Raw genomic sequence first — 72,089 nt, 5'->3', positions numbered from 1 at the left:
GTTTTTTTCAATCAATTTTATTATGCTTTTTTTTTTTTTTTTTTTTTTTGGAGACGGAGTCTCACTCTGTCGCTCAGGCTGGAGTGCAGTGGCCGATCTCGGCTCACTGCAAGCTCCGCCTCCCGCATTCATGCCATTCTCCTGCCTCAGGCTCCGCAATAGCTGGGACTAAAGGTGCCCGCTACCACGCCCGGCTAATTTTTTTGTATTTTTTTAGTAGAGATGGGGTTTCACCGTGTTAGCCAGGATGGTCTCGATCTCCTGACCTCGTGATTTGCCCGCCTCTGCCTCCCAAAGTGCTGGGATTACAGGCGTAAGCCACTGCGCCCGGCCTATTATGCTTTTATTTGCAGATAAGGTTTATTTAACTGTCCCACAGCTACTAAGCAGCTGGGCTGGGATTAAGGATTAACTCTATCTGAGTCCAGAGCTCATGCACTTCCACAGACCACACTACTCAGCCACGTTTTCTAGTCCATCAAGACTCTGGAGGCTGGGCGCATGGCTCACGCCTGTAATCCCAGCACTTTGGGAGGCTGAGGTGGGTGGATCACAAGGTCAGGAGATCGAGACCGTCCTGGCTAACACGGTGAAACCCCGTCTCTACTAAAAACACAAAAAATTAGCCGGGCCTGGTGGCGGGTGCCTGTAGTCCCAGCTCCTCGGAAGGCTGAGACAGGAGAATGGCGTGAACCCGGGAGGCGGACATTGCAGTGAGCCGAGATCATGCCACTGCACTCCAGCCTGGGCAACAGAGAGAGACTCCGTCTAAAAAAAAAAAAAAAGGCTCTGTAGAGGGACACTTCTGAAATAGAAGCAAGATTATGTTTTATTCTCATCCCATCCAGTTAGCACTCTTGGGGAATTCATTCCCTCTAGAGAATGCTGCTGAAGTCTCTTGGAAAAACTATAAACAATTTGAGAAAATGGCTGAATACTGAGTTTAGGAAATTAAGGCCTAATATTATGTTTTTTATTTCTCATTATAAGAGAAATTTGAAAACACCTATAATGCACTCCACACATCTGCAAAATCTTTGTATCTCTTTCTGGTAGTTCTAGGCTATTTATAATTTTCAACACAGAAGAAATCAAATTACTGTGCCTGAAACAACCTCTTACTCGAAAGGTAAGTGACATAGATAGAGCTGGTGATATTTTCTCCTGCTGCAATTTAGCCAAACAGCTGTGTATACTTTGAAGGGCAAAGATGTTTTCTAAGCCCACAAATTTAGGAGCAGCTATGGGGCAAAGCCTGAAGCACACATAAAAATCACACACAAGCAATGCATTCTTCACCCTGAATAAATGCTTCTTACCCCTGCCTGGATATTAGAGCAACCTGGAGGTGGGGTGTTTAAAGTCCCCAAACTCAAGTTGCAATGGCACAATTAGCCAAAATCCCTGGAGTGAGACCCAGGAGACAATGTGATTTAAAGCTCTCCAGGAGGTTACAGTCACAGCCAAACTCCCAAATCACTGCTTGACATGAACATCATTTGGTGAGCTAGTTTAAAATATTTTCCAAATAAATGCAAAAGTGTTTGCTGTTGAGTGTAGCCTTTCAGTCTTCATTGTGTACCTACTTTATATCATTTGTAGAACTGACCTCTGCTACTTGTTTTGTTCCTGATTCAAACCAGTTCTGTACAGACTGGGTGCACACTGTGTGCAGGGCACTGTGCTAGGCGGCCTGGCCTTGGTGAGTACTATCGTGGGGAGAAGACTTTGCTGTAAAAAATTGCATCCTCCAAATTAAAACAGTGCTACTTAATTGAGGTAGAATTTGGAAAACCGTATGGGTCTCCCAAGAGACAGAACATAAAGATATACCTTGGAATATTAATATCCATCTCAGAATACCTGCATGAAAATGCCCCACTTTAAAACAAAATAATACCAAACACTACTGTAATTCTGAAATATTAAGTTAGGATTAAATATGTAATATTTAAATTTTTATTAATGTATAACATACATACAGAAATACATGCACAAAGCATTAATATAAAGCTTAATAAATCATTGTAAGGCAAACACATTTGTTTAACCATAGAATAGAATTAGCCTTGTTTATGCCCCCAACCACCATTTTCAGCCTCTTTTCCTTCTCCTCCCTAAAGGTAATCACAATCTTTTTTTGTTAATTTTATTTTTATTATTTTTAAAATTTTACTTTAAGCTCTGGGATACATGTGCAGAACATGCAGGTTTGTTACATAGGTATACATGTGACACGGTAGTTTGCTGCACCTATCAACTGGTCATCTGGGTTTTAAGCCCCACATGCATTAGGTATTTGTCCTAATGCTCTCCCTCCCCTTGCCCCCTCAGACAGGCCTCAATGTGTGATGTTCCCCTCCCTGTGTCTATGTGTTCTCATTGTTCAGCTCCCACTTATGAGTGAGAACATGCGGTGTTTGGTTTTCTGTTTCTGTGTTAGTTTGCTGACAATGATGTCTTCTAGCTTCATCCATGTCCCTGCAAAGGACATGAACTCATTTTTTATGGCTGCATAGTATTCCATGGTGTATATGTGCCACATTTTCTTTATCCAGTCTATCATTGATGGGCATTTGAGTTGGTTCCGAGTCTTTGCTATTGTGAACAGTGCCACAATAAACATATGTGTGCATGTGTCTTTATAGTGGAATGATTTATAATCCTTTGGGTATATACCCAGTAATGAGATTGCTGGGTCAGATGGTATTTCTAGTTCTAGATCCTTGAGGAATTGCCACACTGTCTTCCACAATGGCTGAACTAATTTATTCTCCCACCAACAGTGTAAAAGGATTTCTATTTCTCCACATCCCCTCCAGCATCTGTTGTTTCCTGACTTGTTAATGATCTCCATTCTAACTGGTGTGAGATGGTATCTCATTGTGGTTTTGATTTGCATTCTCTAATGACTAGTGATGATGAGCTTTTTTCTTTTTTTCTTTTTTTTTGAGTTAGAGTCCTTCTCTGTCGCCCAGGCTAGAGTGCAGTGGTGCAATCTCAGCTGGCTGCAAACTCCGCCTCCTGGATTCAAGCAATTCTCCTGCCTCAGCCTCCCAAGTAGCTGGGATTACAGGTGCCTGCCACTGTGCCTGGCTAATTTTTATATTTTTTAGTAGAGACAGGGTTTCACCATCTTGACTAGGCTGGTCTTGAACTCCTGACCTCGTGATCTACCCACCTTGATCTCCCAAAGTGCTGGGATTACAGGCATGAGCCACTGCTCTGGGCTTGATGAGCTTTTTTTCATGTTTGTTGGCCACATAAATGATTTGTTTAAGTTCCTTGTAGATTTTGGATATTAGACCTCTGTCAGATGGGTAGCTTGCAAAAATTTTCTCCCATTCTATAGGTTGCCTTTTCACTCTGATGGTAATTTCTTTTGCTATGCAGAAGCTCTTTAGTTTAATTAGATTCCATTTGTCAATTTTAGCTTTTGTTGCAATTGCTTTCAGTGTTTTAGTCATGAAGTCTTTGCCCATGCCTGTGTCCTGAATGGTATTGCCTAGGTTTTCTTTTAGGATTTTTATGATTTGGGGTTTTACATTTAAGTCTTCAATTCATCTTGAGGATTGTCTTGGCTATACGGGCTCTTTTTTGGTTCCATACAAAATTTAAAGTAGTTTTTTCTAATTCTGCAAAGAAAGTCACTGGTAGCTTGATGGGAATAGCAATGAATCTGTAAATTACTTTGGTCAATATGGCCATTTTCATGATATTGATTCTTCCTATCCATGAGTATGTAATGTTTTTCCATTTGTTTGTGTCCTCTCATTTCCTTGAGCAGTGGTCTGTAGTTCTCCTTGAAGAGGTCCTTCAAATGCCTTGTAAGTTGTTTTCCTAGATATTTTATTCTCTTTGTAGCAATTGTGAATGAGATTTCAGTCATGATTTGGCTCTCTGCTTGTCTATTGTTGGTGTTTAGGAATGCTTGTGTGTTTTTTTTTTGTTTGTTTTTGTTTTTGAGACGGAGTCTTGCTCTGTCACCCAGGCTGGAGTCCAGTGGTGCGACCTTGGCTCACTGCAACCTCCGCCTCCTAGGTTCAAGCGATTCTCCTGCCTCAGCCTCATGAGTAGCTGGGATTACAGGCACACACCATCATGCCTGGCTAATTTTTGTATTTTTAGTAGAGACGGCATTTCACCATGTTGGCCAGGATGGCCTCGATCTCTTGACCCCATGATCTGCCCACCTCAGCCTCCCAAAGTGCTGGGATTACAGGCACGAGCCACCATGCCAGGCCTATGCTTGTGGTTTTCGCACATTGATTTTGTATCCTGAGACTTTACTAAAGTTGCTTATCAGCTTAAGGAGCTTTTGGGCTGAGATGATGGGGTTTTCTAAACATACAATCATGTCATCTGCAAACAGAGACAATTTGACTTCCTGTCTTCCTATTTGAATACACATTATTTCTTTCTCTTGCCTGATTGCCCTGGCCAGAATTTACAATATGATGTTGAGTAGCAGTGGTGAGAGAGGGCATCCTTGTCTTGTGCCGGTTTTCAAAGGGAAAGCTTCCAGCTATTGTTCATTCAGTATGATACTGGCTATGGGTTTGTCATCAATAGCTCTTATTATTTTGAGGTGTGTTCCATCCATACCTAGTTTTTTAAGAGTTTTTAGCATGAAGGGATGTTGAAGTTTATCAAAGGCCCTTTCTCCATCTGTTGAGATAATCATGTGGTTTTTGTCATTGGTTCTGTTTATGTGATGGATTATGTTGGTTGATTTGTGTATGTTGAACCAGCCTTGCATCTCAGGGATGAAGCCCACTTGATCATGGTGGATAAGCTTTTTGATGTGCTGCTGGATTTGGTTTGCCAGTATTTTATTGAGGATTTTCGCATTGATGTTCATCAGAGATATTGGCCTGAATTTTTTTTTTTATTGTGTCTCTGCCAGGTTTTGGTATCAGGATGATGCTGGCCTCATAAAATGAGTTAGGGAGGAGTCCCTCTTTTGCTATTGTTTGAAATCATTTCAGAAGGAATGGTACTAGCTCCTCTTTGTACCTCTGGTAGAATTCAGCTGTGAATCCATCTGGGCCTGGGCATTTTTTGGTTGGTAGCCTGTTAATTACTGCCTCAATTTCAGAACTTGCTATTGGTTTACTCAGGGATTCACCTTCTTCCTGGTTTAGTCTTGAGAGGGTGTATGTGTCCAGGAATTTATTCATTTCTTCTAAATTTTTGAGTTTATTTGCATAGACGTGTTTATAGTATTCTCTTATAGTAGTTTGTATTTCTGTGGGATCAGTGGTAATAGCCACTTTATCATTTTTTATTGTGCCTATTTGATTCTGGTCTCTTTTCTTCTAGACTAGTCTAGCTAGTAGTCTATCTATTTTGTTAATCTTTTCAAAAAACCAGTTCCTAGATTAATTTATTTTTTGAAGGTTTTTTGTGTCTCTATCTCCTTCAGTTCTGCTCTGGTATTAGTTATTTCTTGTATTCTGTCAGCTTTTGAATTTGTTTGCTCTTGCTTCTCTAGTTCTTTTAATTGTGATGTTAGGGTGTTGATATTAGATCTTTCCAGCTTTCTGTTGTGGGTATTTAGTGCTATAAATTTACCTCTTAACACTGCTTTAGCTGTGTTAAAGAGATTCTGGTCCCAGAGATTCTGGCACATTGTGTCTTTATTCTCATTGGTTTCAAAGAACTTATTTACTTCTGCCTTCATTTCGTTATTTACCCAGTAGTCATTCAGGAGCAGGTTGATCAATTTCCATGTAGTTGTGAGGTTTTGAATGAGTTTCTTAATCCTGAGTTCTAATTTGATTGTCCTGTGGTCTGAGAGACTGTTTGTTATGATTTTCATTCTTTTGCATTTGCTGAGGAGTGTTTTACTTCCAATTATGTGGTCAATTTTAGAATACGTGCTATGTGGCAGTGAGAAGAATTTATATTCTGTTGATTTGGTGTGGAGAGTACTGTAGATGTCCATTAGGTCTGCTTGGTCCAGAACTGAGTTCAAGTCCTGAATATCCTTATTAATTTTCTGTCTCCTTGATCTGTCTAATATTAACAGAGGGGTGTTAAAGTTTCCCACTATTATTGTGTGGGAGTCTAAGTCTCTTTGTAGGTCTCTAAGAACTTGTTTTATGAATCTGGGCACTCGTGTATTGGGTGCTTATACGTTTAGGATAGTTAATTCTTCTTGTTGCATTGATCCCTTTACCATTATGTAATGCCCTTCTTTTTATTTTTTGATCTTTTTTGGTTTAAAGTCTATTTTATCAGAGACTAGGATTGCAACCCCAGCTTTTTTTTTCTTTTCATTTGTTTGGTAAATATTCCTGCATACCTTTATTTTGAGCCTATATGTGTCTTTGCATGTGAGATAGGTCTCCTGAATACAGCACACTGATAGGTCTTGACTCTTTATCCAGTTAGCCAGTCTGTGTCTTTAAATTGGGGCATTTAGCCCATTTAAATTTAAGGTTAATATTGTTATGTGTGAATTTGATCCTGTCATCATGATGCTAGCTGGTTATTTTTCACGTTAGTTGATGCAGTTTCTTCATAGTGTCATTGGTCTTTATATTTTGGTGTGTTTTTGCAGTGGCTGGTACCAGTTTTTCCTTTCCATATTTAGTGCTTCCTTCAGGAGCTCTTGTAAGGCAGGCATGGTGGTGATGAAATCCCTCAGCATTTGCTTGTCTGTAAAGGATTTTCTTTCTCATTCACTTATGAAGCTTACTTTGGCTGGATATGAAATTCTGGATTGAAAATTCTTTTCTTCAAGAATGTTGAATATTGGCCCGTACTCTCTTCTGGCTTGTAGGATTTTCACAGAGAAATCTGCTGTTAGTCTGATGGGCTTACCTTTGTAGTTAACCTGACCTTTCTCTCTGGCTGCCCTTAACATTTTGTCCTTCATTTCAACCTTGGAGAATCTGACGATTATGTGTCTTGGGGTTGCTCTTCTTGAGGAGTATCTTAACAATGTTCTCTGTATTTCCTCAATTTGAATGTTGGTCTGTCTTGCTAGGTTGGGGAAGTTCTCCTGGGTAATATCCTGAAGTGTGTTTTCCAACTTGGTTCCATTCTCCCTGTCACTTTCAGGTACACCAACCAATCATAGGTTTGGTCTTTTCATGTAGTGCTATATTTCCTGGAAGCTTTGTTCATTCCTTTTCATTCTTTTTTCTCTAAGCTTGTCTTCATGCCTTAGTTCAGTAAGTTGATCTTCAATCTTTGATATCCTTTCTTCTGTTTGATTGATTCAGCTATTGACACTTGTGTATGCTTCATGAAGTTCTTGTGTTTGTGCTGTGTTTTTCAGCTCCATCTGGCCATTTAAGTTCCTCTCTAAACTGTTTATTCTAGTTAGCAGTTCCTGTAACCTTTTATCAAGGTTCTTAACTTCCTTGCATTGGGTTAGAATATACTCTGTTAGCTCAGAGGAGTTTGTTATTATCCACCTTCTGAAGCCTACTTCTGTCAATTCATCAATCTGATTCTCCATCCACTTTTGTGCCCTTGCTGGAGAGGAGTTGTGGAGAAGAGGCATTCTGGTTTTTGGAATTTTTAGTGTTTTTATGCTGGTTTTTACTCGTCTTCATGGATATATCTACCTTTGATCTTTGAGGCTGATGCGGTTTGGATGGGGTTTTTGTGTGGGGGTCCTTTATGTTGTTGTTGATGTTGTGGCTTTCTGTTTGTTAGCTTTTCTTCTAACAGTCAGGCCCCTCTTCTGCAGGTCTGCTGCAGTTTGCTGGAGGTCCACTTCAGACCCTGTTCACCTGGGTATCACCAGTGGAGGCTGCAAAACAGCAAAGACTGCTGCCTGCTCCTTCCTCTGGAAGCTTCATCCCAGAGGGGCACTGGCATGATGCCAGCTAGAGCTCTCCTGTATGAGGTGTCTGTTGAACCCTGTTAGGAGATTTCTGTCAGTCAGGAGGCTCAGGGGTCAAGGACTCACTTGAGGAGGCAGTCTGTCCCTCAGCAGAGCTGGTGTGCTGTGCTGGCAGAATCCCGCTTGTCAGGATCAGCTGTTCTCTTTGGAGCCAGCAGGCAGGAACAATTAAATCAGCTGAAGCTGTGCCCACAGCTGCCCCTTCCCCCAGGTGCTCTTTCCCAGGGAAATGGGGGTTTTGTCTGTAAGCCCCTGACTGGGGCTGTTACCTTTCGTTCAGAGATGCCCTGCCCAGTGAGGAGGAATTTAGAGAAGCAGTCTGACCACAGCTGCTTTGCCACATCCGGCCCCGACCTTTCAGCCTCCTTAGCAATTTCAGGGGAAAATCTACTAAAGCCTCAGTAGTGGGGGTGGATGCCCTTCCCAAGCTCAACTGCCCAGGTCAACTTCATACTGCTGTGCTAGCACTGAGAATTTCAAGCCAGTGGTTCTTAGCTTGCTGGGCTCTGTGGGAGTGAGACCTGCTGAGAGAGACCACTTGGCTCCCGGGCTTCAACCCCCTTTCCAGGGTGAGTGAATGGTTCTGTCTTGCTGGGGTTCCAGGTGCCTCTGGGGTATGAAAAAAAAACTTCTGTAGCTAGCTCAGTGTCTGCCCAAACAGCCACCCAGTTTTGTGCTTGAAACCCAGGGCCCTAGTTGTGCAGGCATAGGAGGAAATCTCCTGATCTGCAGATTGCAAAAACTGTGGGAAAAGCATAGTAACCCAGCTGGGCAGCATAGTTCCTCATGGCTTCCCTTAGCTGTGGGTAGGGAGGAAGGATCCCAGTCCCTTGCACTTCCCAGGCAAAGTGATGCCCCACCCTGCTTCTGCTCACTCTCTGTGGGTTGTACCCACTGCCTAAGCAGTCACAATGAGATGAACTGGGTACCTCAGTTGGAAATGCAGAAATCACCTGCCTTCTGCATTGGTCTCTTGTTGGCAGCTGCAGACTAAAGCTGTTTCTATTTGGCCATCTTGTCCACTCCCTACAATTTTTTTTTTTATACAGTCTTGCTCTGTTGCCCAGGTTGGAGTGCAGTGGCATGATCTTGGCTCACTGAAACCTCCACCTTCCAGGTTCAAGCAATTCTCATGCTTCAGACTTCCGAGTAGCTGGGATTACAAGTGTGAACCACCATGCCTGGCTAATTTTTGTGTTTTTAGTAGAGACAGGGTTTCACCAAGTTGCCCAGGCTGGTTTCGAGCTCCTGACCTCAAGTGATCTGCTCACCTTGACCTCCCAAACTGTTGGGATTACAGGTGTGAGCCATTGTGCTTAGCCAGGAACCACAATCTTAAGAGCTAATGTTGTAGATCAACTTCGTCTCTTCATACATGTGTTTTATTCAGAATACTTTAAACATTTACACAATAACCATAATAGCATAATAGACTGATGCTCAACCTCAATATCTGCTAATTGTGTGTCTTTTTTTTTTTTTTTTTTTTTTTTTGAAACACAGTCTCACTGTCACCCAGGCTGGAGTGCAATGGCACAATCTTGGCTCACTGCAACCTCCGCCTCCTGGGTGCAAGCAATTCTCCTGTCTTAGCCTCCTGAGTAGCTGGCATTACAGGAGTGTGCCGTCATGCCTGGCTAATTTTTGTCTTGTTTTGTTTTGTTTCTTTGAGACAGAGTCTCACTGTCGCCCAGGCTGGAGTGTAGTGCCATGATCTCGGCTTACTGCAACCTCCATCTCCCAGGTTCAAGCAATTCTGCTGCCTTAGCCTCCTGAGTAGCTGAGACTATAGGTGCATGCCACCATACCCGGCTAATTTTTTGTATTTTTAGTAGAGACGGGGTTTCACCATGTTAGCCAGGATGGTCTCGATCTCCTGACCTCATGATCTGCCCACCTCAGCCTCCCAAAGTGCTAGGATTACATGCATGAGCCACCACGCCTGGCCTAATTTTTATATTTTTAGTAAAGATAGGATTTCACCATGTTGGTCAGGCTGGTCTAGAACTCCTGACCTCAGGTTATCTGCCTGCCTCGGCCTCCCAAAGTGCTGGGATTACAGGCATGAGCCACTGCACCTGGCCTATGTGTCATTTTTGTTTAATCTCTACTTCAATCTATTCCCCATTTCCACTTTTTTCTCAGTTTTTGTGTGTGTGTGTGAGATAGGATGTATATGCATTGAAACGTACCATCTTAGTTATACCTTTTAGACAAACCAGTACACCCATATAATTATTTCCCCTTTTAAGAATAGAATTATTCCAACATAACAACCATTAATGTGCATGTGAATCACCTGGAAATACATGAAATCCAGGTTTTGATACAACATACCTGTATCTTGCCTGAAATTTTGTATTTCTAACAAACTACAGACCAACAGATCACATGATAACTGCAAAGGTTTCTTTTATCTAAATTGTATAAAATTTGATAAATAAAATTATGAAAAATTGACCTCAGGTAAAAGAACAAATTAAAACAGGTGTGCAATATGGCATCTGTAAGAGCATTTGGTTAACAATGACTCACACTCATAGTTGGCCTTTGCAGAATTACCCAAAACTCAGTCATTTACACACCAAGTGTACATAATTTTCATAGCTTCTCATTAAAATTAGATTGTAATGCCTTTATAAAAATCTGACTGAATTTTCTTATAAAATTAAGTAGCAACATTTTTATATAACATTATAAATTCTATTTATGTTAAACATAAACTTACATAATTTTATTAGGCAGTGTCTGTGTGTCTACCACCGAATATTCTTTTGGGTTCCAGCATTTGCACAGGCACCTCAGCTAAGGAGCACAGATTAACCAGAACCAAGATGCTCCCTGCATCTTCTTGTTTCTCAGGGTATCCGTTTATCAGTCAACCAAGTTATGTAAGAATGGAGGTCATGTATTCCCTAGCATAGAGGGTCTCATGGGCACTCTCCTTAGAGGAGGAAGAGACTGGGAGATCCAGTTAGGGGGTACTTCCTTGGACATGGGCTAAGCCCCCTAAGAGGTAAGGGCTCTGATCAGCAGGTGCAAACTTCTCAGGAGAGAAGATGATGCCACCACTCTGAACCTGGAGCTCCACCAGCCCTTGTCCCATCTCAACACAATTCTGAGAGTTTACTCTAGAACATGTCTGGATTGTGGAGGTTGGGAAACAATATGGGCTTTGATGGAACTCAGGTAAGGTCTCCCATGGGGATGGAGGTGATCAATGCTCAGCATTCTTGGTGACCTGTGGACAAAGGGTTGCCTCTTTAGGTCCAAGTTCATTTTCACTGCAGAGGAGGCTTGAGTGTCTGAATGGCTCCCAGATCCCATCTATGATTCTTTTGGAGAGTGGGGTCTGGAAAGTACTGAGTCTCAGCATTTTTGGAAAATTCTGAAAAGTTCATTTGGGAGTCTGGGAAGGCCTCTTGCCTCATTCCTGAATGCTAGATTTGCTGTCCTGGCCACATATATGCTCGACAGCAAGCAATCTGAGTTTGCATTTATACCAAGACAACCATAAGACAGGTTGTAGTGGCCAGGACAGGTGTCTTGGTGGCACACTAGGGTACATTATGAGAGCAAACTTCAAGCCTGTTGATAGTCAGCTTGGCAAAGAGGGTTGAGTCCTGGCCCAAGTGGTTAGGTAAAGCATGGGGCCAATTAATAAATCCACCTACAATTCTTCAGCTGTTCATGAATTAGGAGAGAGATCAGTTCATGACTTGATAAGAGGCCCTGCTAGGCGGATGGATGACACTCTGGGTTTATTGACTTCTGGCTAACTCATGACAACAGATTCAGAACAAATCTATTCTCAGGATTTGTGGATAGGCACTACCCTGCTAGAATGATGTGGGATATATTGTGTTCAAATAAAAGGTGTTAGCCACCCCTAAAAATTAAGAGCAAAATTACAAACTTAATTACAAAAAGACACGGGACCTATAATAACATTTCACAGTAAAAGAAGTAAAAATTGTCGTTATCTACATAAAGAGGCATCCAACTTTAATGGTGGTTAAAAAATAATTACAAAATATATGAGTTTGTGTGACCATCAGTTTGGAAATATAAATGTTCCTTAATACTGTCTCTATGTTATTAGAGGAAACCTGCTGTTTTGGGCGTGCTTGTAAGGAGTATAAATGGCCAATTACCTTTTGAAAGATAATTTTAAAATATGTATCAAGCGTGGAAAGACACATGATCTTACATAAAGGATTCTACCTCCTGGAAGGCATCTCATAAAACACTTGAGCATCTGTGCAGAAATCCCCATACTAGCATGTTCTTGGTGGGCATGTACATAATAGCAAAGAGAAAAAGAAAACAGAAGCGGAAGAATCCAAAAAAGCAGCAGCAGCAGCAGGAGAAGGAGAAGAGGAGGAGGAGGAGGAGGAGAAAGAAGAGGTGGAGGAGAAGGAGGAGGAGGAGGAGGAGAAGGAGGAGGAGGAGGAGGAGGAGGAGGAGGAGGAGGAGAAGGAGGAGGAGGAGGAGAAGGAGGAGGAGGAGGAGGAGAAGGAGGAGGAGGAGGAGGAGAAGGAGGAGGAGGAGGAGGAGAAGGAGGAGGAGGAGGAGGAGAAGGAGGAGGAGGAGGAGGAGGAGGAGGAGAAGAAGAAGGAGAATAAAAAGAAGAAGAAGAAGAAGAAGAAGAAGAAGAAGAAGAAGAAGAAGAGTAAAAAGAAAGGTGCACATACATGAAAAATATTTTTTACCATCCTGATTTTTTTTTTTTTTTGGAGACAGAGTCTCTCTCTGTTACCCAGGCTGGAGTACAGTGGTGCAATCCTGGCTCACTGCAACCTCTGCCTCCCGGGTTCAAGCGATTATCCTGCCTCAGGCTCCTGAGTAGTGGGGACTACAGGCACGCACCACCACGCCAGGCTAATTTTTGTATTTTCAGTACAGACGGAGTTTCACCATGTTGGTGAGGCTGGGCTCGAACTCCTGACCTCAGGTGATCCACCCGCCTTGGCCTCCCAAAGTGCTGGGATCACAGGCGTGAGCCATCGCACCTGGCTGAACATCCTGATTTTTAAGATGATCATCACTCATTCATAAAGGGCACAGGAGTAAAACAAGTCAGGGGATCCACAAAGAGCAACTAAGCAGGAAACAAAGGGAAAAAAACACCTCAGAGCCACCAGATTCTCTCATTACTTTTCAGTTTTGCTGATGCTTCAGTTCATATCTGCTGCACAAATTCTGCAGTAGAATCTTCCTTCCAAGATTTTCTTGCTTGCTGAGTAAACTACGTTAAGTGTTTGTATGTGTCTCAACTTTCTGTCACCACCCAGGGAAGGAACAGCAGGGGCACTGTCGTCGCTCATATTTTGCTGTGAGGAAAGCAATGAAGGTCTTTTGAACTTTGTGAAGGTATCTTCTGCCTTCATGTCAAATCCAGCCCCCAACTCCAAGCATCCTTGCATGGTTTCTTCATGTCCAATCAAGATGGGCTTTCATTTGTAATCTACTGCAATTGTGCCTGCCACATGCAGTTTCAAGGTATCCTCATACACCTGCTCACAATGATCCTCCAGGAATAGAATGAGTTCCTGAGAGAGGAACTCGGGAGTATGCTGGGCTCTTCATGTATTTTTTTTTTTTTTTTTTGAAACAGAGTCTTGCTCTGTCACCAGGTTGGAGTGCAGTGGCACGATCTCAGCTCACTGCAACCTCCACCTCCCAGGTTCAAGCGATTCTCCTGCCTCAGCCTCCTGAGTAGCTGGAACTATAGGCACGCCTGGCTAATTTTTTTTTTTGTATTTTTCAGTAGAGATGGGGTTTCACCGTGTTAGTCAGGATGATCTCGATTTCCTGACATCATGATCTGCACCCCTCGGCCTCCCAAAGTGCTGGGATTACAGGCGTGAGCCACCGCACCCGGACTCTTCATGTATTTCTATTATGTTTCTCCACTCTTAAAGAGGGCTGTGGACACAGAGTAAAGAAGGAGACACTAAAATTCCAAAGTCTCGGTACGGTTTCAACCCTGCAGGTATCTGATCTTTGCCTTCATTCCTCCTGTTAGTCTTAGTAAAGAGTCCTGGAGTCTGCAGTTGCCAAGCCTTCCTTGGTTTCAGGTTCTGCTTGTCCTTATTTGGTTCAGGGGCTGTGGGACAGGACCACATTAGAGCACTTCACTGGGTACCTCCTGGTCCTGGCCATGTGCCCTAAGACCTGGTGGTTCTTGCACTTTCTCTGTGGATTGAGGAGAAAGGAGGTCAGTGAGTCAGTATCATCACAGGCAGCTTTCAAAGGTTAATGTTGCAACAGTTTTTTGGATCTGTTTATTATTTTTAGGACTAGACCCAGACAAGTACCATACTGGGTTTCTAAAGATTCATGATGTAGGCTACGTGTGGTGGCTCATGCCTGTAATCCCAGTGCTTTGGGAGGTCGAGGCGGGTGGATCATGAGGTCAGGAGTTTGAGACCAGCCTGGCCAACATGGTGAAACCCCATCTCTACTAAAAATACAAAAAATTATCTGGGTATGGTGGCAGGCACCTGTAATCCCAGCTACTCAGGAGGCTGAGGCAAGAGAATCGCTTGAACCTGGGAGGTGGAGGTTGCAGTGAGCTCAGACCGCGCCACTGCACTCCAGTCTGGCTAACAGAGCTAGACACCATCTCAAAAAAAAAAAAAAAGTTTCATGATGTAATAGTTATATCCACAACCTATTTTAAACAAAGAAACAAGAACAAAGAACCAAAATGTGTTAGGGTTGTGATAATAATCTAGCCAAATTTGTCAGCTCAGATAGTGAATGCTGAGCAAATTCTACAGAAGACAATGTAGCACCCAGGATGACTGAGGGAGGGTGAGGTAGAGGAGAAGCTTCCTTCTCCAGCTGGGCTCTTTGCTGCCTTAGGAATCAGTGGTTGATTGAGTTAGCACTGGCTCCTATCTGATCAATTCAATGTGATCACATTTGATTTAACTATCTCTTCAACATTCAAGAGACAAAGGCATATTCTATTTGGAGTTTAGTTGTTCTGCATTTTATTTTATTGTATATTTATCAAATGCAATCAACTATAATTTGATATGTCATTTCCAAGCATTTGAAAAATTGTGACATATAGGTATACAATTTTAATGGTATATGTAATTTTCTTTTTTTTTTTTTTTTGAGACAGAGTCTCACTCTGTCACCCAGGCTGGAGTGCAATGGTGCAGTCTTGGCTCACTGCAACCTCTGCCTCCTGGGTTCAACCGATTCTCTCACCTCTGCCTCCCAAGTAGCTGGGATTACAGGCACATGTCACCCACATCCAGCTCATTTTTGTATTTTTAGTAAAGCCGGGGTTTCACTACGTTGGCCAGGCTGGTCTTGAACTTCTGACCTCAAGTGATCCGCCCGCCTCAACCTCATAAAGTGCTGAGATTACAGGTGTGAGCCACCGTGCCTGGCCTTTATGTAATTTTCTTTATGTGTACAATTTAAATATACCTGTTAATATATGGTCTGTTTAATTTAGCATTTTAAAATCTGGCCAAGGTTTTTAATAGTTCTGGGTGAAAAGAGCGCTAGAAATCAAAAGGGGATGAGTCTCTTGCCTTTCAATTTTCATGCCTACTGGTTTTTTTTTTTCTTTTGAGGCAGAGTTTCACTCTTGTCACCCAGGCTTCAGTGCAATGGCATGATCTCGGCTCACTGCAACCTCCACCTCCTGGGTTCATGCGATTCTCCTGCCTCAGCCTCCAAAGTAACTGAGATTACAGGCACTCGCCACCACACCTGACTAATTTTTGTATGTTTAGTAGAGATGGGGTTTCGCCATGTTGGCCAGGCTGGTCTCGAACTCCTGACCTCAGGTGATCCACCCACCTTGGCCTCCCTAAGTGCTTTGGTTACAGGTGTGAGCCACCTCACCTGGCTGGTTTTGTTATTTTGGTTTTTGATGCTATGACAGGACCCTGAAAAAATCTCCCCTTATGTGTGTCTAGGTACCCAGTAAATCACAACCTGAAACATTCCTTATGAAGGCCATAATGTCTCCAGGAAATAAATTTCTTGTCATAAGAGTGAGCCGTACCCAGCTGAGGGGCTTATAAAAGGCAAGTCCAGCATAACACCCTGCATTCTGAGTCTGGATGTGTAAGAGAGAGGACATTTCATTTGAGTTTCAACATGGAATGGGAAACTGAAGACCAAGATCTTCTCTACCTCTTCATCCAAGGCCCCACTTGCCAGCTCCATTTTCAACAAATCTTTTTTACAGATAGAAGCTTAGATGAGGAGGAGAAACTATTTGAAAAAAGACAAGGTGCTCTCTTCCCATTCCAGTGAGTAATGCACTCAAATGCCAGATAAGGCCTTGGGCTGTTCATATTAAGATCAGAAAGAGTGGTGGAATGAGGGATAGTAAGCTGTGTGTCTTTGGTAGGGTTTATTTTGAGATAGGGAATGAGAAATGGCTTATATCCCTGAGGTGGCTTTGAGAATTGTAGTAATGATCCCTTGGAACCGTATTCTTCCCATTAACTCTTGATGCTTGCTGAACAGCCTTAGTTAAGAAAACGACCAACAAATGTAAGTCAGGAATAGACTATGGGACTCTGGATCTAGAGAGATTTGAGTCACCTAAACTTCCTTTCTGACTAGGACCAGACCACAATCCAAATAAGAAAGAGAATTACAGAAAACTAAGCTCAAAACCAGAAACAGCACCGCTAGATCAGGTAGGATTTGAATCAAGGTGAGAAGAGATAGGATATAGATGAACACAGTCTCCCCTGGAAAAACATTGAGAGCTTTTTTAAATGCAGAGTTTTACAGATCCTGGACTCTGGAGAACAGAGAACTGAGTTTTGGTGACAACCTTGGCTTCAGTGCATCCACAATGGACTAGTGCTTCTAAGGTGTTCAGTTCGAAGCACTCACCTGCACTTTGTTTTTTTGTTTGTTTTGTTTGTGTTTTTTTTTTTTTTTTGGAGACAGGGTCTCACTCTTTCACTGAGGCTGGAGTGCAGAGGCATGATCTCACCTCACTGCAACCTCTGCCTCCTGGGTTCAAGTGATTCTCCTGCCTCAGCCTCCTGAGCTGCTGGGATTAAAGGCATGTGCCACCAGGCCTGGCTAATTTTTGTATTTTTAGTAGAGACAGGGTTTCACTATGTTGGCCAGGCTGGTCTCGAACTCTTGATCTCGTGATCCACCCACCTTGGCCTCCTAAAGTGCTGGGATTACAGGCATGAGTCACTGCACCTGGCTGCTTTCTTTTATTTTACATGTTTCAATCGATTTTATTTTATTGTAGAAAATTTTAAATTTGATATATGTTTTGGGTTTTTTTAAACCATATTCTTGTTTTATTTTTCTGGTAAAATACATATTTTTATTGTAAAAAAATGAGAAATGTAAAGATTTCTTTTGGCTGTAATGTAAGAGTTAAGGGAAGTAGAAGCAGGAGAGTGATAGAATTTTTATTCACTTTTAATGACAAAATATTAATAATAGAAAGTTCTCATCAGAACAATCAGTCAAGAACAAGAAATAAAAGGCATCCAAATTACGGGAAAAAAAGTCAAACTATCTCTTTCTATGGATTATCTAATTTGATACCTAAAAACCCCTAATAACTTTACTAAAGAGCTCCTGGAACTTATCAGCAAGTTCAGTAGTGTTTCAGAATACCAAGTCAATACGCAAAAGTCATTTTTATTCACCAATATTATTGAAGCTGAGGGCCAAATCAAGAACTCAACCCCATTTAACTTGCCACAAAAAAATACCTAAGAATGCATATAACCTAGGAGGTGAACAATTATCACAAAGAGAACTACAAAATACTGCTAAGAGAAATCATAGATGACATAAACAAATGGAAGTACATTATATTCACATGGATTAAAAGAATCAATATTAAAATGACCCCATTGGCCAAATTAGTCTACAGATTCAATGCTATCTCTATCAAACTGCTAATAAAATTTTTCAGAGAATTAAAAAAAAACTATTCTAAAATTTATATAAAACAATAAAGAGCATAAATACCCAAAACAATCTTAAGCAAAAAGAGCAAAGCCAGAGACAGCACTCTACCCAAATTTAAACTATACTATATGGCTACAGGAACCAAAGAAGCATGTTACTGGTATAAAAGCAGACAGAGACCAGTGGAACAGAATACAAAACTCAGAAATAAAGCTGTACACCTACAGCCATATAATTTTTGACAACATTGACAAAAATAAGCAATGGAAATAAGACTGTCTATTTAATAAATGGTGCTGGGATAACCAGCTAACCATATGCGGAAAAAAATACTAGATAATACTGAACCCCTACCATTTGCCATATACAAAAATTAACACAAGATGAATTAAGGATTTAAATTTAAGATATCAAACTATAAAAATCCTACAAAAAAACCTACTAAATATCTTTTTTGACATTGGCCTTGGCAAAGAATTTTTGACTAAGTCTCCAAAAGTAAGCAAGAAAAACAAAAAGTGACAATTTCCCAACTTCCTAACTATTCTAAAGAGCTTCTGCACAGCAAAAGAAACTATCAACAGAGTAAACAGACAACCTACAGAATGAGAGTAAATGTTTGCAAACTATGCATTTGACAAGTCTAATTTCCAGAACCTATAAAAAAAATAAAGAAGAATAAATAACCCCACAAAGATGAGCAAAAGACATAAACTGATACTTCTCAAAAGAAAACTTACAAGAAGCCAACAAACATAAAAATATGCTCCATATTCCTAAACATAATTTTGCTTTCAATGAATAGTTTTAGATCCCTGCTGTCTAGAACATTTTGGGAATTTGTTAGTATAAAAAAAGAATTTTTTTGGCTGGGCACGGTGGCGCATGCTTGTAATCCCAGCACTTTGGGAGGCTGTGGCAGGTGGTTCACCTGACGTCAGGAGTTTGAGACCAGCCTGACCAACATGGTGAAACCCCATCTCTACTAAAAATACAAAATTAGCGAGGCGTGGTGGGACATGCCTATAATCCCAGCTACTCAGGAGGCTGAGACAGGAGAATCGCTTGAACCTGGGAGGCGGAGGTTGCAGTGAGCCAAAATCATGGCACTGCACTCCAATCTGGGCAACAAGAGCAAAACTCTGTCTCAAAAAAAAAAAAAAAAGTAGTGCCATGGTCTTGGCTGGTCTTGAACCCTTGACCTCATGATCTACCCACCTCGGCCTCCCAAAGTGCTGGGATTACAGGCATGAGCCACCGTGCCCCGCCCAATATGTTTTATTTTAAGATTAACCTTTTTTTTCTTGAATGATTGGCATTCTTCACTCTAGTTTAGTGGTAATTATAGAAATTTAGTAGCATAAAATGTTGCTCATATTTTAAAATCCAATTTTCACCACCAGCTTTTGATTCAGTAGTACTACTGGGTAGTGAGCTAAGGACCCACAAATTTAAAATACTTTCTAAATATTCTAAAGATTCTGTCGAAGAAAAGGTATTTTGATATTAACTTTACATTATCTGTAATATTCTCTTTCTTTAGTAAGCACAGTACTAAGTACTAATCTGGTAACTGGAGAATCCAGCAAAACTCATGTTCCCTTTTTCTAATAAAACAGGTCTTGCGGTGTCTAATCTGGGCCTGATCAACTCTCTGAAGCAAAGGAAAGAATCTTGGAATTTAAAAAGACAAGAGACCATAGCCAGCTCCCAGGTAGGTGGGAGTGAAAGAAGAAGATGACACAGGTGAGGTCCAAAGGTAAAGAAGAAAGCCAGACCATAAAATGTGGTTTAGGAAGCTCTGCTCCAATGGAAATAGTTTCTAAAATGCCTGATTTTTTTTCTCATACCCAAACAGTGGGACAGCTTCTGTCCCATGGCCTTAAATCCCCCAAGAATTCTACTTTAATTTAATCTGCCTTCAAGTTTATACTTAGAGCCGAAGTCCATCTTATGGTTTATAAGAGGTTGAATAATCTGACAGGTCTTCCATTGCTATTGGGGGACATGAGACTATTTGTCTTTTTGAGAAACTCTGTATGAAACTATTTTAAATCCTTTCTACATCATTGCTGAAATGTGTGAAAGCAGTAGTGATATTGAAATTTGGTTTCAAAATTGCAAGAACAGCAGATAAAGATGTGAGTTTTCTACTTTATGACTTTCTATTCTGTGATGGTTTCAAATGTGTTTCTAGAGATATTTGTACTCAGTAACTTTATCAGAACACTAAGTATCTCTCTAAATGTAAGAAAATCTTTTTTTTTTAATTTTCAGGTTTTATTTATTTATTTATTTATTTTTGAGATGGAGTTTCGCTGTTGATACCCAGGCTGGAGTGCAATGGCACGATCTTGGCTCACTACAACCCCTGCCTCCCGGGTTCAAGCAATTATCCTGCCTCAGCCTCCTGAGTAGCTGGGATTATAGGCGCCTGCCACCATGTCCAGCTAATTTTGTATTTTTAGTAGAGACGTGGTTTCACCATGTTGGCCTGGATGGTCTCAGTCTCTTGACCTTGTGATCTGCCTGCCTTGGGTTCCCAAAATGCTGGGATTACAGGCATGAGCCACCGCACCCAGGCTACTGTGTATATTTTTACAATATACTATGTCATTGGGAAGCTTAGAAAATCGCTGAGGGCCAGGTGCCATGGCTCAAGTCTGTAATCCCAGCACTTTGGGAGGCTAGGGTGAAAAAAACCCTTGAGCCCAGGAGATTGAGACCAGCCTGGGTAACATAGCAAGACTTTGTTTCTATAAAGAATTACCAACAAATTAATTTATTTGTATGTACATTTAAAAGGAGGAGGAGATTGATTTTTCTTCTGGAGAGTTATAATTACATTCAAAGTGTACTTTTTGCATTAAAAAATTAAAATTCTTTGAAAGCAAACATTGATGCAATTCAACTCTTTTTTATTTTTTTGAGACGGAGCCTCAATCTGTCACCCAGGCTGGAGTGCAGTGGCGCAATCATGGCTCACTGCAACCTCTGCAGCCCCGGTTCAAGTGATTCTCCTGCTTCAGCTTCTCAAGTAGCTGGGATTAAAGGCACCTGCCACTGCACCTGGGTAATTTTTGTAGTTTTTTTAGTAGAGATGGGGTTTCACCATCTTGGCCAGGCTGGTCTTGAACTCCTGACCTCGTGATCCACCTGCCTCAGCCTCCCAAAGTACTGGGATTACAGGTGTGAGCCACCATGCCCGGTTGCAATTCAACTCTTAGATCACTTGTTATGCCTTCATTCTCAGTGTGTATACAAAAGCACATGGTCAGTTTTTGCTTTATCAGAGCTATAAGAGGCACATCTCTATTAGACAAACATCATTCACGTAGTTTTTCATAGACACTGAAATGTAAGATATATCAAGAGATTCTAAGTGGAGAAGTGCTTTGTGGTTGATTAACAACAGCATTGTGATACATGGGGTAGGTTTTTAGAGTAAGATTCCATGCATTATAGTAAGGGAGAAACATTTTAGATCTTCAATTCATGTTGTTTTTCCAATTGCTTACTAAAATAATAAGATACAGTGGATTTAAAAAAAATTTAGATTCTGTGTGAACTTAATTTGTTTTAATTAAGCATAATTGTTTTTGTTTCTACTATTGTGCATTGAACAAAGTATTATTTTTTTACCAGTGTTAACCTATCCAACCTAACTGAAGCTTGTAGGTAACAGATGGTAACAATACACTATTGGTTAACATAGTTGAATAACATTTTTAGGGATCCCTTTTTCCAATAACTTTAAACATCAAACAGTTTAAAGAATATTGTTTCTATTGGTAATATTTGTATTCTTTTTGTAACTACAGGGCCATTATAATGGTAATAATGAAGATTATATAAAAGTACAATTTAAAGCCATGTATTTCTGAATATTGAATGAGTATTTACAAAATTTTATTCCACTTTTTTTTTGCACGTCACCTCTCTGACTTGCAAAATATATGCAGACTGATAGTCTTGTTTTACAAGGATAAAATATACAAATATATTCCTCTAAGGATAAATCTTAGAAGTAAAGGAGTTATGGAGTAAGTAATTGTGTTTGTGTGAGTTTGGGTGTATACCTATTTTGCGAAGAAAAGAAAAATATTGAAATAAAACATAATTTCCAAAGTGTTGATAATTTACCAAAAAGGCAAAAATGTCAAAAATTCTGAAAGCAAATCTATTTTCTTTGCTTTATGTCGAGCTCATTTCTCTGAGATTTTATTGGTCCTCCATAGGATTCTCCCCATGCAAATCCCCCTTTTTTTTTCTTTTTTTTTCTTGAGATGGAGTCTCACCGTGTCACCAGGCTGGAGTGCAGTGGCGTGATCTTGGCTCACTGCAGTCTCTGCCTCCCGGCTTCAAGTGATTCTCCTGCCTCAAGCTCCGGAATAGCTGGGACTACAGGCGAGCGCCGCCATGCCCAGCTACGTTTTGTGTTTTTAGTAGAGACAGGGTTTCACAATGTTGGCCAGGATGGTCTCGATCTCTTGACTTCGTGATCCGCCCACCTTAGCCTCCCAAAGTGCTGGGATTATAGGCGTGAGCCACTGCACCCGGCCAATTGCTTTTTTTTCTTTAATATTAAAGGGAGTCTGGAGAAATAACTACAACAATCCCAGAACTGGCAAAGGGGCAAATGCTGGAAAACTCCAGGGTGGGAGAATGCCCATCACAGGGCCAAAGATCTGAGCAGATGACTCAAAAAAGAAAATCTGAATAGGTCTTAAACAACTGAAAGGTGACTCAAACGTGTCAGTTTAAAAACTGAAAGTGAAAGGGACAATGAGATTTTATTTGCCATATAGACACAAACTGACAACAAAAATTAAAATAATGTAATATGCAGGAGAGCTTAGATACAGAGCAGCAGGTGCATCAGAGAATGCCGGCGCCGATGGACCTGCTACAGCCCTTTTGGAAAGTCATCTGGCTGTAACTGTGAACAGTTTACATAGACATCATTTAACCCAGTAATGTATTTTCTGAGGATCTATCTTCAGATAATTAGTAAATGTTATGGGATAATTTGTTATTTTCTCCTTAATTCCCAGGATAAAGTATTATCCTGGGAATAAATACTTTGTATCCTTCAATCCAATCAAGTTGACATTCAGTATTAACCATCACACCTGTGGACTCCATCCATGGATGAGTGTCACAATTCCAACTGTCAACTTTTCTGGGTGTGAGATTCAGAACCTCAACAGTGGGTTGTGTGCATGTGTGAGGCTGATAATTCTAACATTTGGTTGAGTATGCATACAAGAATCACAATTTTTCCTGTGTGCTGGGTTCTTTTATGACACTCTATGTACCAACCAATTGCTTTATACAGCATGCATGAGAGCTGCAATCTTCCCTGAGACCTGCATGCTGGTATAGACACATGATCTTACCTGTGGCCTTAAGCCCAACAGAAGAGTCAAAATGTTTCTTTTTTTTTTTTCTTTTTTTCTTTTTCAAGACACAGTCTCGCTTTGTCACCCAGGCTGGAGTGCAATGGTGCGATTTCAGGTCACTGCAACCTCCGCCTCCCAGGTTCAAGTGATTCTTATGCCTCAGTCTCCCGAGTAACAGGGACTACAGGTGTGTGCCACCAAGCCTGGCTAATTTTTGTATTTTTAGTAGAGATAGGGGTTCATCATATTGGCCAGGCTTGTCTAAAACTCATGACCTCGTGATCCACCCACCTCATCCTCCCAAAGTGTTGGGATTACAGGCATGAGCCACCACACCTGGCCAAAAATGTTTCTTACTGGCTGGGTCCAGGTATGAGGCTCATCATCATGCCTGTGAGCTTGGTCCAAAAAGAATGACCATCCCACCTGTGTCAAGATTCACATAGAAGAGTCACAATTCCAACTGTCAAGTATGTTTGGCTATAAAATTTGGGACCTCGCTAGTGAGCTGTGTCCATGTGTAAGAGTAACAATCCTAACTTTGAACTGGGAGTGCATGAGAGCCACAATCTCACCTGCGTGATGGGCACTGTTATAACACTCTACCACCAGAGAGTTTTATGTGATATGCTTGAGGCTCACAAACCTCTCTGTGACTTTTGTACAAGTATGAGATCCATGACCTTACCTATTTCCTTAAGGCTAGCTATGAGAGTCAGAATGTCTCCTCTTCACTGGGTCCAGGTATGAGAGTCATCATTGCCTGTGACCTGGGTCCAGCTAAATCTTACAATTCCCCCTGTGAGCCTGGCTCAGGCAGAAGAGCTACATCACCTGAAGGCTGGGCCCATGTATATATCGCAATCTCTCTTATGGTCGAGGCCCAGCAGAAGAGTCACATCACCTAGGTGTGGGGCCCAGGTATATTAAAATCCCCAGGTATATTAAAGTCCCCCTGGGACTCTTGCAGGTCCCAGGGAAGAGAACCACATCACCTAGGTACTGGGCCCAGGTATGTGTCACAATCCCTCCTGTTGCTTGGGCTCATGTTGGAGATTCACATCACCTAGGTTCTGGAATTAGCTCTACATCACAATCCTACCTATGGTCTTGGCCCAGGCAGAAGAGTTACATCGCCTAGGTACCAGGTATGTGTCACAGTTCCTGCTATGTGCAGGTCCCAGGTAAGAAAGACACATTGTCTAGGTGCTTAGCCCTGGTATATTGTCACAATCTCTTCTGTTGGCTTGGCCCAGGTTAGATATACACCTCACATAGGTGTTGAGCCCAGGTGTGTGTCACAATACTCCCTGTGGGGTGGGCTCAGGCTAAAGAGTCACATCATCTAAGTGCTGGGCCCAGGTATATGTCACAATGCCCCTTGTGACTTTGGCCGGGCATGAGAGTCAGAACACATAGGTGCTTGGTTCAACTATATGTCACTATCCCATTTGTGGCCTTGACCTAGGTGAGAGAGTCACATGACCTATGGGCTGGGCCCAGGTATATGTCACAGTGTTCTCTGTGGATTGGGCCCATGCAGGACAGCCACATCACCTTAATTCCTGAGCCCAGGTATATGTCAGTCCCCCTGAGAACTTGACCTAAAAAAGGCTCAAATCACCTCAGTACTAGGCCCAGTTTTATGTAATCCCACTTGTGGCTTTAGCCTAGGCAGCGGAGTCACATATCTTAGGTGCTGAGCTAAGAAATCTGTCAAAATCTTTTTTGTGTTTTAGGTCCAGGCAAAGTGTAACATCACCTACGTGCTGGACCCAGGTACATGCCACAATCTACCCTCTGGGCGGGACCCAGGAGGAAGAGCAACACAACTCAGAAGATGGGTTCAGGTATATGTCACAATTACCTGGAGGCAGGGCCCAGGCAGGAAAGTCACATTACCTAGGTGCTGGAAGCAGGTGTGTTACAATCCTCCCTTTGGACAGGGACCAGGAAAGAGAGCTACATCACCTAGGTGATGGAAACAGGTGTAGGCCCCAATTTCAAATGTGGGCAGGGATCAAGCAGAAAAGTCACATACACAGGTGTGTCACAATACTCTCTTTGGGTAAAATCCAAGCAAGACACTCACATCACTTGGATGCCGAGCCCACCAATGTGTCACAATCTCCCCTGTGGGCAGGGCACAGACAGGAGACTCATATCACCTTGGTTCTGGGCCCACTGATATGTCACAATCCCACATGTGGGCAGAGACAGGGCAAGAGAGCCACATAACCTGGATGCTGGGCCAGGAATATGTCACAATCCTTTTTGTGGGCAAAGCTAAGGCAAAATAATTATATCACCTTGGTTCTGGGCCCAGAAATATGTTACAATTTCCTCTGTGGGCAGGGCCCAGGAAGAAGTGTCCCATTACCTGGGTGCTTGGCCCAGCAATAAGTTACAATCTTCTTTGAGGGTAGGACCAAGGGAGAAAAGGAGACACATCACATAGGTGTCGGCCCCTGTAATATGTCACAATCCCCACTGTGGGCAGAGCCCTGGCAGGAGAGGCATATCACCTGAGTGCTGAGCCCAGCGATATGTTACAATATCTCCTATGGGCAAGACCCAGGCAAGAGATTTACATCACCTGTGTGCTAGATCCAGTGATACATCACCATGCACCCTGGGGACAAGGCCCAGAAAAGAGTCACATTACTGGGTGTTGGGCCTGGCAATATACCATAATGCCCTGTGTGGGCAGGGCCCAGGCAGCAGAGCTATATCACCTGGGTGCTGGGCTCAGCGATGTCACAATCTCACCTGTGAGCAGAGCCCAGACAGGACAGGAGAGTCACATCACCTAGCTACTATGTCCAGCAGTATAGCAAAATCCCCCATTATGACAGGGCCCAGGCAGGAGAGTCACATCACCTGAAAGCTTGGGCCCAGGTATATCTCACAATCCTATTTAGGAGCCAGACCCAGGCAGGAGAAGCACCTCACTCAGGTACTAGGCAAAGGTATATGTCACAACCACATCTGTGGAAAGGTCCAGAGAAGAGCTTAACAATTCCACACATGTCCTGGCTTCAGGTATGAGAGTCAATGCCTGTGAGTTTGGTCCAAGTACATGAGTCAGTCTCAAGGGTTAGCTGGATTTGTGCATAAGATCCCCAATCCTGCCTGCAGGGGACTGTGTTTCAGTAAAGGAGTCACAGCCTCACCAGTGTTCTGAATCCTGGTCTGAGAGTCATTATCCAACTGTGGAAAAGATTCACGTAGGAGAGTCACAATTTCAACTTTTGACTGAATCCAGGTGTGAGATTAAGAACTTCAACAGCGGGGTGGGCTTATGATAGAGGGTGACAATCCTTACTGTTGGCTGGGTGTGCATATGAGAGTCACAATCGCTTCTGTGTGTTGGGCCATGTTATGAAACTCTGTGTAACCCAAGGGCTTTATACAGTGTGCAAGACAGTTGCTATCTGCTCTGGAAATTTGTGCTGGTATGGAGCCAGGATCTTACTCATTGCCCTAGGTGCAAGAGTCAACATCTCTCCTATTGGTTGGGTTCAGGTATGAAAGTCATCATTGTCCCTGTGTGCTGTGTCCAGAAATGAGTCAGCATCACACCTGTGGCCAGGCCTACGTATGACAGTCACAATTCCAACTGTGTACTCCTGTGAGATCCAGGACCTCACCAGTGGGCTGTGTCCATGTTTGAGGGTGACAATTCTGGCAGCTGAGTGTGAATATGAGAGTCATAATCTCATCTGAGTGCTGTGTTTTTGTTTTTGTTTTTTGAGACGGAGTCTTGCTCTGTCACCCAGGCTGGAGTGCAATGGCGCAATCTCGGCTCACTGCAACCTCTGCCTCCCGGGTTCAAGCAATTCTCCCGCCTCAACTTCCCGAGTAGCTGGGATTACAGTCATGCACCACCACACCTGGCTAATTTTTGTATTTTTAGTAGAGACGGGGTTTCACCATGTTGGCCAGGCTGGTCTCAAACTCCTGACCTCAGGTGATCTGCCCACCTCGGCCTCCCAAAGTGCTGGGATTACAGGCGTGAGCCACTGTGCCCTGCTCCTGTGTTCTGACACTCTCTGTACCACTCAAGGGCTTTATATGATATGTGTGAGTGTCATAATCCTCTGTTATCTTCATAAAAGTAGGAGACCCAGGACCTTACCAGTTGCCCTAAATGTATCTATGAGAATCAAAATCTCTCCTATTGGCTGGGTACAAGAATGAGTTATTTTCACAGCTGTGAGTTGAGCCCAGGTATGTCACACTCTCACCTATGGGAAGGACCAAGGCAAAAGAGTCACATCACCTAGGTGCTGGGCCCAGTGTTATGTCACAATTCTTCCTGTAGGCAGGGCCCAGGCAGCAGAGGTGAGTTACCTCACCTGGGTGATGGAAGCAGTGATATAATTCCTTCTGTGGGCCAGGCCCAGGCAGGAGTGTCATCTCACCTGTATACTGTGCCCAGAAATATGTCACAATCTTTTGTGCATAAGGCCCCCCCAAAATAAGTGAAATGACCTAGATTATAGGCCCATAGATCTGTCACAAAGCCTTTGGTGGGCAGAGCCTAGGCAGGAAAGTGATATATCACTGGATGCAGCATGAAGGTGATGTGACTCTCCTTCCTGAACTCTATTCCCCAAGGGACATTGTGACATATCACTGGGCACAGCACACAGGTGATGTGACTTTTTTCCTGGGCCCTGATCTCAGGGGGCATTGTGACATATTACCTTGCCCGGTACCCAGGGCAGGTATTAAGCAGGAGAGGAGACTAACACCACCTAGATGCCGGGCTCAGGCAGATGTCACAATCCCATCTGTGAACAAACCCAGGCAGAAGAAGAGTAACATCTGGGTGCTGGACCCAGTGATATGTCACAATGCAACCTGTGGTCAGGGGCCAGGCAAAAGAGGAGTCACATTACCTAGGTGCTAGGCCCAGTGATGTGTCACAGTCACCAGTTGGGCAGGTCCTAGACAGGAGAGGAGAGTCACATCGCCTAGGTGCTGAGTCCAGTAATGTGTCATAGTCCCAGAGCAGGGAGGGGGCAGGAGAGGAGATTCACATCACCTAGAAGATTGGCCCAGATAGATGTCACAATTTCTCCTTTGGGCAGTGCTAAAGCAAGAAGGTTACATTACCTGGGTGCTGAGCCCAGCAATATTTTACAATCCTTAGGGCAGGGCTCAGGCAGAGAGGAGATTCACATCACATGGTTGATGGGCCCAGCGATATGTCACAATGCTCTGTGTAGGCAGTGCACAGGCAGGAGAGTTGCATTATCTGGGTGCTGGGTCAAGGAATATGTCACAATTTTCTCTGTAGGCAGGGCCCAGGCAGGAGAGGAGAGCCACATCACCTAGGTGCTGGGTTCAATGATGTGTCACAATTCCCTTGAGGGCAGGGCTCAGGCAGGAGAGTCACATAAACTAGGTGCTTGGCCTGAGTATATGTCACAATCACATTTGTGGGCTTGGCCCAGGCAGGAGAGTCAAATCATTCAGATTCTAGGCAAAAATATCTGTCACAATTACACCCGCAGAAAGGTCCAGGGATGACATTTACAATCCTGCACATATCCCGGGTTATGTATGAGAGCCAATATCTCCTGTGGGTTGGGTCCAAGAATGCAAAGCAGTCTCAACGCTGGACTGAATCCCTGCATGAGAGCCCAAATTCCACCTGAGGTCCAAGAGTCATTATTCTACCTGTGGACCAGATCCATGTGTGAGAGTCACAATTCCAACCTTTGACTCACTCTTGGTGTGACATTCAAAACCTCCACAGTGGTCTGTGTCCATCTGGAAGGGTGACAATCCTTACAGTCAGCTGGGTGTGCATACGAGAGTCACAATCTCTTCAGCATGGTTGGCCCTGTTGACACTTTCGGTGCCACTTGAGGAATTTATATGATACGTGTGAATGTTGTCATTCTCTTTGACTTTGGTGCAAGTAGGAGACCGAGGACCTTATCCATTGTTGTGAGCCAACCTATGAGAGTCAAAATCTCTTCTCTTGGCTGTGTCCAGGTATATGAGTCATTGTAGCATCTGTATACCTATGTGGGCCCAGGTATATTTAATAATCCCACTTATGGGCAGAGATAATGCAGGAGAGTCACATCACCTAGGTTCTGGGCCCAGTGATATATTCAGGATAAATGAATTACAATTTTTAAAATAAATATAGTAAAATAACAGGCCGGATGTGGTGGCTTATGCCTGTAATCCCAACACTTTGGGAGGCCGAGGTGGGCAGGTAACCTGAGGTTGGGAGTTTGAGACCAGCCTGACCAACATGGAGAAACCCCATCTCTACTAAAAATACAAAATTAGCCGGGTGTGGTGGTGCATGCATGTAAACTCAGCTACTCAGGAGGCTGAGGCAGGAGAATCACTTGAACCTGGGAAGTGGAGGTTGTGGTGAGCCAAGATCGCACCATTGCACTCCAGCCTGTGCAACAAGAGTGAAACTCTGTCTCTAAATAAATAAATAAATAAAACAAAATAAAATAAAATACTGTCATTACTTCTAGTTGACGTAACACAAGAATTCAGATGTTGTTGCTGTAGAAACTCAATATGTCACGGCTGACTCCACTTTACTTCCTGTCTTTCTATTTTAGACAATCAAAGTAGCACAAGCAAAGCCAGAAATGCTCCACCCTGATTGCAAACACACCAGTGCCCTTCTAGTGAGAATATATGTGTGAGGATATTAACTTGAAATTCTTGGCATCTTTTGTTGAAGTACAGACTTCTATATGACAAATAATAAAGACAAGAATTTAACATTGCAATAGAATCAGAAAGGTATTCTAAAAGTACCTTCTAATCCATTATTATTATTATTATTTCACCAGAATGGTTGTGATAGAGTGGTTGCAGCAGTGTGGTCATAAATAACCCATACCTTGTACTTTGTCATTTTTGGCCCATGACCATAATAAGACTTTTATGCTTAAAAATAAATGTTTTCTTGCCAGGTGGAGTGGCTCACACCAGTAATTCCAGAACTTTGGGAGGCCGAGGCAGACAGATCACCCGAGGTCAGGAGTTCGAGACCAGCCTGGCCAACACGGCAAAACCCCATCCCTACTAAAAATACAAAAATTAACTGAGCATGGTGGCAGGTGCCTGTAATCCCAGCTACTCAGAGGGCTGAGGCAGAAGAATTGCTCGAACCTGGGAGGCAGATGTTGAGCTGAGTTCACGCCACTGTGCTCAAGCCTGGGTGACAGAGCCAGACTCCACAAAAAAAAAAAAAAAAAAAAAAAAATTATTTTCCTAATTCAGGAATTTAACATGATTTTCACAGCCTCACATTTTCAAAAATGGTTTATTCTAAAAGAGAAATGTGATTAAACCATTTTTTCCCCAAAAAGAGTAGAGTGACAAATTATAATCTAGTGTACAGTTAATAAATACAATATAAAGATGTAGCCATTTATTTTAGCTGCAAACTTGGGGATAAGACACTTTTTGGGCTATAAACCAAGGGCTTTCAGAGACGTTAGCTCATAAAATGTGGGGCGACCTGGTATAAAAACATTCACCTCTGTACCCAAAACGGACATAATTCTGTGTCTTTCACTCCTAATTTCAACTATTAACCCAGAACTGGAGAAATATAACATGCCATTATACCACAAAGCATTTTATTATTTTTATTTTAGATTCATGGGGATACATGGGCAGATTTGTAACATAAGTATACTGCATGATGTCGAAGTTTGGGCACTTAATAATTCCATTGTCCAAGTAGTGTACCTCATACCTGATAAGTAGTTTTTCAATGCTGGTCTTAGCAGTTTTTTTAAAGAACTCCCAGCATTTATTGTTTCCATGCTCACCCAATGTTTAGCACCCAATTATAAGTGAGAACATGTAGTATCTGAAATACGTATATACCGTGCAATACTAAGAAACCACAGAAAAAGATGTTCTTTGCAGCCACATGGATGCAGCAGAAGGCCTTTATTCTTTTTTTTTTTTGACCTTTGAACTTTTTATTGGCCTCCTGCTCCCCAAAGAGTACCCTGATTCTGCTGGCTTAATGTCTCAGAATTTGGTGTCGTTTGTCTCAGACAGCACTTTGCCATCCATTCTCTGGCGGGTGGTGGTCTTTTTGATGGTTTGCATGGAGTTGCTGCTGTCTAGGGCATCACCAAGATTGAAGTCCTCGCCATCTTCCAGCAGGCGGCGGTAGGTGGTGATCTCAGCCTCCTGCTTGACTTGGATGTTCAGCAGGGCCTTGTACTCCTGGGCCTGCTTGACTTTGATGTTGAGCAGGGCCTTGTACTCCTGAGCCTGAGTCTGTGCCAACTCTGACTACAGGTGCAGCAGGATCCCGTTGAGCTGCTCCATCTGCAGGGCATAGTGGGCTTCCACCTCCCTCAGGCTGTCCTCCAAGCTGGCAGAAGGTCTTTATTCTAAGCAAATTAACAAAGAACATGAATCTAAGATTCATGAGTACCTAATTTAATTCTGTCTTTTTTTATGGTGAATAGTGCTGCAGTAAACATGTGAGTGCCAGTGACTTTTTGGTAAAATAATTTCTTTTTCTTTGGGTATATACCCATTAATTTGATTAATGGGCCAAATGCAATTCTATTTTTAGTTATTTGAGAAATCTTCAAACTGTGTTCTACAGGGGCTGAATTAATTTGCATTTCCACCAACAGTGTATATAGATTCCCTTTTCTCCACAACCTCAATATGTTTTTATTTTCGTTGCATTAACTTCTAAGGTGTTAGTTATAATTTTTTTTCCAGAGCCCTGTGTCTAGAAGAGTACTTTCTGCATGTTCTTCTAGAGTTTTAATAGCTTGAAGTCTCACAGTTAAGTCTTTAAACTATATTGAGATATATTGTTTATATGGTGGGAGGTAGAGTTTTTTTTTCTTCTTCTGCATATGACTAATGAGTTTTCCCAGTATCATTTATTAGATAGGGAGTTATTTTCTTTTTATTTCTGTTGACTTTGTCAAAAGTAGGTTGTAGGAGTGTAGCTTTATTTCAGGGCTCTCTCTTCTGTTCCATATGGTTTGGCTCTGTGTCCCCACCCAAATCTCACCTTGAATTGTAATAATCCCCACACGTCATTGGAGGGTCTGGGTGGGAGGTGATTAAATCACGGGGGTGGGTTTTTCCCATGCTGTTCTCTGGGTCGTGAATAAGTCTCTTAAGATCTGTTGGTTTTATAAAAGGGAGTTCTTCTGCACATGCTTGCTCTTGCCTGCTGCCATGTCTTGCTTTCCCTTTGGCTTCCATCATGAATGTGAGACCTCCCCAGTCATATGGAACTGTGAGTCAATTAAACCTTTCTTTTATAAATTACCCAGTCTCAGGTGTGTCTTTATTAGCAATATAAAAATGGACCAATATAGTCTGTATGTATATTTTTGTACCACGACCATGTTATACCGATTACTGTAGCTTGTAGCACAGTTTGAAGTCAGGTAATTCGAGGCCTCCAGATTTTATTTTGTTTGTTTGTTTAATGTTGCCTTGGCTATTTTGGCTTTTATTCTTCCATATAAATTTTAGAATAGTTTTTTCCCTATTTCTATAAAAATGGCATTGATAGTTTGATAGGAATAAAAATCTGCAGGTTGCTTTAAGTGGCATGGACATTTTAATTATATTAAATCTTCAAATTCATAAGCATGAAATGCTTCTCCATTTATTTGTGTTTTGTCTGATTTCTTTCAGCAGTGTGTTTTCTTTGTAGCGATATTTTACCTCCTTCGTTTAATGTATTCCTAAGTATGTTATTTTTTGTTTGTGGCTATCGTAAATAGAATTCTGTTATTTTTTACCTCTGAACTTTTTATTGGCCTCCTGCTCCCCAAAGGGTACCCTGCTTCTGCTGGCTTAATGTCTCAGAACTTTGGTGTTGTTGGTCTCAGACACCACTTTGCCATCCACCATCTGGCGGGTGGTGGTCTTTTGGATGGTTTGCTTGGAGTTGCTGCTGTCGAGGGCATCACCAAGATTGAAGTCCTCGCCATCTTCCAGCAGGCGGCGGTAGGTGGCGATCTCAGCCTCCTGCTTGACTTTGATGTTCAGCGGGGCCTTGTACTCCTGGGCCTGGCACTGCCCCTCTGCCAGATTTTTGCTTCTTTCTGGTTCAATCTTGAGAGGTTCTGTGTATCCAAGAGTTTATCTATTTCCTGTAAATTTTTTACTTTGCATGCGTGGAGATGTTCATAGTAGTCTCTGAGGATGTTTTGTATTTATGTGGAGTTAGCTGTGATTTCACAACTCTAACATTTAAATAGATGCAGAACAAAAGTTTAACACATTCCCTAATGATAAATCTCTGAAAAAAATTAAGTATAGGAAAAATGCACCTGAAGCCAATAAATGCCACATATAACAAATACATTTCTCTCTTCTGCTCCACTGGCCTATGTGTCTTTTTTTACTGCAGTACCATACCGTTTTGGTTACTATAGCTTTGTAGCATATTTCAAAGCCAGGTAGGGTAATACATTCAGCCTTTTTTGTTTTGTTTGATCACTTTGCTACTCAGGGTCTTCTGCAGCACCATATAAATTTTAGATAGATATTTTTAAATTCCTATGATGTTTGTCACTGGTATTTTGATAGAAGTTGCATTATATTTGTAGATCATTTTGTATAATGCAGGTATTTAACAATATTAATGCCAATTCATAAATATTTTCATTTGTGTCTTATTTATTACTTTAATATTCTTTAGATTATAATGTAAGGTGTTTCAACTTTTTGGTTACATTTATCTCAAAGTGTAGTTACTACACTTCATTCAATACTACATGTAGTATTACTACAGTTATTGTAGATAGGATTGTTTTTTAATTTTATTTTGAGATAGTTAATTGTTTACAAAAACATGTAACAAAAGTGCACAGGAAACAGCATACTAAACAGGGAAAAGTTGTAAGCTTTTACTCTGAAAGTTAGAACAAGACAAGGATGCCCACTTTCTTCAGTCTTGCTAAACATAGTACGAAATGTCCAAGACAGAGAAATTAGAGAATAAAATCAAAGGCATCCAGATTGGAAAAAAAAGTTAAATTATTACTATTTGTAGAAGACATAATCTTAAGTATAGGAAAGCCTAAGACTTTACTAAGAACTACTAGAAACTAATAAATTCATTAAATTTACAGAATAAAAAATCCACATGCAAAAGTCACCTTCAAAAAAGAAAATTCTATTATTTTCAGTCAGATGGATTACATTACCTGAAATAAGCCAGGCACATCGGTTATTATTATTTTTGCGACAGAGTCTTGCTCTGTCGCCCAGGCTGGAGTGCAGTGGTGCAATCTCAGCTTATTGCAACCTCCGCCTCCCAGGTTTAAGCGATTCTCCTGCCTCAGCTGGGACTACAGGCGCCCGCCACCATGCCCAGCTACTTTTTGTATTTTTAGTAGACGGGGTTTCATCACGTTGGCCAGGCTGGTCTCAAATTCCTGACTTTGTGATCTGCCCGCCTCGGCCTCCTAAAGAGCTGGGATTAGAGATGTGAGCCACCGCGCCCGGCCTAGAAAGATTATTTCATAATTTTACTTACACACGGATCCTAAAAAAACGTCATCGAAGTAGAAAGTAAAATGGTGACCACCAGATACCAAGGTATTTAGAAGGGGGGTTTGGAAAGACGTCAGTCAAAAAATACATAATTATACTTGAATAGGAGAAATAATTTCAAAAGATTTTTTCTATAGCATGGTGGCTATAGTTCCTAATAATGTATTTGTGTTTTTGAAAAGTGCTAAGACTATGTCACGTGCTCTCACCACAAAAAATGTTAACTATGTGAGGTCAAGCATTAATTACCTAGAATTAAACATTTGACAATGTATACACACTTCAAAATTCATGTTTTACAGAATAAATATTTATTTATTACAGATAATAACTGCATAAAAGACACTAAAAGGGCAGTTGTTGCTTTGGTCTCATGACTGGCCACTCTTCGAACACAGTAAACAAGTTTGTGAGCAAACTAATAGGATATGTTTCAATCCAAAAGCTGTCATGATCTCCAAGTTTTCCAGAGAAAATGATCAATAAGTTGGCTACAGTTATGTGACAAAGAATAGAAACTCTAGACTGAACTTCACCCACTAAAAAAATTGTATAAGACTGAGATTTTTTCAAATTGTAATATCAATATAAAAAAGAAATATTATTCCAAATTTTAAATCCAGAGGTCATTTTATTATTTTACAAACTTTAACATTCACACTTAAAAATAGAAGATTCTGCACGGAAACGTTAAGTTGTGCTATATCATAGAAAATTAAATTTAAAAAATTTCACTCACCATTAGCTCTCTTAAAAATTTAATTTTTGAGATATATTTTTTAGCAAATATTTGCCACACTTTGTGTAAGATTTTTTTTCTTTTACAAGCAGAAAAAAAGAAAACTAACTGACTTATTCCTCTCACATGTGGATACTGAATGCCTTTTATCTTAATTAACTGATCTGAAAGTTGTATTGACAAACTCTCCAGTTAAAACTAATTTTTTAGTACATTAAAAAAATACCAACTTTCTCATCAAAACCTACAAAGTACAATGTAAAATGACATGGCATAAAGACAACAATGAGAAAACCATAGATATCATACAGAAAAAGAAGGAGAAGGGCTGTGATGCATACATAGCTGGAATACACATAATAAAACAAAAGATACTTAGAAAATAAAGGAAGAAGAATTTCTCTTCAAATTCAGCAAGAGTTAGCTTTGTAGCCTGGAAAAACTGTCTTCTTAACATGAAAAATCAATATTATTTTTTCACCATTGATATTTTCCATCTCTGACTTGAAGTTACAAACTAACTTCAGCAGGAATATTTATAGCTTGTTATGCAGCATCTGTTACACAGCAAGCACTCTCATGTTTGTTTGCTATATTTATATATAAAAACATCCTCATGACCTACAAAGCATCCTTAGTACTTACCTGAAAAAAAAACTGGCTCAATAAATAAATATAGTTATTTCAATTATAAAAAGTGAAAAGAACAACAACTAAAGCAGGTTTAAATAGAGTTCTCCAACTAAAAGAACAAATGAAATGTTCTAAGAAAATAAAATATAACTTGATACACTAATTTTGGAATTCCATCTAAATATTATTTTGTATGCACTACTAAATTTTATAAAAGCATTATAATCCCTGACAAGCTCACACAATAATGCCTCAGAAACTATAAAAAAAATTATAAAAAAAGAAAATTATAGGTCCAGCATGAGTACCAGGCAAGTCAAAACAAAATATTTGCATGGGAAGATTCTGAACCATAAACCATAAGATATTACAGTAATAAATTTAACACAAAGCAGACAGTACACATTTGTTTTCAGCATTTTTGAGGTATTCAGTTTTCCAGTAAACTAGTTACCTTATTATTATTTTTTTGAGATGACTCTTACTCTTTCACCCAGGCTGGAGTGCAGTGGCATAATCTCAGTTCACTGCAACCTCCAGATCCTGGATTCAAGCAATTCTCCTGTCTCAGCCTCCTGGGTAACTGGGACTAGAGGTGCACACCACCACACCCAGGTAATTTTTGTATTTTTAGTAGAGATGGGGTTTCACCATATTGGTCAGGCTGGTCTCGAACTCCTCATCTCAGGTGATCCACCTGCCTCAGCCTCCCAAAGTGATGGAATTACAGGCGTGAGCCACTGCACACAGCCAATTAGTTACCTTATTAAGATGATTTGTTTTGTTCCAATATTGCTCTTTTCTTCTGAATATAGGTACAAATTCATATTCACAAAAACACACATACTTTATAATTTTCTTACCCTTAAGGTTTATCTTTAGAGTAATATATGTGTATATTTACCTCTATGTAAATAAAAATTAAGAGTCTGTATGTGTTTGCAGGCAGTAAGACCACATGTTTAAAGAAAAATATTAACAAATTTTTAAATGTTTATTCAGAATTCAGAAATGTATGGATTTTATTAATACTTCTATACAATTCTTATTATGACCATAAAACAAAATCATGACCAAAATCTTGCCACTTGCCAAAGTGGCCAGATGGAAGTAGACATTCCATGCAAATTGGTTACTGTAACCAATAACAATTGCACATTTCAAAAGAACTAAATGTGTAGAATAGGTTTGTAATACAAAGGGTAATGCTGGAGGTGATGGATACTTCACTTACCCTGATGTGATTGTTACATATTATATGCCTGTATCAAAATATTCTATATATGGCATAAATATATACACATACTATGTACTCACAAAAAATTTTAAAAATAAGTTCATGTAAGAAAAAAAGAATAAAAATTTAACCTACAAGAACAATATTCTTTAACCTATTTGCAGTTTGAAGCCACTGGCAAAAGAGATGTTAGTTCATTATGTTACCAACTTGCACACTGTAACCGTCTTTTAACTGCGTTCTTGAGTAAGGTAGATAGGTTAAACTTAGTGGCATCACAACACATCATTGAATGCACAATGATCATATGTTTAAAAAAGTTTAATTATAAAACTAAGTTTACATGTAGTCTGAAAAAAAATGTACTGCATTTTATTACATAGAAATATAATTAGTAAAATAATATATTAGTAATTTTAACTAAAATTAAAAATGTTTTACATTTACTATAATGCAGAAGAATATTACTCTAAACAACCACCTCATATATCACTCAATATTATGTTAACCGCAAAGAGCCCCACCACTTAGATTTTCATCATGCATCTTACGTTTTAATGTTCTTATTATTTTTTTTTTTTTTGGTGGTACAATGGTTTTTTTTTTTCTTTTTTTTATTATACTTTAAGTTTTAGGGTACATGTGCACATTGTGCAGGTTAGTTACATATGTATACATGTGCCATGCTGGTGCGCTGCTTTTTTGTTTTTGAGATGGAGTCTCGCCCTGTCACCCAGGCTGGAGCATACGTAAGAATAGTGTACTTCTTTTTTTTTTTTTTTTTTTTTTTTGAGATGGAGTCTTGCTTTGTTGCCCAGGCTAGTGTGGAGTGGCGTGACCTCAGCTCACTGCAACCTCTGCCTTTTGGGTTCAAGTGATTCTCCTGCCTCAGCTTCCCGAGTACCTGGGGTTACAGGTGCGTGCCACAGTGGACAGCTAATTTTTGTAGTTTTTAGTAGATGGGGTTTCACCATATTGGCCAGGCTGGTCTCGAACTCCTGACCTCATGATCTGCCTGTCTCAGCTTCCCAAAGTGCTGGGATTATACGTATAAGCCCTGTGCCCAGCCTAATGTTCTTATTCTTTAATAGAAAAGGTCATAAATAATGACCACCTAAGAAAAAAAAAATCTCCTATCTTTGATGTAGCAACCACTGATCACGCTTTCACATGTGAATATAATAGCAATGAAGAAGAAAGAGCATGAAGTAATTTGAAAGTTGAATGACATGATTATTTGCTTTTCAAAAAAACCTAACTTTTTTAAGGAAAAAAGTATACTTTGTAATTAAAACTCTGCAAAAAAGTTCTACTTCTTTTAAAGTTATATACAAATAATTTATCCACCAAATTTAGTTTTGGATTATTTTCTATACTCAGCACTCTGATTTAGTGTGGTGTCTGAAGTGCCAGCACCTTAGATATTTCTACTGTGAATCCTCTGATATTTACATAAACTTAACTTTGGATTAAATATATTTTTATATCTACTGCATCTGCAAAAATATATTTTAGTATGAATCCTCTGCTGCTTTTTAAGCTGTAGTTTTTGAAAAAGTTTTTCAAAATTTGTTACATTTGTAGGGTTCTTCTCAAATATAAATTCTCTGATGTTGGCCAGGTGTGGTGGCTCACGCCTGTAATCCCCGAACTTTGGCAGGCTGAGGCAGGTGGATCACCTGAGGTCAGGAGTTTGAGACCAGCCTGAACAACATGGAGAAACCCTGTCTCTTCCAAAAATACAAAATTATCCAGGCGTGGTGGCACATGCCTGTAATCCCAGTTACTCAGGAGGCTGAAGCAAGAGAATTGCTTGAACCCGGGAGGCAGAGGTTCTGGCGAGCCAAGATTGTGCCATTGCACTCCAGCCTTGGTAACAAGAGCGAAACTCCATCTCAAAAAGAAAAAAAAAAAGAATCTCTGATTTTAAACAAAGTTTAAGCAACTGCTTCAGGGGTTTCCTCTAGTACAAAATCTGTACAGTAAGATTTGTGATACAAATAAAGGTACTACAACCCTCTTTAAATTTGCAATGTTTGTCTTCAAAATGGTTACTCTTTTTCACATTAAAGGCTTATATTTTCTGAATGCTCTTTTGACAATAATTTAATTTATAATGCTTTTATTAAGTACTTTCTGGTGCTGAGTAAGATGTGAGCAGATATTAACGGCTTTTCCACATTCTTTATATTTGTGTACTTTTTCTCAACTAAAAATTCTTTTCTGTGCAATAAGGTGTGAGCATAAATTAAGTTTTGCCACATTGTTCGCACTTGTAGTTTGTTCCAATATGAATTATCTTACCTAAAATAAAGTGTGACAACCATTTAAAGACTTTGCCATATTCTTCACATTTTTAGAATTTCTCACCAGTATGATTACTTTTATAAGTCTGAGGTGTTGTCAAAATTATTGTCACATCTTTCAGGTTAGTAGTTTCTCTCCAGTATAAATTTTCTTATGTTTAGTAAGACTTGTAAATTGGTTAAAAGCTTTGCCATAATTTTCATATTTGTAATTTTTCTCCGGTATGAATTATCTTATGTTTAGTAAGGACTGAGGACCATTTAAAAGCTTTGTCACATTCTTCACATTTGTAAGGTTTTTCTCCAGTATGAATTCTCTTATGTTTAGTAAGGTTTGAGGACTGGTTAAAGGCTTTGCCACATTCTTCACATGTGTAGGGTTTCTCTCCAGTATGAATTTTCTTGTGTTTGGTAAGTTTTGAGGATTGGTTAAAAGCTTTGCCACATTCTTCACATTTGTATGGTTTCTCTCCAGTATGAATTATCTTATGGATAGTAAGGGTTGAGGGCCATTTAAAACCTTTGCCACATTCTTCACATTTGTAAGGTTTCTCTTCAGTATGACTTTTCTTATGTCTAGTAAGATTTGAGGACTGGTTAAAAGCTTTGCCACATTTTTCACATTCATAGGGTTTCTCTCCAGTATGAATTTTCTTATGTTCAGTAAGTTTTGAGGATTGGCTAAAAGCTTTTCCACATTCTTTACATTTGTAAGGCTTCTCTCCAGTATGAATTATCTTATGTTTAGTAAGGGTTGAAGAGTGTTTAAAAGCTTTACCACATTCTTTACATTTGTAAGGTTTCTCTCCAGTATGAATTATCTTATGTGTAGTAAGGTGTGAGAAATGATTAAAGGCTTTTCCACATTTTTCACATTTGTAGGGTTTCTCTCCAGTATGAATTACCTCATGTGTAGTAAGGTGTGCAGACTGGTTAAAGGCTTTTCCACATTTTTTACATTTGTAGGGTTTCTCTCCAGTATGAATTATCTTATGTGTAGTAAGGTTTGAAGACTGCTTAAAGGCTTTGCCACATTCTTCACATTTGTAAGGTTTCTCTCCAGTATGAATTTTTCTATGGGTAGTAAGGGTTGAAGATCGGTTAAAAGCTTTACCACATTCTTTACATTTGTAGGGTTTCTCTCCAGTATGAATTATCTTATGGGTAGTAAGAGTTGAGGATCGGTTAAAAGTTTTGCCACATTCTTCACATTTGTAGGGTTTCTCTCCAGTATGAATTTTCTTATGTTTAATAAGGTTTGAGGACTGGTTAAAGGCTTTACCACATTCTTCACATTTGTAAGGTTTCTCTCCCGTATGAATTCTCTTATGTTTAGTAAGGGTTGAGGACCAGTTAAAGGCTTTTCCACATTCTTCACATTTGTAGAAATTTACTCTAGTATGAATTCTGCTATGTTCAGTTAGGCATGAAATCATGCGAAATGATTTGCCACATTTTCTACATTTGAAAGGTTTCTTTTTAGTATGTCTTATCTCATGTCTGTTTGAATTTGAAAATTTATGAGCAACTTTTACATATTTATCACATTGAAATATTTTGCTCTGGGTAGCTGTGAGACATTGGTTAAGTCCATTACAACCTCCTTTGTGCATCTTACACTCATCCATACTTTCACAGCCTTTTCTTAATGGTAAATTCTCATGTCTACATTTTCCATATCTTTTCAGTGTCACTTTTTGGAAAGAATCTTTTATATTCTGCTCTGGCCAAAGGTCTTGGTCAAAATGAGAACACATAACTGAAAGAAACAAAAATGACAAATTACTCCACTTGCTGGACTTAGATGAAGCTAGTTTACAAATGTAACATATAAAACTAAACAAACTACATTAAGTAAGATGGCACAGCAAAATACCATAGGCCCTAAATCCTTCATAGACATTTAAATGTAACAAAAACATACTGATCAAAATACATTTGTGGAAAATTTATAAATGAGTTAAGTGTGTGCAGTGCCCCAGGTGAGCATAATGCAAAGAGCCACATAGGAAAAAAAAAATTTGTTACATTTACAACACAGCTCTTTCGGTTGCCCAATGTAACACAGTGGCTTTAGAAGTAAATTGGCAACTCTTGGTTTCTTTTATAAAAGACAAGAAAAATAGCGGCAAAAAACATTTTTATTTCTGGTTTCTAGGGACTTTTCCAGACACTGGTTTCTGTCTTGAAAGAAATAGTATACATTGGAATGGCAGTTTGAGTCTGCTGAGATCAAAGGTAAATGCTACAGCAGCAAAGAGACTGCAATACTATAGGCAGGAAATAGTTGTAGCAAATGATTACTGACTATTAAGAAGAAACATGAACAAACTCCTTTAACTAAAAAAAACCTAAAACATTTCAGACAAGACACATCCTAAGAACATGTTAGAGAAACTCTCAGAATCTCTATCCAAGACAATTGGTTTCAGATATGCCAAGACAAAGCCATATTATAAAGATTGTTACAGGTGGTTTGTTTTTAATGTCTAAATTTCAATGAAAGATTACAACGTATAAAAATATTGGGGCAACATAGCCCCATCAGAAACATAAAAATTTCAGAAAGCTATCATTAAAAATAAAGATATACAAATTAGTTTGAAAAACTTGAATAATATTCAGTGAGGAAAATAGAAACACAGACAACTATTGAAAATTAGAAGAATGAGGATAACAACAAAAATATTAAAAATATCAAAAAACAGAAATTGTGGAGGTGAAAAATACAAAAAAAATTTAATATAAGAAAAAATGATGTAAAAATGAAGCTCAACAAACTAGAATACACACAAAGATATTTATAACAAACACATGCATGAGTGCAATTTCAAGTCACAAAGTAGAAAATCCTCAAAGATGCAAGATAAAAGTGATGTGTCATTTATAAGCATAGTCTTATGAGATCACTAGTAAATTTGTCATGAAAATTTTGCAAGCCACAAGGGAACTATGTGATATTGTAATAGTCCTGAAATTAGTAAAAAAAAAAAAAAAAAAAAAAAAAAAGTGTATTGGCACTGCATATGCCCTATATATCAAAGATGCTGAAAATAACATAATGTAAGAAAACAACATATTATTATATAAAAATGCATAACTTTCTGGGAAAGATATGCACATATCCAAAATTAGAATTCCTTAGCATTATCATAATGGTGCAGAAAACATTTTTAGTTATTCTCTAAAAGTTGAAAAATAAAAACACTAATTATTATAAACACTCATTAATGTACTTACAACATAAAGATATAATTAGCAACATCAATAAGAAAGTTGAGGGCAGATATAATGAGAAAGATTTTTTGTATACAACTAAAGTTCATTTTTTACCATAATTAAATATACTGTTGCATCTTTTAGAGATTTTATGTAAACCCCAAGGTACCACAAAAAAATCTGTATAGAGATATAAAAGAAAATTTTAAAAAGTGAAAGCATATTAGTACAAAAATAAAAATGACACAAAGAAAAAGAGAGAGAAAATTGGGAACAAAGATACAAGAATCAACTAAAACAATAAAATAACATTTGTAAGTCTTTCTGTTTCAGAAAATTAAATATATATAAAATTAACTTTTTAATTAAAAGACATACTTTCAATAAAGGGATTTATTAAAAAAAATTAAAAACCAGGATTCAACTTGCCTTTCTACAAGAGTCAGTTGCAATCTAATGATAAAGACTGAAAGTGGCAAGATGGAAGTAGACATTCCATGCAAATTTTAACCAAATGAGAGCAGAAGAGGTCTAAGTAATATTACACAACACATCTTAAGTTAAAACTGTCATATTTTATAAAATGTACTTTAAAGTCAAAACTCCAAAGAGACAAAGAAGGACATTAAACAATAATAGATTCACTCACTGAGAACCTCTGAAAAATTTCTATATACATTTGTGGGGTGTGTGTGTGTGTGTGTGTGCATGTGTATATCTCACATTAAGGTTCCAAATATATAAAACAAATATTGACAGAATCGATGAAACACAGAGTACAATATAATTTTTATAGTAGGATATTTCAATACCTACTTTCTATAATAATAAAAAAACAAGACAGAATATTAGAAGGGAACAGGTAACTTTAAGGCAATATAAAACAATTACTTCTAACAGAGGCATAGAGAACACTCCTCAGTAACATCAGGATATACATCTTTCTCAATAGCTCATACGACATTCTTTTTGATAGACAACCTGTTAGGACAAAAAAGAAGTCTTAACAAATTTTTTAGAACTAAAATTTTATAAATTACTCTTTATGATAAAAATGGAATCAGGGTATAATTAATACCGTAAAGATGTTCATACTGCTCAATGTAATCTACAGATTTAAGGCAATGTTTTTAAAACTTCTCATTGCATTTTTGAAGAAATAGAAACAGCAACCTCAGAAGTATATGGAATCTCAAAAGACAATAAAGTACCCAACAATCTTCAAAAAAAAAAAATGTTTGAGGCATTACACTTCCTGATTTCAAACACAGTACAAAGCTACAAAATTAAAACAACTTGGTATAAGTATAAAGCTGAAAACATAGACTAATAAGAGAATGCAGTACATACGTAATGTATATGTCATATAAAGAGTCATTTACTTACCCATAATTATTGCAGCATTGTTACTGAAAGCCAATGGGTGAAAGCAATGCAAATTTCTGTCATTAAACCATCCAGCAGATTTAATTTGAAATATAAAATTACTGGAATAGGCTGGGTACGGTGGCTCAAACCTGTAATCCCAGCACTTTGGGAGGCCAAGGCAGGTGGATCACACGAGGTCAGGAGTTCGAGACCAGCGTGTCCAACATGGTGAAACCCCACCTCCACTAAAAATACAAAAATGAGCCGGGCATGGTGGCGCATGCCTGTAATCTCAGCTACTTGAGAGGCTGAGGCAGGAGAATTGCTTGAACCCAGGAGGTGGAGGCTGCAGTGAGCCGAGATCACGCCATTGCACTCTGTACTCCAGCCTGGGTGACAGCGTGAAACTTCACCTCAAAAAAACAAAAAACAAAATACTGGAATATCCCTCAGTTTTCAAAAAGCAGGAAATATTCTGACAACTGTAAAGATAAGTTTTGATGACATTATGCCAAATAAAATGAGCCAGCCACAGAAAGACAGAGATTGTATAAGATATTTAAAGCAGTTACAACCTTAGACAAGGAAAACAGAGTGGTGTTTGGAAAGTGCTACAAAATGGAAAAAATTGGTAGTTGTTTAATGTGTATTCAGATTCAGCTTTGCAAGATAAAAACATTTTGGTGATATGTTGCAAAACAATGTCAATATAATTAAGATCACTAAATTGAATATTTACAAATATTTTATTATAAATTTTATGTTTTTGATAAGTAAAAATAAACAGAAATACCTAAAAAAGATACAGAGTAATGATAGTTTTTATATTATCTTAAAATTCAAAAGTGTTTCTCCCACACAGAAATAATATAGATTCACAAATAAGATGATAAAAGTAGAAGAATTTTTATGACCACTCACCAACACAGGATTAAACAACCATTCACAACCAAACTACACAACAAATACACAAGTTATAGGAAAACAGAAATAATATTTATACAGGCAAGCAAACATAAACACATTAGCAATAGACATATGGCTGATTCATATTTGATTTTGCTTCACACTGTCATAAATTGCAGAGTTAAATATTTTCATACACAATTATAATATAAACTAAAACATCCAAACACAATTAACTAATGTGAGCTGGAATACCCTTAAATATAAAACACAAAAATATAAAAGTGCAAAAGAAAATTAAAACATGAAATGTAAAACTTATTGGACACCATCAAGAAGAACAATATATTCATGAAAAAAATCATAGAATAATATAGCAAAAAAAAGTAATACAGAGGTTACTTGAAGATTTAAAAAAGCTGAGAACTTTCCAAATTATGATGTAATAAAAAATTCTTAACCAATACTACTTGAAAATGTTTATAATTATATAAGTATATAAAAATATATAATAATTATACTACTAATTATAATTACTTTACTTCAAAAACAAGATAAAAAATAAAGACTTTTCAAAATAAAAGGTGAGGGTATTCATCACCCCTAGCACAGTCCTACAAAAACTGCTACATGGTTGCCAGGCAGTGGCTCATGCCTGTAAATCCTACAGTTTTAAGAGGCCAAGGCAGTCAGATTACTTGAGACTAGGAGTTGAAGATCAGCCTGAGCAACATAGTGAGACACTGCATACAAAATAAAAAAGAAAGGCTAAATGAGTCCATTATGTTAAAAAATAAAATGATGCTGAACAGCATCATAAAAACATATATAAATAAAAAACTCTATTAAATATATCAACACATAAAATTATTTATTATCAAAATAATGGTGCATAAAACTCTTAAATTTCCTCTGTAGAATAAGAAAAACAAAATATAAATCTGTTAATAGAGACATAACATAAAATAATATTTAATACCAATAACAAACTGGAAAATATAGAGTCAAATAAGCTGAAAGTAACAGAATGGAAAAACTTTTTATTACATGCAAATATAACCACAATTGAGTAAGACACTCATAATTATATTAGACATTATATGCTTTAAGTCAAGTACTAGCATGAGACAAAGACTGATATTATACAATAGTAAAATGGGTCAATTTACCAGGAACCTAAAACTATTATGCCTATTTATTTATGTGTATATGTATATACAACATTAGGGCTCCAAAATACATAAAGCAAATATTGACAAAAGTGAAACAAGAAATACATAGCAACATAATAATTGTAGACATCAAGACCCCATTTTTAATAATAAATAGAAAATTCAGAGAAAAGATCAATAAGAAAACAGAAAACTTAGACAACATTACAGAATATATTATTTTGCACATAGAGGAATACCTGAGAGTGGATAATTTATAAATAAAAAAGGCTTGTTTGGTTCATGGTTGGGCAGACCGTACAAGAAGTGTGTGCTGGCATCTGCCTCTGGTGGAAGGTTTCAGTAAGCTTCCACAATGGTGGAAGGCCAACAGTAACTGGACATATCACATAGTAAAAGACAGAACCAAATGTGAGGTGAAGGGGCCAGGTTCTTTTAATGAGGCAGCTCTCATCTGAATTAACAGAGTGTAAACTTTTTGATTACCAAGGGGATAGTACAAAGCCATTCATGAGAAATTTGCCCCATGATCTAAACATCTCCCACCAGGTTCCACATCCAACAGTGAGGATTACATTGCAGCATGAGATTTGAAGAACATGAACATCTAAACCACATCACGGACCAACTAGGATTAACAGACATGTACAAAACTTTTCAGTCAAAAGCAAGAGAATACACAACATTCTTATTTGCACCTTGTGTATTCTGTTAGGACACATAACAAATCTTATTAAATTTAAGAATACTGGCTGGGTGAAGAGGCTCATACCTATAATCCCAACACTTTGGGAGACCAAGGTAGGAGGATCATTTGGAGCCAGAAGTTTGAGACTAGACTGGGCAGCAAAGTGAGACTCTGTCTCTACAAATAATCAAAAAATTAGCCAGGCATAGTACTGCATGTCTGTAGTCCAAGCTACTCAGGAGGCTGAGGTGGAACAATCACTTGACCCCAGAAGGTTGAGGCTGCAGTGGGCCAAAATCATGCTACTGCATTCCAGACTGGGTGACAGAGTAAGATTCTGCATCAAAATAACAATGACAACAACAACAAATAAATTTAGGCAGACAAAAATTATACACTGTGTGTTTTCTGACCAAAACTGAATGCAACTAGGAATTAAAAGCAAAACTGGAAAATCCAAAATTACGTAAAAATAAAACACACCCTTCAACATATTCTTGCTCAAGTTCCAAAAAAATTAATTTTTCAAAGATGTCAATACAAACTACAGTGGCAAACAAATTCAATATAATCTAACTAGAAATCCCAATACCACATTTTTTTACAGAAATATTGTTTAAAATTTGATTATAAACTATAGCCAAACACCCATGAAAAAGAACAAAGGCATTATACTTCCTGATTTAAAAACATAATAGGCCGGCAAGGTGGCTCACGTCTGTAATCCCAGCACTTTGGGAGGCCAAGGCAGGTGGATCATGAGGTCAGGAGTTCAAGACCAGTCTGGCCAACATACTGAAACCCCATCTCTACCAAGAATACAAAAAATTAGCCGGGTGTGGAGATGGGTGCCTGTAATCCCAGCTACTCAGGAGGCTGAGGCAAGAGAATCACCTGAACCTGAAAGGCAGAGGTTCCAGTGAGCCGAGATTATGCCATTGCACTCCAGCCTGGGAAACAGTGAGAGACTCTGTCTCAGGAAAAAAAAAATTAATAATAATAATAATAAAAGCTACAATAACAAAAGCAATGTGGTACTGACACAAAAACAGATAAACAGATGAAAGAACAGAGTAGAGAGCACAGAAATCTGTATATGATCAAATGATCTTGTAAAGTTGCCATGAGCGCACAATAGAAAAAAAGATAACCTCTTCAAGACATAATGTTGAAAACTGGATATCAACGTGGATAAGATGAAGATGGATTATATCCTTGAACCACATATGAAAAATATTTTTAAATAAAATACCCAGATATAAAAATGAAGGGGGAAAGACATGACATTTGTCTTGGCACTATTTTCCTAGATACGACATTAAACGCATGAGCAACAAAGAAAAGAACAGTAAAATTTAACTGCATTACACTTCAAAGTTTCTGCACATCAAAGAAAACATTCAATAGAGTGACAATGCCTCCTAGGAAATAGCTAAAAATATTTGCAAATCACATATCATAGAAGTTAACATTGAGAATGTATAAACAACTTGTAAAACTTAATAAAGTTGAATAATTTTATTTAGAAATGAACAAATAATTGAACTAAATTTTTCTCAAAAAGAATACACAAATGGGAAAAAGCATTTGAAAGGAAATGCGGCCAGGCACGGTGGCTCATGCCTGTAATACCAGCACTTTGGTAGGCTGAGACGGGTGGATCACTCGAGGTCAGGAGTTCGAGACCAGCATAACCAACACGGCGAAACCCCGTCTCTACTAAAAATATAAAAATTAGCGGGTTGTGACGGCATGTGCCTGTAATCCCAGCTACTCAGGAGGCTGAGGAGAATTGCTTGAACCCCAGAGGCAGAGGCTGCAGTGAGCTCAGTTCATGCTACTGCACACCAGCCTGGAGCAAGACTCCATCTGGGGCAGGAAGTGTGGGGGGAGGGAAGAAAGGAAATGCAAAATTACTAATTTGTAGAGAAATGCATAAAAATAACAATGAAAAACAAAATCACTTCACGCCCATTAGAATGGCCACTATAAAATATAAAAAAACCCACCAAATTTGTTGCTGATGCAATGAAAATAAAACTCATACTAATTGGTGGAAAACAAGGATGCAGTCATTATTTTAAAATGTTATAAATGTTCCTCAGATAATTAAAACTGGAATTATCATTAAGTACAGCAATCACATTTATGAATGTATATCCAAAGTATGCAACACAGAACCTGGGAGACATATTTGAGCATCCATGTTTATTGTACCAGTATTCACATAAGCCAAAAAACTGAAGCAACCCAGATGTCCTTGATTTATAAACACATCAAAAAATGTAACATATACATACAATGAAATATTTTTTCAGACTTAAAACAGATTATCTTGTAACAATTTAAGATAACCTTTGAGAATATTATGTCCCTTTAAAATAAGCTAGTAATAAAATTATAGATACTATATTATTCCAGTTATATGAGATATCTTAAGTGGTCACACTCATAAAAACAGAAAGTGGAAGGGTGTTTGTCAAGGGCACCAGAGAGGGTAAAATGGGTTGCTGTTACTTAATGGGTATTGAGTTTTGGTTTTACAAGATGTAAAATTTCTAGAAGTCTTTTGCATAACAATGTGAATATACTTAACATTCCTGAAATATAAAGCTATTTTTTTTTTTGGAGACAGGGTCTCACTTCGTCACCTAAACTAGAGTGCAGTGGCACAATTATGGTTGACTGTAGCCTGAAATTCCCAGGCTCATGTAATCCTCTTTCTTCAATCTTCCAAAGATCTGGGACCACAAGTGCACACCAAAATGCCAGGCCATTTTAAAGAAATTTTTTGTAGAGAAGGAGTCTCCATATGTTGCCCAGGGTGGTCTCAAACTTTTGGGTTCAAGTGATCCTCTTGTCTTGGCCTCTCCAAATCTCTGGGATTACAGATGTGAGCCACAACCATGCCTGGCCCTAAAATGTACACTTCAATAGATTTAAGATGACAAACTTTATGTGTTTTAGAAAAAATTTTCTAAAGAAAAAAACTGAAAACAATATAGAATTATAAATCCTTTCAGGAATTACCTTCATATCACAAAGTGTTTTTTTTCTCACATAAAGGAAATAGATATTCATTATTAAACGCATGGTAAAAATAAGAGTATCTCCATAACTACTCACTTAAATAAGATGAAACAACCATTGAAAATTAGCTAAGAGGTCAGGCACAGTGGCTCACATCTGTAATCCCAGAACTTTGGGAGGCTGAGGTGGGCGGATCACCTGAGGTCAGGAGTTCGAGACAAGCCTTACCAACATGGAGAAACCCTGTCTCTACTAAAAATACAAAATTATCTGGGTGTGGTGGTGCATGCCTGTAATCCCAGCAACTCGGGAGGCTGAGGCAAGAGAATCGCTTGAACCCAGAAGGCAGAGGTTGCGGTGAGCTGAGATTGTGCCATTGCACTCCAGACTGGGGGTCATATTTATAGATAAGCACACACACATATATAATCAGATTGTTATAGACATATGGCTGATTTGTATCTTAATTAAACCTCACATTGACTTAACGTGTACATACAGAATTGCAAGTTATCTAAAATTATAATGCATAAGTAAAACCAAAAAACACAATAAACTGATGTTAAGAAACCTACACTACCTGGGAGTGGTGGCTCAGGCCTGTACTCTCAGCACTTTGGGAGGCCAAGGTGGGCGGGTCACTAGGTCAGGAGTCCGAGACCAGCCTGGCCATTATAGTGAAACCCCATCTCTACTAAATATACAAAAATTAGCCAGGCGTGCTGGTGTGCGCCTGTAGTCCCAGCTACTTGGGAGGCTGAGGCAGAAGAATCGCTTGAACTGGGAGGCAGAGGTTGCAGTGAGCTGAGATCATGCCACTGCACTCCAGCCTGGGTGACAGAGCAAGACTGTCTCAAAAAACAAAACAAAAAACAATCCTACACTAAAACACACTAATATTGAACTGCAAGACAGTAATAAATGTTTACTCCTAAACTCTGGTTTGCAATATTGATGTACCATTAAGAAAGAATGTGTCTAGACAACAATATTTGACAGTGTACTCATGGAAAGCAGGTACTTTGAATCACTGGCAGGCACTGTATGGCAGTAAAATTTCAGAGAACATACAGTATAAGCATAAATAGAATACTGTAATGAGAAACTTTTTATAATCATTTAAAAGAAACAAGAGATAAATTTTGTTTTAAATATATGCATTTTTACACAAAATGAAACTGCTGCAATCCAAATTTAGAAGCAAATAGCCTTAAACTGCTAAATAAAATATATACACACACACATATATATATACACACAAACACACACATATATAGCAGAATATGGTTAGAGCCTCTGATATATAAAACAAATATTTGGGAATAAATTATGCTATTATTTAGATTTAGGCTGAAGAAAGTGGGTGAATATCCTATAATTCCGTTTTGCCTGCAGCAAACTTAAATTTATAAGTAACTATTTTAGTAAATATGGAGTGCCTACTAATTGTATAATTTACTTCAGGCATAACATGGAAATTCTAGCATATTGTTCTAAATGTCTGAATCTAAAATTACAGACAAGTTTGAAATGGAAAATAGAAAGAAAAATGTATATAGAGAGTAACATCAGCAAGATGGAAAAATAAAAGGTGCCCTACTTTCTTATGCCCCAACAGCAAGAAAATTTTTTCAGCCAATCCTGACAAAAATGCCCTTATGAGAGAGCCAGGCATCATGGCTCACCCCTATAATGACAGGTACATGGTACACTGAGGTTAGAGAATTGCTTCAGGCCAGGATTTCAAGAGCATCCTAGGACAAATGCGGTGACTCATGCCTGTAATTCCAGCACTTTGGAAGGTTGAGGTGGGAAGGTTAAGGTCAGAAGTTCAAGATCAGCTTATCCAACATGGTAAAACCATGTCTCTATTAAAAATACAAAAATTAGCCCTGTGTGGTGGTGTGTGCCTGTAATTTTAGCTACTTAGGAGGCTGAGGCACGATAATCACTTAAACCCAGGAGGAGATGGGAGTGAGCCAAGATCATGCCACTGCACTAAAGCCTGTGTGACAGAGTGAGACTCTGTCTCAAAAACAAAAAAACAAGACTAGCCTGGGTTCTGAAGCAAGACCCCATCTCCAAAATAAGTGCCTCTAAGAGCTTTGAGATCCAGGGAGGAACTTGTGAAACTGCTAAAGCCCAAGATTGAGGAGTATCCGTTTCGGAAGGCAGGCCCTCATTCAGGTGGCAATCTACAGAAACTCTGTTCTTGACTATAGACCAAAGAAATGGCCCACCCAGCTTGGTCATCCCAAACTCCTCCCAGCCACAGTATGAAAGACGCCCTGCCCTTCCAGAGTCCTGGAGGAAGACATCAATTTATAGACATGCAGACAGGCCTGCAGACCTTGGCCTTTACTGTGGTCCCCAAAGCAGTTTAATGACTCAGTTCCAGCTCCCTAAGCCACAGTTTATGGCCAGTTCTGCCTACATAGAAACCCACACAGTGCCCTGGAGAAATGCTCTCTGGTATTCAGTGAAAGCCATACTCATCCACATCCTGATATAAGCCCTGCCATGAGCAGACTTGACTGCAGAAACCTGCCCTAGTGTCTGCCTTATATATAGAAGTCCTGAAGGATATTCAGTTTGTCCAAAAATAAAATGGGAGTTACAGCTACCCAAGCTTCTTATAACAAACCAACTAAAGGCAGACCCTAGTGCAGACCCAGCAGCCTTCTGATCAAGCTACAATTCCTCTGCACTATAAACGCAGAGGGCATCCCGTCACCCTGGGGGCCCAACAGAAGATCTTTACCTTCTGAAACTGGTTTATAAAAACTTGAAGAGGGCTGGGCGCTGAGGCTCATGCCTATAATCCAAGCACTTTGGGAGGCAGAGGTGGGTGGATCACGAGGTCAGGAGTTTGAGACCCGCCTGGCCAATATGGTGAAACTTCGTCTCTACTAAAATACAAAAAATTGGCCAGACGTTGTGGTGCACGACTTTAGTCACAGCTACTTGGGAGGCTGAGGCAGGGGAATACTTGAACGCAGGAGGCAGAGGTTGCAGTGAGCCGAGATCGTGCCACTGCACTCCAGCCTGATGACAGAGTGAGACTCCATCTCAAAAACAAAAAACAAAAAACAAAAACCCAAAAAACAAAACAAACAAAAAACCCCCAAAAACTTGAAGAGCTGTTTGCTCATTCAAATTCATATACACCAATGCAAAACTATATTGTGCTCATTGTAAAATGTGAAGTAGAGGTTCATTTTCAAAGGGACTTTCCTCCTCGTGTAATTAGGAATAAATAGTAACTTCTCTTAGAAGCAAAATGTATTCAAAGACCTGTGCTGACATTCTTAGACATCTGCTGGCCGTGATAAAGAAATCAATGTACTTTGTGTTCTTAGCTCCCACATTTTAGCCTAAATATTTGCCCTGGCATGCTTATACTGGTCCAAGCAAGCATTAGGTCATAGCCTGTTCCTATTCCTTATCTGGAGGTGTTTTTACCTTTCTCAGCATCCACAAGTTGCTCCTTCCTTCCTTTGTTCTCCTCTGCCTTTGCCTCTTTTAGAAAGTTCTAAGTTGCTAGCCAACTGGGACAAATACAGAATATGAAGTCCTGTTGTAGCCAGTGGAAACCGGACACAGCAGTAGGGTGGACCCATCAGGTTATAAATGACTCTGCCTCCTTTGTTTAGTGTATTCTCTTGGCAAAACTGCTGGCGAGTGTACTCTTTCTGCAGAAAGTAAACTAGCCTTGCTGAGAGATCCTTTGTCTCTCAAAGGATTTTTGTGACACCAAGCACCCATTCCCAATACCATTGTCAATGTTTCTATTTTAATATAGCACTGGAAGTATGTGGCAGAAGAATTAGTAAAAAAATTGTTTTTAAAGCCATTGAAATTGAAGACAAATAAGTAAAAGTTGCTGGTTGTAGATCATATAATCTTATATATGGAAAACCATGAATAGTACATTAAAACCTGTCTAAACTAATAAATACACTCAGTAAATTAGCAAAATATCAAATTAACATACAAGTATAAATTAGGGTTCCATATACATAAAACAAACTATCTGATAAAGAAAACAATCTTATTTATAATAGCATCAAAATAATAAATTTCTGAGAACAAATTTAACCAAAGAGGTAAAACATTTTTACACTGGAAGATATAAGATATCATAGAAAGAAACTAGAGAAGACACAAATAAATTTTAAAATATTTTATGTCTATGCATTGAAAGGATAAATATTGTTAAAGTGTCATATTATACAAAGTAACCTATAGATTCAACAAACTCCCTATCAAAATGCTAGTGGTGGCCAGGCATGGTGGCTCACGCCTGTAATCCTAGCACTTCGGGAGGCCAAGGCACGTGGATCACCTGAGGTTGGGAGTTTGAGACCAGCCTGACCAACATGGAGAAACCCTGAGGCAGAGGTTGCGGTGAGCCGAGATCACACCATTGCACTCCAGCCTGGGTAACAAGAGCGAAATTAAAAAAAAAAAAATTCTAGTGGCATCTTTTACAGTAATGAAAAATACAATTCTAAAACATACATGAAACTATAATAAACTTTGAATAGCCAAAGCAATCTTGAGGTAAAAGAACAAAGCATAGGGGCATCATACTTTATAATTTCAAACTATATTTCAAGTATGTAGTAATACAAACAGGATGGAATGTGCAGAAAAATGAACAAAAAAACCCCCAATGGAACAGAAACCTCTACTCACATATTTCAAACATGATGCAAAAATACAATTAAAAATATTGCTTAACACAGACTTTTTCAAAATTATGCAGGTATTTGTGTGTCCCCCAAAACAATGAAAAAGCAGCCACACTGCCCAGTCTCTTATATGCCACGAAGAGGACTTTGGCTCTAACTGCAAACTTGAAGATCACCAAAGGAAAAGTAGAATCCTTAGAAAATTTAAAAGCATAAGACAGAAGATGCCCCCATGTGAGAGCAAAAAAGAAAGAAAGAAACCTCAGGCTTCTGAGAAACTATTTTCTTTGGAACACAGCTTCCTAAACCACATTTTAAGGACTGGCTTTCTCTTTGGCCTTTGGACCTCTCATGTGTCATCTGTTGTATTCATTTTCACTTTCACCTACCTGTGGGTTTGGCCACCATGATCTCATGTCTCTTCATACTCCAGGCCTCTTTCCCTTGCTCCAGACAAGTGATCAGGTCTGGCTTAGAAACAGCAATACCTGTTTTATTAAAAATAAATAATATAAATTTTGCTCACATTCTCTAATGACCAATCTAGTAATGTGCTTAGCTAGTAAATTAATCCCAAAATACTAATTTATAACAGACATTTTCAAATATTTAAAAAAATATTTTTGATTTGTAGGTTCTTTTTTTTTTTTTTTTTTTTGAGATGGAGTCTCACTCTCATTCTGTCACCCAGGCTGGAGTGCACTCAGCTCATCACTGCAAGCTCTGCCTCCTGAGTTCATGCCATTCTCCTACCTCAGCCTCCTGAGTAGCTGGGACTACAGGTGCCCGCCACCACACCCAGCTAATTTTTTGTATTTTTAGTAGAGACGGGGTTACACCGTGTTAGCCAGGATGGTCTCAATCTCCTGACCTCGTGATCCGTCCGCCTCAGCCTCCCAAAGTGCTGGGATTACAGGCATGAGCCACCAAGCCTGGCCCAGTTTCTTAATTTTACTATCCAGTACTATTGAATCAAAAATTGGTGTTGGCAATTACATTTTAAGGTGTGGGCAAAAATATTTTATGCCATTAAATTTGTGGAATTTAGAAATCTACAGTGAAGGATACAGATCAGCTCAGGAATTTGGAAAGTTAAGGTCAAAATGAAACATCTTGCAGAAATTCTTTTCTACATGTATTAATCCCCAAGATTTTCTTGAAAACAGGGATCTGAAACTAATTTATGCAAAGCACACTTTACCAGAAAAACATTCCACAAATAAAAGAAATAAAACCTTTAGGGCATATTAGAAATTGTGTATTGAAGTTATCCTCACCCAGGAAGACCAGGTTTCTGTAGTTCTCTAACATCACATTTCTATATAAATTCCGCTGTGCAGTGTCCAGGCATTGCCACTCCTTCAGAGAGAATTCTATGGCCACATCCCTAAATGTCAATGGTCCCTGAAAGATACACACACATACACACACACACACACACACACACACACACACACATAATTACCAACTGGTTATGAAAAGCATTTTTAATTTTACTCAAGGTGAAATGAGAGAGTACAGGTAACTGTTTCTGACTTATAGGAGTGACTAAAATTATAATTTTTTTAACACAGAAATATTCTCTAACATATTTTTTAACTCTAAGAAAAGCGAGTGGCATAAGATCCACAATACCAGTGTATACATGATACTTTTCTGGATGATACAGTATAAAATTAAGGGCATAAAAATGTGTATTTTTGGATGCCATATACACATTCTACAGAATGAGTTGTGTATATTTTTCAGATGGAAAAGACAGGTTGAGTTAGAAGGTACTTTTTAAATTTTAATGTGTACAATAAACTGGAGAACTTGTTAATGCAGATTATTTTTTCAGATGATCTGGAATAAAGTCTGATTGTCTGAATTTCTAACAAGCTCACCAGTAAGGTTACTGTTTTTGGCCAAGAAGAATATTTTGTCAAACATCCAGTAAGGGGAAGAGCCTGTGTTTTTCCTAATTTTTCTGGCCTGTAAACAAACATAAGAGCTTTGACTTTCCAAAGACAGATGTATGCAAAAAAAAAACCTAAGAAAAAAGGGCAGCTGCTGGATTAACTGTGATGGTTTATGCACATTAGCTGCATTAAGATAATGATGAAGAAAAAATAATTAACTCTATAGTGACAAAATCTGTCAGAGAGCTCTTTAACCAAGTGAATCATTGACATGAACTGCACTAGGACAAATTTTTTTTTGAGACGGAGTCTCGCTCTGCTGCCCAGGCTGGAGTGCAGTGGTGCAATCTTAGCTCACTGCAAACTCCGCCTCCTGGGTTCATGGCATTCTCCCGCCTCAGCCTCCCAAGTAGCTGGGGCCACAGGTGCCCACCACCATGCCCGGCTAATTTTCTTTTTTTTGTATTTTTAGTAGAGACGGGGTTTCACCATTCCCAGGATGGTCTTGATCTCCTGACCTTGTGATCTGCCTGCCTTAGCCTCCCAAAGTGCTGGGATTACAGGCTGAGCCACTGCGCCCATCCTAGGACATATTTTTATGATGTGTTGATGCACACGAAATGACACAGCATCACGGCTGTGATACTGCTCCTCCAAAACTATAGTCTGAATTTTAACATTAAAAAATCAGTTTTATGCAAAGTTCAGGATACAGATATCTTCCCTGTTCTATAATTTGTAATAGTAATTTTAAGTCATCTTTCTTTAGCACCCTAGAGAGCAGGTATCTCCTGATAATTTTTTTTTTTAGAACTTTCTGGGTAATAAATGTCATCTTGTTTAACTAAGCATTTCCTCGATCCTGTTTTGCACAGAGGTAATGGAGAATACAGATGGAACCTCAACATTACATGTTTTCCATCTTTACAAATGACTCCAGCTTTCCCACAATAGAAATCTTGAGTATCCACACCTTTTCATGTTCAAGAGCCACAAAGGGAATATTTTTAATAGTGCAGATTATAAATTTGTGGTAGGAATTCTGCATGGCATATAAGAAGCCACAATGTAAAGAATGTAGAAAGGGCTCTGGTATATAGAAAAAAAATACTTTTCAGACACCCTTGACTATCATTAAGAATTTTTAAAAGTAGTTAAACTCTTTAGGGAGGAGTAATACAATAGAGAAGTAATGATTTGCATGGCATTCTAGGAGGCAAAGTGGACACAGCTCTTGATCTGAGACATGTTTTGCTTTAAAAAAAGAAGCCATTTTTTTTCCTCTTTCTCCTCCTTTTCTGGGAATCCTTTCCAGATGAGATTCTTTGAACAAATTACAGCTGCATGTTGAGAATATGTCTTTAAAGATGTTAACATCACCTGCTTATCTGCTACCACCAGACCCACAGGCAGAAGGATCAAGACCTGCAGAAAAAGCTCACTCATTTCTGTCCTTTATAATGGAAGAGATTCAGGAACAATGAGCTGCTCCATGGATATCAAAATACGTTTCACTTTTCTTGTTCTCAGGTGCCCTCCCCTGTCACAGACACCAGCAATTTCTGCTACAATAATGAAAATATGGGCCATGGCCGGGCTTGGTGGCTCATGCCTATAATCCCAGTACTTTGGGAGGCCGAGGCAGGCAGATCATGAGGTCAGAAGATTGAGACCATCCTGGCTAACACGATGAAACAGCATCTCTACTAAAAAAAGAAAAAATTAGCCAGGCGTGGTGGCATGTGCCTGTAGTCCCAACCACTCGGGAGGCTGAAGCAAGAGAATCGCTTGAACCCAGCAGGCAGAGGTTGCAGTGAGCCGAGATTGCACCACTGCACTCCAGTGAAATTGCACCTCAAAAAAAAAAAAAAAAAAGAAAGAAAAAGAAAATATGGCCACATTGCTCTGTCCCTACCAAACCCAAACAGAAACAGTCCTGTGGCCACCCTTTAGTGCAAAGGTGGAACTTAACTCATGAATGTATCTGGAACACCTCATACTTGATTCTGGCCTCAACTTAAGAGTCACATGAGGCACTTAATTACTACAACATGACTGCTTCCCCCTAGAACAATAAACAGGATCTGTGGAAAGGGCACAAGTAAAGAGATTTCTGCAAATTGGCCATGGAATCCTAATGAGAAGCCTGGGCTGATAACCACTTAGCTAAGCATTGCCTCTCAAGCTTTAATGAGCTTATAAATCACTTGGTAATTTTGGCTCCATTCTATGTAATATGATTCTGCAGGTTTGAAAAGAGTCCATGAATAGGTAACAACCCTGTCAGTGCTGATGTTGCTTCCCTTGGGCTCATTATTGGCATTAGAGAAAGCAGGCACAGCACAGGTTCCCTTACACTCAGCACTCTTGTCACAACCAAATACTTCTGGTACAAATAAAGACAACCCATCTCTGCCAGGCGCAGTGGTTCATGCATGTAATCTCAGCACTTTGGGAGGCCGAGGTGGGTGGATCACCAGAGGTCGGGAGTTTGAGACCAGCCTGACCAACATGGAAAAACCCAGTCTCTACTAAAAATACAAAAAAATTAGCTGGGTGTGGTGGTGCATGTCTGTAATCCCAGCTACTAGGGAGGCTGAGGCAGGAGAATCATTTGAACCTGGGAGGCAGAGGTTGTGGTGGGCCAAGATCGTGCCATTGCACTCCAGTCTGGGCAGCAAGAGCGAAACTCTGTCTCTAAATAAATAAATAAAATCCATCTCCATCCTAAAGTATCATATTCTTTGCTGGCTCATTAAAGTTTACAGAGGAAACAGAAGGCAGCAATGTTTGAATAAGCCTGCATTTGGCAACAACATGTACACCTGTACTAATGCAAGATATATTAAGCAGGAACTATGTACTCAAAAGGATGTTAAAAAGCACTGTGTTGGCCATAACACATTACGTGATTTCATCATCATAACACCCTGAAAGATGTTATTAAGTGTTTAATAATTCTTAGGATTTAAATAAAGAGCCCAGCCTTTCCATTTCTTCTTGTTTCTCTGTCATTGATTTTTTTTCAATTGCATAGAAGAAAAGCTAAATATAGACAGATGAGAGGAATACAGAAAGGAAAGTTTAATGTATTTTAGAGAAGTTTTTACTGTGTTTGTATTTAATTTTATGTGACTTGCAGAGCAACTACTGGATTTGCAAAAATAGAAAACAAGTTGTTAAATAGAATGTTTCTGCAAGCACTCGCTTTAATACAAAATTTAAAAATTAAGACCCTAAAATACATACTTTATTTTTACCATTTATCTGTTTTGGGGTTTAAGGAAATTGTGAGCATGAACTCTAGAAAGGCAGAAGGATTCACCAGACAAAAACTCTGATCTCTTCTTCTTCTTCTTTTTTTTTTTTTTTGAGACGGAGTCTTGCTCTGTCACCCAGGCTGGAGTGCAATGGCATGATCTCAGCTCACTGTAACCTCCGCCTCCTGGGTTCAAGAGATTCTCCTGCCTCAGCCTCCCAAGTAACTGGGATTACGGGTGCATGCCAGCATACCAGGGTAATTTTTGTATTTTTTTAAGTAGGGATGGGGTTTCACCATGTTGGTCAGGCTGGTAACGAACTCCAGACCTTATGATCTGCCTGCTCTGGCCTCCCAAAGTGCTGGGATTATAGGCATAAGCTACCACGCCTGGCCCAAAACTCTGATTTCTTCTAACAAATTGTGTGAGGCAAGACTCCAGGGTGGGGCCAGACCTAAATAAGGCCTCCAAATAGGTTAAATCTAAACAGAACTGGGGCAGGGAGAGGACCCTATGTAGAACTCTGTTCTCTATGCCACTGGGGTATTTCCAGTTCTGTTTTTCCTAAGCTTACCTAAGAGAAACTTAAATCCCAGAGTTTGTGTAATCTTAATCTTTTTAAGCCAAGCCACTGCCCCCTCAATTTTATAACATATACTAAGAAATTTAGAGAAATATTTTAAGGTTTTCTAGGGTAATTTTATCATAAGATACATATGTATTCTTAGCAAGGTTAAAGAAATAGAAATAGGCTGGGTGCAGTGGCTCATGCCTGTAATCCCAGCACTTTTGGAGTCTGAGGTGGGATCACAAGGTCAGGAGTTTGAGACCAGCCTGGCCAAGATGGTGAAGCCCTGTCTCTACTAAAAATACAAAAATTAGCCAGATGTGGTGGTGTGCACCTGTACTCTCAGCTACTTGGGAGGCTGAGGCAGAAGAATTGCTTGAACCTGGGAGGCGGAGGTTGCAGTGAGCTGAGATCATGCCATTGCACTCCAGCCTGGGTGACAGAGCAAGACTGTGTCTCAAACAAAAAAAAAAAAAAGAAGAGATCAGTTTTTGTCTGGTGAATCCTGTCACTGTACTCCAGCCTGGGTGACAGAGCAAGACTCTATCTCAAAAAAAAAAAAAAAAAAAAGTAAGAGCTAAATAAGAACACGTACACAAAGAAAGAAACAACAGACACTGAGGCCTAGTAAGGGTGGAGGGTGAGATGACAAGGAGAATTTGAATAAATATTTGTTTGGTGCTATGCTTAGTACCTCTGTGACAAAATAATCTACACCAAACCCCCGTGACACAATTTTACCTATATAAGAAACCTGCACATGTACCCCTGAACCAAAATCAAAAGTTAAAAGAAAAAAACTTCATGGGTGGGGTAAAGTGCAATGTAGGTGGAAGGACTGTAGGTTTTTGCTACAGACAGCGGTCCCAGTGGGGCTGTACTCTGATTTATTTGTGCCTGTGCAGGCAGATGAGATTATGAACAGGTGTTCCAGAACCCTAGGTTGGTGGAGAAAACAGTTTGCTGCTGCAGATTCAGTGTCTGGGGATTGGGATATGCCAGGAGACTTGTAGACACTCTTGTGGGATTTTGGCAAGAAATACTAGGATCCACAATGCTGTGGTGAAATTCCTGAGGATGATGACTAGTCTTGAGAGGGATGTGGACACGTCCATGTCTAGTGTGTGTGAGTGGGTGGGACTCCTGTGGTGGCAGCTGCAAGAAAAGGGGGTTTGTCATCAGACGTCCTTTCCTCTAAGTTTTCAGTCCACAGTCACCCTGGCAGGAGACCTGGAATCACAAGACAATGGGCAGTGTGACAGCCTGTGTACAGGAGAGCAGAGCCTCCCCTTCCCAGACACCCAGAGTTCCATTTGAGGCCAGGCCTCTGTGATATCTTTTTTCTGGTATCAAATCTACAGAGTTTGCTGAACACTAAGCCATTCTCCAGCACTTACTCATTATCTGAAATTTGAATTCCGACACCACCCAGAGTCAGCACAGACCCTGATTCAGGGTTCAGTCCCACAACACTGCCCTCATTACAGATGTCAGTCACAAACCCCATAGGCCCATCTATGCTTCTGAGCTACTGTTTAAAATTTGGGGATTCTCATAACTTCCCTCTAGTTCAATAATTTGATAGAGCTACTCACAGAACCCAGCAAACTCTGAAGTTTATTATAAAAGATACAACCCAGAAAAAGTCAAATGAAAGAAATGTATAGGACAAAGAAAAGAGGTGGGGAAAAATGAAACACATACATAATCCTGGAAAATAGCTGTGATTAATAAAAGTCATCCTTTGTGTGCTCCAGCAACAGTTTATGAAAAGAAACACTTTTTTTTCCCTCAGATGGAGTCTTGCTCTCTCGCCAGGGTGGAGTGTAGTGGCATGATCTCGGCTCACTGCAACCTCCGCCTGCCGGTTCAAGCAATTCTTCTGCCTCAGCCTCCCAAGTAGCTGGGACTACAGGCACACACCACCACGCCCAGCTAATTTTTGTATTTTTAGTAGAGACAGGGTTTCACCATCTTGGCCAGGCTGGTCTTGAACTCCTGACCTCGTGATCCTCACGCCTCAGCCTCCCAGTGTTGGGATTACAGGTGTGAGCCACCATGCCCAGCCAAAAACACCCTTCTTATTATGACTTAGAAGACACTCCCTTTTCTTACCTATCACATAGCCAGATACATACTCTACACATTTTCTTCCTTTTCTCATTAAAAAATGAGCTGAATTTGTCTTCACTGATCTAAATAAAATACTTTTTTTTTTTTTGAGACAGTTTTGATCTGTTGCCCAGGCTGGAGTGCAATGGCGTGATAACAGCTCATCACAACCTCCGCCTCCTGGATTCAAGGGATTCTCCTGCCTCCGCCTCCTGAGTAGCTGGGATTACAGGCATGCACCACCACGCCCGGCTAATTTTGTATTTTTAGTAGAGATGGGGTTTCTCTGTGTTGGTCAGGCTGGTCTTGAACTCCTGACCTCAGGTGAAATGCCCACCTCAGCCTCCCAAAGTGCTGGGATTACAGGCATGAGCCACCATGCACAGAAGTAAAATACTTCTTAATCAAACTTAAGTTTATTTTTTTTCCCACAGGCTCCTGAACTTTGAGCTACCCTGAGTGTGAGACAACATACAACCCCATTTTATGTCCCTCCTATGAACATGCTGACTTCAGGGTAAAACATTATCTGATCTAAAATCTGATTTTTTCACACTCCATTTGCCACTCCCCTCCCACCTTTTTTCTAATCTTTTATGCTCCTCCCTAGGAAACAAAGCCTTTGTCTGCCTAAACTTTGCAAGCCATAAAGATGATATAGTTGGTACTTCCTCCTGTTGCAATATTCCTTTGGAATTCAATTTTCTTTTTACACAAATCTAACTTTGTTTTATTTTACAAAGTCTAGACAGTGCCTCAAAACAATAAAAAACTTTATCATCAGTGAGACCCTCCCAGTTTCCTTTCATCTTAACCTTAACTGCATCTGCCTGTGGGGCCCCAGCTTTCCAGGGCTTTGGAGCTTCTCTCAGGATGGAAAGACTTCTTCCATGGCTGGGGTGAGCAGGCTGGGACATCTGCAGGGGAGCCTCCCCAGAAAGAACTAACTGGGCCTTTAATAATCTTTTTTTTTCTAGGCTCAATATTAGCCTTAGGTTGGAGTCACTGGGTTCAAGCTTTAATTTCCATGTCAGATTTATTCCCTTGGTTTTTGAAACTGAAAACTCCAATGAAATCACTCAAACACAGTGTTCACATAAAAAAAATTTTTTTGGTGCTTACATTTTATACCTCAATTAGAAAAGCAAAAGAATTTATTCCTTTCAGACAATAAATGTATTATTTTATGATTTCTATAAAAAATCATGTAGTAAACAATTAGTCATGGGAATACTTCTAGGAGGTACCAAGTTTCATCTCATAAAATTTAGCATGAAACTTAAAAATCAAGATAACAGGATATGGGACAGAAATATTCACTGTCACAACTTCACCCTGCAAAAAGAGAAATTTGTGTTTTCATGAATATATGTAACTCACCAATTATATACCACATTTTCTTGTGGAAATCTATTTATTTTCTACAGCCAAAATGGAAGAGAGATTTTTCCTAATTTTTTCCTTGATAACATTCTAAAAGCTAAGCCTTGGAATTCTGTTTAAAATCACCCAGCCATAAGCACACCTGAGAAAATTTTTAAACTCACTCTGACAAAGGAAAAAGTAAATGAGAATTCTTAACAAATGGAATATATGATTAGATTTTAATTTTTTTCTAAAACCCACCTCTTTTACACCCTGTGCAAATATTTTTGTGCCTTTTAAACTTTACTAATCAAATGCAATTTACAATTAAAAGAAGCTGAAGTCAAAATAAGTGAACAAATCTTTTCAAGGTGACAAACCCACAGAGTGACAGTGCTGATTAGAAAAAAGATGTGTCTGACCTATGTGTCAAGTCAGGCCATTCAATCACTTGAAAGATTCTCCCACCCCCTCCTGCTCACTAAAGTTCTCAATGACCAACCTCTCAAGAGACACTACACTATGCCCCAGTGACTGCCCCAAGTGCATTTTACTTTGCAAGTTCTTGCACCATCTCACTGGGGTGACCTTTTTTTGTCTTTCGGGATACTATTTTTTCTTTCACAAATTATTTCTGGGTAAAAATTATTTCTGCATTTTTCTCTCAATGTGTCTCCAAGAAATAGAAGCTGGGTTGGGTGAAGTCAATCTTTTTTTTTTTTTTGGATACAGTCTCGCTCTTTCGCCCAGGCTAGAGTGCAGTGGCATGATCTCGGCTCACTGCAACCTCCGCCTCCCGGGTTCAAGCAATTCTTCTGCCTCAGCCTCCCTAGTAGCTGGGATTACAGGTGTGTGCCACCATGCCTGGCTAATTTTTGTATTTTTAGTAGAGATGGGGTTTCACCATATTGGCCATGCTGGTCTCAAACTCCTGACCTCGTGATCCGCCCGCCTCGGCCTCACAAAGTGCTGGGATTACAGGTGTGAGCCACCGCGCCCAGCTGGGTGAAGCCAATTTTAATGTCTCAAGGAGTTAGCTTTTCAAAGGAAGAGTACACCAGGAGACTGCACTCAGACCCAGGGTATCTACCTGCTCCCTTGATAGGATACACTTCATACCTCAGGTTGTCCTATGAGAGAAAATGACCCAGGAGCTGATATTCACTAGACACTCTAGCCAACATAGCCACAATGGTGGGCATCCTGGTTTATCCCCATACAGTACTGAAAACCCAGGATCAGGAAAAAACTGAAGAGTGGCTGATGACCCATCACCACATAAAGTCTCCAAACGGAAACCTTGACCCAACAATATTCTGATAGGAACTCTGTGCCTAGGGAAGATAAAAGGAAAAGAGACACAGAGATTTTTTTACAATATGGTGTCAGGGATTATTATTCACTTTCTTCTCATGGGAAATATTTACAAACAGAAGACAATTTTTTAAATAGTGCCATCCAATGTTTTGTCAAAGAATTATTAATTGAAACATAATAAAATGTACAATAAAGGACAAATAATTGATAATGTGTATCAGAGAGGGGAAGGTGGCATTTGGGAATGTCAATGACACTGGAAATTTAGTATTTTACTGTAAATCAGAGTTAATCTGGAAGAACAGGGAGTAAGAAGTAGACTTGAGACCCTGCTTGGGACATATGTGAAAAATGCAGGGGAAAAGAAGTCCCCTGTGGACTGTGAAAATAATTCAGTGGCAGGCAATTAGACTGAGGTGGCTCTAGTCCCTGGGGTCCTCCTTTTTAAAAAAATCTAACTAAAATTTCATTTTTTAGTAAATTACCACATCGGGGAAAACAAAATTCAGGCTTAACCAACTATAAACGGCCAATTAAATTCTGATCACATAACCAGAAAATTGCCAACACGATCGTACAAATTACGAGACTACATAACTGTACCTAACCAATTACTAATTTGATTTCTTTATCATGCACCTTATAAAAGTCTTTTATTCAAGCTCCTCCCATGGACCACAAACTACAAACCATAGCTGAGTGCTCTACAATACTTGAACCACTTTTTAAGTTCTTTAATATTTTTGCGGTGACTCCTATACATTTTTTTTTTTTGAGACGGAGTTTCACTCTTGTTGCCCAGGCTGGAGTGCAGTGGCGCGATCTAGGCTCACTGCAACCTCCGCCTCCCAGGTTCAAGCGATTCTCCTGCCTCAAACTCCTGAGTAGCTGGGATTGCAGGCGTGCGCCACGACGCCCGGCTAATTTTTGTATTTTTAAAAATTGAGACGAGGTTTCACCATGTTGGCCAGGATGGTCTTGAACTCCTGACCTCAGATGATCCGCCCGCCTCGGCTTCCCAAAGTGCTGAAATTACAGGCGTGAGCCACCACGCCCGTCCCCCTATACATTTTTAACAGAAAAAAAGAGTAACTGGGAACCCCACAGCCCAAAGCTCTTCCCTTTCATGAACCCGCACCCCGAGTCAGGATTCTCCCCTGACAACCCTCCAGTGGTCCCTGCTCAATCTGGGAGAGACGCGGTGCTGCGAATGCAGAGCTGCCCAGAGAGGGCTCCAGTCCAGGGCACAGTCACTGCGCAGGGAAGAGACAGGACGCCCGGGCCGGCTGTCAGCGCAGCCGCCATCTTACGGCTGGAGGAACTGGGGCCGAGCTGGGCAAAAAGAACTGGAGCGCAGATTGTGGAGCTGACTACACGGAGGCCTGAGTCCCGCCACAGTCGCTTCCCACCGGTTTCAACCAACCCCTTTCCCCCTCGGGATGGCGGACCCGGCACTCTCACCATTTCTAGGCTTCCAGGGGGTCCCGGCGTCTTAGCTGTGGGTCTCCCAATACCTGCAGGCCACAGGGCACAGAGGCTGGGCGTCCACGAGCAGAAAACACAGAGCAGGGAAAACAAGACGTAGAGCTCAGGCTGCAGCGAGAGACAAAGGCCCCGCCACATCCCGGAAGCCGCCCTATCCGCTCCAGCTGCGTTCCTGATTGGACGATTCCCAGCCCAGCGTCTCTGATTGGATGATATTTAAGGCACCTTGTTTTCAGGCCCTGAGTGACAGAAGATGTGATCAGATGCTGAGCTGAAAGAAGAGCGAGTGACAGCCTAGGCTGCAGCCTTTTCAGACAGGGCTTCCTTCCTGAGCTGAGCCAGGCCCACACCAGAGAGTATTTGCCCTTACCTTGTGTATCAATTTATATGCATTCAAAAATAATATATTATATGGCTATTCACAAATGAACAAAGTATAACAACAATTGTTCTAAAATTTTAGATTTTATGACCTTCCTGTATTCTGGTCCTTTGAACAGGCAATCCTCTGAAATAAAATGTGAGTCACATGTGAATTTTAAATTTTCTAGTAGCCAAACTTTAAAAAGAAAGAAGAAACAAGTGGAATTGATTGTAGCAATTTATTTAACCCAATATATTCAAAATATTTTCATTTTAATATGTGAGCAATATGTAATTATTAATGAAATATAAATACATTTGAAACAAAATCTTTGAAACTAATTCTGTATTTTACCTTTCTAGCACATCGCAGTTCAGACCAGCCACATTCCAGACACCCAGGAGCCACACATGGCCAATAGCTGCCACATTGAAGTACAGCTGTGATGTCAGTGGGGGTGGAGGGCCTGAACACCCCTTTTCTGCCACAGGTGAGGGGACAGCCTCTATTTATCAACGTCTCTTTTCAGTTCCGAGGGTGAAACAAATAGTGGCTATAGAAAAAGCTGATGGCAGCAGGAATAAATCACAGGTAAACCACTGCTTACCACCTGTTGCCCATCTTTCTTTCAGAGATCAGACAGTGAACAAAGGATGATGGGCCACAGGAGAAAAAAAACTATGTCTTCAGATCTGTTCACAGTCTTGACCTTTAATGTTTACATAGGAAGAAAATAGATTAAAGGCAAACTTATTTTGCTATTTGACCTCGACTCTAATGGTCAGGCTGTAGTTATCTGTTTTCTTCTGTGGTGTGGGAAACTGAGTGAATATAAGCACAATCACATGCATACATGTCCACATGTATTTCGGCATTTCTTTTTTTTGAGATGGAGTTTCACTCTCGTTGCCCAGGCTAAAGCGCAATGGTGTGGTCTTGGCTCACTGCAACCTCTGCCTCCTGGGTTCAAGCAATTCTCCTACCTCAGCCTCCCGAGTAGCGGGGATTACAGGCATGCACTACCACGCCCGGCTAATTTTTTGTACTTTTAGTAGAGATGGGATTTCTCCATGTTGGTCAGGCTGGTCTTGAACTCCTGACCTCAGGTGATCCAACCGCCTTGGCCTCCTGAAGTGCTGGGATTATAGGCATAAGCCACCACGCCTGGCCATATTTCTGCATTTCTCAACATTATCTTACAAGACATCTAACTTTAAATCGGGAAAAATATGAGTACTTTTATCGTGCCCAATGTTAGAAGGTAACTAGTAATCAACCTGTTATTAAATCTTGGCATTCTGTCTGCATTGGGTGCACATATTAGTTAGCTATGGCAGCATAACAAACCATCCAAAACTGATTTGCTCATAATTGAAATGCTCAGCCATTTAGGCTGGGCTCAGTGGGGCCATTCTTCTGTTCTCAGCTGAGCTCCTTTAGACATGTATCATGAGCTGCTCATTGACTAGGAAAGCAGCAGCTGTGCTTGTAGAGGTGAGCTTCTGCTTCTAGGACTGTCAACAGGGGTACCTTACTTCTCCTGTTCATAGTATCTTATACTCCAGTTGGCTAATATGGGCTTTTTTCTTTTCTTTTTTTGAGACGGAGTCTCGTTCTGTCGCCCAGGCTGGAGTGCAGTGATGTGATCTCTGCTCACTGCAAGCTCCACCTCCTGGGTTCAAGTGATTCTCATGCCTCAGCCCCCTGAGTAGCTGGGACTATAGGTGCCCACCACCACACCCGGTTAATTTTTTTGTATTTTGAGTAGAGACGGGGTTTCACCGTGTTAGCCAGGATGTTCTCGATCTCCTGACCTCTTGATCTGTCCATCTTGGCCTCCTAAAGTGCTGGGATTACAGGCGCCAGCCACCGTGCCTGGCCTAATATGGGCTTTTTTTCATGAATATGGCAGCATTCTGAAAGAAAAACAGAAGCAGGCCGGGCATGCTGGCTCATGGCTGTAATTCCAGAACTTTAGTAGGCCAAGGCAGGTGGATCACGTTAGGTCAGAAGTTTGAAACGAGTCTGGCCAACATGGCGAAACCTCGCCTCTACTAAAAATACAAAAATTAGCTAGGTGTGGTAGCACATACCTGTAGTCCTAGCTACTCAGAAGGCTGAGTCAGGAGAATTGCCTGAATCTGGGAGGTGGAGGTTGCAGTGAGCCAAGATCATGCCACTGCACTCCAGCCTGGATGACAGAGAAAGACTGCTTCTCAAAAAAAGAAAAAAACAGAGAAAAGAAAAGAAAAGCAGAAGCAGTCAAAACTGTTGGAGCCTAGGCTCCAAACCAACACATTGTCATGTTCTCAGGTTTCTACTGCCATGAGCAAATAAGGCCAGCCAGATCAAGTGTTTGGAAAATAGATTCTGAATCTTCATGGGAATGGCTGTAAAAGCACCTGTCAATGTACATGGATACAGGAGGGATGAAAAATTGCTACCATATTTGCAATCAGTATCCTTCTGCTTTTTTTTTTTTTTTTTTTTTTTGAGATGGAGTCTCATTCTGTCACCAGGCTGGAGTGCAGTGGTGTGATCTTGGCTCACTGCAACCTCTGCCTCCTGCGTTCAAGTGATTCTTGTGCCTCAGCCTCCCAAGTAGCTGGTATTACAGGCCCACACCAACACACCCAGCTAATTTTTGTATTTTTAGTGGAGATGGGGTTTCTCCATGTTGGCCGGGATGATCTTGATCTCCTGACGTTGTGATTCACCCAATTCAGCTTCCCAAAGTGCTGGGGTTACAGGCGTGAGCCACCATGCCCAGTCCATTCTGCTTTTTCTGCATATGTAGTCTATAGAACTCTTCCACATCAAGAAATTGTCCAAACACTCACAGCTTCTAAGTGGCTGGGCCGGGACTCAGGATCAACTCTGTCTGACTTCAAAGCCTATGTACCTCCATGGATCACACTACTCAAGTAGCTGCCCTAGACTCTTAAAACCCTGGAGAGTGACACTTCTAAAATAAAAACCAGATTGCTTGTAGATTTGTGCCCATAAAGTACTGTTTATTATTGGGAATAATCTCAAGAAATTACTGAAGCACATGGTGGCCTTAAATCCATAATTCCAATACTTTGGGAGGCTTGGGAGGCTGAGATGGGAGAATCATTTAAGCTCAGGAGTTCAAGTGCAGCCTAGGCGACATAATAAGATCCTGGCTCAATAAAAGAAATTTAAAAAATTAACCAGGCATGATGATACTCAGGTGTCTAGGGCAGGAGGATTGTTTAAGACCGGAAGGTGGAAGCTGTATTAAGCCATGATTGATTACACGACTGCACTCCAGCCTGGTTGATAGAGTGAGACTCTATCTCAAACAAAATGAAAAAACAAAAAAGAAATTGCAAAAGCATTTTGAAAGAACATAGAATAATTTGGAAAAAATAGCTGACATAGCTGATATAGAGTAATTTGGAAAACATAACTTATTTTAGATAATCAAAGCCCTACAACACATCACTTATTTTTTATCATAGAACAAATTTGAGGCCGGGCGTGGTGGCTCACACCTGTAATTCCAGCACTTTGGGAGGCTGAGGCGGGCAGATGTGATGTTGGGAGTTCGAGACCAGCCTGACCAACATGGTAAAACCCCATCTCTACTCAAAATACAAAATTAGCCAAGCGTGGTGGCTTGCTCCTGTAATCCCAGCTACTCAGGAGGCTGAGGCATGAGAATCACTTGAACCCAGGAGGCAGACGTTGCAGTGAGCTGAGATCACGCCACTGCACTCCAGCCTGGGCAACAGAGTGAGACACTGTCACAAAATATATATATATATATATATATATATATATATATATATATATATATATATATATATATATATGAAAGAAAACATTTGAAAACTTTTAAAAGAAAAATAACTTCAGAGAAATGAAATTTAACATAGTTTAATTGAGCAAATAATAATTTGCAAATTAAGTAGTCTGTGGGTCCTGAGTAGCCTCAGAGAGAATCCAGCACAGCCACATGGTAAAAAAGATTTATGCACAGGAAAAGGAAAGTGACGTACAGAAAATAGAAGTGGTACAGAAACAGCCAGATTAATTACAGTTTGGGATTTGCCTTATTTGAATATGGTTTGAACAGTTGATGTTCTTTTATTGGCACAAACATAGTGGTTGGTACATGAATAGGTAACAATCTATTCAGACATCCAGTTAGGTTTTAGTTAACTATGTACAGAAAAACCTATTGACCAAAATTAAACATAAAAGGGGTTAGCTTTAGGCTATAATTAATTTAACAATATTTCTCATTTGGTTAGCTTCTCAATTTTGAGAAATAACCCCAAACTTTAGACATTGATATTACTTTGTCACCATCAAACATTTACTTATGGACGGGCATGGTGGCTCACGCCTGTAATCCCAACACTTTGGGAGTCCAAGGCAGGCGGATCACAATGTCAGGAGTTCAAGACCAGCCTGCCAATATGGGGAAACCCCATCTCTACTAAAAATATGAAAATTAGCCCATCGTGGTGGCGGGCACCCATAGTCCCAGCTACTCGGGAGGCTGAGGCAGGAGAATTGCTTGAACCTGAGAGGCAGAGGTTGCAGTGAGCCGAGATCATGCCACTGCACTCCAGCCTGGGTGACAGAGTGAGACTCCGTCTCAAAAAAAGAAAAGAAAAGGAAAGAAAAGAAAAGAAAAGAAAAGAAAAAAGACGTATTTAGTCTCAATTTCCACTGTAAAATCGTAGAACTGTGGGTTTTGTAAAGTGAAAAAAGGGACTTCAGGTTATTATTGTTTAAAAGGATTACAGTGGATGGGACCTCCTTGTATTGAAATTTGCTGTTTGCAAAAGAAAAGCAAGACCTGGTCAGTTTTAGAATCTACCTATTTCTTTAAATTTTCAGTTTGACTATGTCACATTTAGCATGAATGACTCCGTTTTGGTTCAATTTGGTCTGTTTGGGCCCAGTGAACAAGGTCAGTCCAGGAT

The 72,089-nt window shown here is 39.9% G+C and overlaps 1 protein-coding gene and 1 long non-coding RNA gene across 3 annotated transcripts; one reads left to right on the top strand and one right to left on the bottom strand.

Annotated features, from left to right (window-relative positions):
- Positions 1 to 24,309: 24,309 nt before the first annotated feature.
- Positions 24,310 to 70,680, top strand: LOC129528947 (uncharacterized). Of its 2 annotated transcripts, XR_008674281.1 has the most exons (4): positions 24,310 to 24,350; positions 24,942 to 25,052; positions 67,491 to 67,618; positions 70,614 to 70,680. It is a non-coding gene; the product is annotated as an uncharacterized lncRNA (long non-coding RNA). The 2 variants fall into 2 exon arrangements; XR_010131916.1 differs by lacking the exons at positions 67,491 to 67,618; positions 70,614 to 70,680 and adding an exon at positions 30,168 to 30,424.
- LOC101137843 (zinc finger protein 85) lies at positions 37,110 to 66,865 on the bottom strand. The gene is given in 6 exon segments (XM_055372298.2): positions 37,110 to 39,891; positions 39,893 to 41,438; positions 43,790 to 43,879; positions 55,146 to 55,244; positions 56,034 to 56,160; positions 66,741 to 66,865. Coding segments are annotated over 6 exon segments (1,959 nt in total). The 5' UTR covers positions 66,744 to 66,865; the 3' UTR covers positions 37,110 to 39,797.
- Positions 70,681 to 72,089: the final 1,409 nt, after the last annotated feature.

Source organism: Gorilla gorilla, chromosome 20 (genome assembly GCF_029281585.2).
Source record: "Gorilla gorilla gorilla isolate KB3781 chromosome 20, NHGRI_mGorGor1-v2.1_pri, whole genome shotgun sequence".
In the NCBI taxonomy this organism is placed as follows: Eukaryota; Metazoa; Chordata; class Mammalia; order Primates; family Hominidae; genus Gorilla; species Gorilla gorilla.
This window is presented reverse-complemented; position numbering and strand designations above follow the sequence as displayed.